This window comes from Balaenoptera borealis (assembly GCF_965194805.1).
Source record: "Balaenoptera borealis genome assembly, chromosome: 1".
Taxonomy (NCBI): domain Eukaryota; kingdom Metazoa; phylum Chordata; class Mammalia; order Artiodactyla; family Balaenopteridae; genus Balaenoptera; species Balaenoptera borealis.
This window is the reverse complement of record NC_138860.1, coordinates 1,902,020-1,962,967: the sequence shown is the minus strand read 5'-3', so window position 1 is coordinate 1,962,967 and position 60,948 is coordinate 1,902,020. Positions and strand designations below refer to the sequence as shown.

Sequence of the window (60,948 nt, the reverse complement as noted above, 5' to 3'; positions counted from 1 at the left end):
CCAGCGGCTTCCGGTCCTGCACAGCCATGTGCCTCCCCGCCCCCGCCCCCGCCCCCCAATCCTGAGGCTGGGGTTCTGCCCGAGCCCAAGTCCTATCGCAGGTTTGCAAAACATCACTGCTGGCCAGGGGGCAGGGCAGCTGGAAAGGCGGGTGCTGGGTTTGCCGGCGTGGGGAGCACAGAACTGGAATTTTGGGTTGGCAGAGGCGCGGGGCCCAAGCAGATCTAGTGCTGACAGCAGCCCGTTGGGCCGGGCTGGACCACGGCTGGGTTATTCATCACCTTCCCAGCCTCCCCGGCCGCCGCCCCACCCACCGCACCCAGGGAGACCAGAACTGCAGCTCTGAAAGGTTCTGAGGTGCTGGGGGACAGAGCGCACACCCTGGCCTTGTCCCTTAGCCCCCCGGCCCAGCCGCCTAGGACTCACCCAGGCTCCCCCTGCTCTCCGGGCCTCGGCACCCAGTCTTCTGCTCGTTCTCCCTCCACTGCCGGTCCTGCCCCCTCATCTGGGCTGAGCACGGCAGAGGCGGATGAATGGGCACAGGCGCCCCTCTTGTCCCAGCCTCGGGCATGGGGGGCCCGGTCACGTGCTCTCATCGTCCAATCAGGGTCCTTGCGAAGGGCTTGGGGCGTGGCCTCTGCCGTTCCCAGCCCCTCCGTTTTCCGTACCCTCAGTGGGGGCCGGGAGCCTCTCTGTGGCCCCTCTGGACCCTCCGGGGAAAATGACCCTGGACGACAGGGCTGCGGGCACCCACACCTAGGGTGGCGTGAGGTAACACCAGGAGTCAGGTCCAGGGTCTGTCCATTCCTACCCTGTTCCCCTGAGGGCAGCGAGGCTCCAGGATTCTGCGAGGGGTCAGCACAAAGTCCATTCATGCAGATCCGTGGGAAGATGACTTCCTAGATTGGTTTCTCCCAAGATGACCAGGCCAGGGCAGGAGGGGAGGGAGTTCTGACTTCCTGATGTGGGTTTCCCTCAGGAAGTGCGAGTGCAGGGGGGCAGGCTCCTTGAGCTCCCTGGAGGCGTGGGGGGATGGGCTGGGGCCGCGGGTGCATCCCCGGGGTATCCCTGACAGCAGGTGGTGAGACAAAGGTCGTGAGAGAAATCAGTGTTTAGAAAGGCAAAGGTTCGACCAGGCTGCACTCAGCGTCCATTATCCCAGAGACCTGGCTCTGGAGCAAGAGGATGGACTCGGTTGAACGCAATAAGCATTTATTGAGCACCCAGTGTGTACCAGCGGTGTGGACGGTGGGGAAAGAGAAACGAAGAGCACACAGCCCCTGCCTCAGGCTAAGAAGGTGACGGGGGTGGGGGTGGGGGACCATAACACAGGTAGGCACCTGCTACAAAGTGTCCCAGGAGAGGGCACTGAATTCATTCATTGTTGGGGAATTCCTCGGCAGGGATAAACAGGACTGATGAGCTGACAGGTGGCAGGAGGCAGGGGTGGAGGGTCTTGTCCCCCTCGTTTCAGGCCTCTCAGTGGCCTCCCAATCCTCTAAGAATAAGATTCAAACCCCGGATAGAGGTCTAGAGGGTCTGGCACAGTCCTGTGCTGGTGGCCACTGTATTCACACATTGAGGCATTTGAAATGTGGCTGGTGTGTCTGAGGAGCTGAATTTTTTACTTTTTTAAAATTTATTTTAAAAAATTTTTAAATTGAAGTATAGTTAATTTATAATGTGTTTCAGGTGTTCAGCAAGGTGATTCAGGTATACATATATATACTCTTTTTCAGATTGTTTTTCCTTATAGGTTATCGCGAGATACTGAGGAGAGTTCCCGGTGCTAGACAGTAGGTCCTCATTGTTTATCTGTTTTATGTATAGTGGTTTGTATCTGCTAATCCCACGCTCCTCGTTTACCCTGCCCGCCCCTTACTTCATTTAGCTGTAACGGGTTCGATCAGCACAGACACAGAACATTTCCACGCAGAGCTGCGCAGGACAGCGCTCCCTGCCCGCCTGTGTCCACCTGTGCGCACACCGAGGCCACACTGGTCTGTGGGCCCCGAGGACGTGCCAGGCTCATGGCCTTTACCCCATGGTTCCCTCTGCCTGTGGCACCTTCCCCCACTGCTGAGATGGGTGGCCTGCGCGCCCCTCTCTGACCCCTCCCTGACCACCGCTCACAGGGTGAGTGAGAGCGGACCCGGCCATCCATCACAGTTTTGTCCGTGGGGACTGGCCTGCCGCCTAGCCGTTTAGCACTCGGGACAGACTTACATGACGGCCTGAGTGAGCCGCACGGCAGAGGGACGTATGTGCAAAGGCACAGGGGGAGGCATCGGCGCCGGGCGAGTCAGGAGGGCTGGCAGGAAACGAAATGAGAAGGGAGGCTACTGAGAGGTGGGGGAGGGGCAGCGGGGTCCCCCAGGGAAGGCGCTACAGCTCCTGAGTTGGGCTGCCACCGGGGATCCCACTAGCTGACCGGGGACTCAGCTGGAAGAGACCAGGCAGCCGGAAAGCCCAAAGCTGCCCGGGACAGGGAGGGGGCAGGTGAGGAAGGCCTGGGCTGCACAAGGGGTCCACCCAGGAAGCTAGCGCTTCCAGCTCCGTTTGGGGTTCAGGTGGAGGCGGCCCCCTCAGCTGCGGGGCTGGAAACAGCAAGGAGTAGCTTCAACCCTTAGAAGCAGCAGGAGCCCCAAAGGCGTCCTCTCAGCCTCCACCTGAGCCAGTGCTCCTACCCGGCCCAGCCGCCCCTGCCTCCCCCACCTCTAGGAGGTGAGCTGGATAGAGGCAGGAGCTTCGTCTCTTTCAGCCTCGTGTCCTGGGGCGGGCCCTGCCTCGTGGGAGATCCTCACGAAATACTCATTGAACGAATGAATCCATGTTCCGCTTCTCGGAGAGCCCTGAGTGTTGAGAGTGGAATCTGGGTCCCAGGCAGTCTGCAGGACAGGCAGCAGAGGATAAGACCCCCATCCACACTCATCAGCCCAATGTCTTTGAAGATGAAACTGACTCATCTTGTTTCCGAATCAAGTCAAAATTAACTTCTTCCGAGACACTTTCCCTAGACCACCCCACACCCTGTAAACTCAAGTCCACCCACACCCACTAGGGTGTTTCACCATCTAAAGACATGCCGTTCAGAGTGTGCTCACCTCCGGGGCCTCTGCGACCTCTGTTCCTCACTTGGGGATTGTGACCCTCTCCTCTGGCCTGTCTCAGGGGCAGGGCCCCTAAGGGGCGGGGCTTGGGCAAGCAGGAGAGAGAGGTGACAGGAAAAGCTGTGGCCCAGACCAATCTTCCCAGCCGGAACAAACCTCCCTGTGGCCCCAGACCTGTGGCTTGAGTCACCTTCCTTTCTTTCTCCCAGGTCGGGGATCAGACTTGGTTCAGATCCCGGCTGCGCCGCTGACTTCATGTTTCTGAGTGTGTTTTCTCATCTGCAAAACGATACCTCCTGGGGGGTTACTGGGAGATAAAATAGTGTCTGCAGAGTGGACGAACTGTTGGTGCCGGCCCTCCCTCCATCCATGTCCACATCCAGACTTTGCTTCACCTTGTTATTGGGGTAGGAGAGGCAAAGTCCAGAAGACCTGATTCAAGATTCTCCTGCTCTAAAAACCCCCATAACTGACAGCTGAATTATAGAGTGTTTGGGCTACGGTGGACTTGGGGAGCTATCAAATCTACCTCCTTGCTTTACAGATTTGGTGGGGAGGATGGAGGAGGGCACCTGTCCAGCATCATGAATCGAGTTAGGGATACAGCTGGAACTGGATCCCAGGTGGCCTGGCTTTCGTGCCTTGTGATGGAAACAGATGCTGTTAAAAGGTTGGTCCATGGAAGGCTTTTAGCCACTGCTCGTCACAGGGAAATCTCAAGGAGGTAGCCCGGCACCGTCACCGAGTGCCCAGGTGCTGGATCCAGGCTGCCTGTGCTCGGCCCTGCCTCTGCCACTTACCAGCCTTGTGACCTTGTTGAGCCTGTTTCCTCATCTGAAATAGAAAGATGATGATGCTGGTACCCACCTCATAGGATGATCGTAAGGATTCAAATGAGATGGTCTATGTAAAGGGCCCAGACTGTGCCTGATTTGTAGGAGCACAGCAAATACTTGCTGTGGCTATCAATATATCAAAATAATAGAGAAGCATCTAGAAAAACTTCATATCTGGAAACCATTTTAAAGATAATCAGTTTCAACCTCCAGGGGCTAAGTATGGCCTATTATAGCAATATGGGCTACTCCTGTCACCTCCTTCAGGGCCCTTCTACATCCTAAAGGTGGCAAAATTATCATTATTTAAAGATGTAATTAACATTTATTATGGCTAGCATATTAGGTTGTAGATGGGCCAAATGCATGATACAATGGACTTGTATTTTTACGTGCTGTCATGTATACTTTATAGGATGTTGGGGCCCTTCTGCCATCGGTGTGCACTGTACTTTAAGGCCCATTTTATAGGACTTTTATAAGGGAGGCCAGATAGTGTGGAGGGGAGAGCACCAGCCCTGGAGTCACCAGGCCCCATTGGAATGTAGGCTTTGCCACGTATTAACTGGTGACCACGGGCAAGCTACCTCCTCTTCGAGTCAGAAAACTGCAGAGGCTGGGCTGGACGATGTCCAAGGCTCTGTCCAGCCCTGACAGACTATGGCTCAAAGCAGAATCTTACAATCTGAAGTGATAATCAAGGTCTACAGGGGTTGAACTTTGGTATCCATGACATATTGTTGGTCACATCTCTGGTTTATTTGACTCTAAGTTCTTAGGGACATAACCCTCAATTATAAAACTATTTCTGTTGAATCCATGAGGTGCTTTACGATTTTCTGCTCTGCACGTGGATCCCAGGAATGCGTTACGGAGAACAGCTGGGCTCCTGCATATAACATCCAGGTCTCAGGAAGCGAGCAAGTGACCAGCATGTGGTCCCTGAGACCACCCCTGGGCTTCTCAAGTCTACCTCACAGAATTCCCGCCGAGCGTAGATTCTGAGGGTCCCTTCCTCTGCAGAGCAGAAGGGCAAGCTGAAAGTGCAGGGTGTGAGCTGTGAGTGGCAGCTACAAAGGACAGCAGAGGCGATGGCTGGAGGAACCCAGAACACAAAGAAGCGGACCGGACTGCACTGCCAGTTCAGCACTGAATGTCCAGCATGGGAACCCTGAGTGGTCAAGAAGTGCATAAATGTGCTCAGGGTCTTTTGCTAAAGGGGGAAAGGCAGGGGTGTGCTGCCCTTGGAAAGATTTCCATCAACATAGCTTTAAAATATTCAGTTCCTGTTACACACCAGATTCCCTGGCGCCAGCTACCTCGGGGCCTGAGGACAATGCTACAAGAATGAAGCATCACTACACACGCCCCAGGGAGTATGCGAGAGTGCACACAACGTCCTAGGATAATAAGTCCACAACCGGGTAGTTTTAAGGGGTAGGCTACCTTACGGTTTTTCAGTAAGGATCTGGGTAGGATTCAAATTAGACTTAATTTACCTTAAATTAGCTAGTCTTCATTTATTCATCCATTAAAACATATTTTTATTGAGCCCCTAAGATGTACCAGGCACCCATTTTAGGGGCTAAGTCTGGAGTTTCAGAGACATCCACTGTTTACCTGGTGTTTCCCCTGGCATGCCCATGCCCTGGGGGGTTGGTTACTACTTTGTGGTTTTGCATCTCAAGTCTCATCCTGGTGTGGGCTTCAGGCCCTCACCCCCTCCCCGCAGGTTGGAAGCTGTCTTAGAGCAGAGCCTTTGGACCGGGCTGTGCTCCTTGCCGTCAACCTGGGAGCCCCCATCCACAGGGCTGGCCTCCGCAGTGACCTCTGCACGGAGGCAGATGGGCATCTGGCTGTGCACGGGGCCCAGTCGAGAAAGACTCCTTTTTCCTAGAGAGAAGTCTCTCTCAGTCCCGAGCTGAGCACGCACTCTATCCCTGAGCGCGCAGGACCGGGACAGAGGGCGGCTCCCCGGGGCGGAGGCCTCACCTCGGCAGGTCGCGGGGAGAGGGAAGGGGGACAAAGGAAGAGAGAGCACGGTCCAGGCTCGGGACTTGAAGCCCTGCCCCCAGAGCGCCCGGCCCGCAGCTCAGCGCCCGGGGCTCCGCTGGAGCGGCCGCGGCGGGGAGGGGGCGGCGCCGGGCAGGGCGGTATATCCAGTCCGGCGGAGGGCGGGCCCGCCAGTGCCTGGACCAGGACGCGCCGGGAGCAGCAGCCGGGAGCAGCAGCCGGGAGCAGCAGCCGGGAGCAGCAGCCGGGAGCAGCAGCCGGGAGCAGCAGCCGGGAGCCGTCACGCGCGTGTACCGTCGCTCGATGGCGCAGGGAGCCGCTGAGCACGGGAAGAGCCCCCTCCCGCTGCCGCCCAGCACCCCGCACACCCCGCACACCCCGCACACCCCGCACACCCCGCACCTCCCGCACCTCGCATTTGGCCGCTCGCTCTCCGGGCCCGCGCCCCGCGCCGCCATGAACCACTCACCGCTCAAGACCGCCCTGGCCTACGAATGCTTCCAGTTCCAGGACAACTCGACGCTGGCTCTGCCGTCGGACCGGAAGATAAAGACCGGCACGTCGGGCTGGCAGCGCGTGCAGGAGCAGGTGATGATGACCGTCAAGCGGCAGAAGCCCAAGTCTTCCCAGTCGTCCACCCTGAGCCACTCCAACCGAGGTAAAGGCCGGATGCGCGCGTGGCCGTGCGCCCCTCCCCGGCGCCCCTCCCGGGCGGCGGGGCGCGGGGCGCGCGCAGACCCGAGCAGCGCTCCCTCCCGCCGCCGGGTCTACTGTGCAGCCGCGGCCCGAGCCGCTCGGCGGCGTGCTCACGGTGTTGGGGGGTGGCGGAGTGGTGGGAGACGCAGTCAGGGCCGTTCTCGGGGGCCCAGGGCTTTCTCTTCCGCGGCCTGCTCCGGGGAACTGTCTCCGTCCGCGTCCTGTCTTACCCGGTCGCCCGGGGTCGTGCGCCTCCCTCACCCCGCCCCATCCTGCCCGGACTTAGCTGCGGGATCCCAGTGGCTGGGGGGGTCTGGGGGGAGGGCGGTGCGTGGTTGCCGGGCGGGCAGGGGGTCACGGAGACCCGAGTGGCGGCCCAGGAGGGGCGGGCGGCCGGGGAGGTGGCGCACGGAGCGGACAAGCCCTTGTGACTGCGCCGGCGTGGTAGCGGGAGCCTCACACCTGGAAGAGGCATGTGTGGTTCCAAGGTCGCCCCGGGCCAGTGCGGACCCTGGGGACTGAGGCCGGGAAGGGGTCCAGGATGCCCTCTTTCCCGTGGCTGAGGGAAACCCACTTTCCCACGGGATTTGCCCTGCCCCACGCAGCTTGCCTGGAAACAAGTGCCCCGAAGTAGGGAATTCGGTGGACAAGGTTGGGAATCCCCCGCCCCCGATCCCCGCCTTGCTGGGCCCTCGTGGTGGGCACTTGTCCATCTAGGTGCCGGCCTGGCCAGCCCTCTCCTCTTCACGGTAAGGTCCCCCACCTGGGGGCGGCCAGGAGAAAGGGGTAGGACCCCTGAAACGCAAGGAGGAAGGTATGATACCTGACAGGGCCCTGTGTGGAGGATTTTTAGACCAAACGCTTTCATACAGAGCATTCCCAGTGAGAATTACACACAAATCAGGGCACCTTCTATTTATTTATTTAGCTAAATTTAGTTAAATGCTAATAAAGACGCTGCAGACTGCAAACCAGTACAGGTCAACCAAGATTTATTTATTGAAAAAAAGAGATATATTGATCAAGTCAGGTGTTCATGAGAGAGCGGGGAGAATGGGGTTAGTAAAGAGGGGGGGACAAAGGAGATGAATCCTCACCCATTCTCCCACGCGCGCGCGCGCGCACACACAGTAGGCCTGGGCCCCCTACTCCTCTCCTGCCAGACCCCCACTCAAGGCCACAGCCTCCAGAGCGCTTGCCTCCTTCCCTTTTGTTTGGTGCCTTGGTAGCTGCTTCCAGCCTTTTTTGGAAGTAGGTTTGGGAGACAAAGTGCCCCTCCTTCTGACCACAGCCCAGTCACAGCTCAAGCCCACCTCCTCTCTCCCTCCCTGAAGCCTCACCTGTTCCCATCCCACAGCCGCTCCGTCCCTGGCCTGAGCTTGGGGCTCACAGCTCCAGAAAAGTCTCAGACCAGCCCCGGTGCCCCCCGATGGGGCGCTGGCTGAGCACTGTGGCCTGGCCTCTCTCTTTGTGGGTGACATCCATCCCTCTTTTCTCCACTTCTGCATCCCAAGGTCCTCCGGGGGCGTCAGCAGGCAGGGGTGGACTCTGGTGGCTAGTGCGTCCCTCTCCGAGGGCTGGCCCTGTAGGCGTGTCCCCGCTACCCTTTGCTCTGACCAGTTTCCCCAGCGGCACTGTAGCTGGGAGAGGCCGTCAGGCCACCTGTAGCTGGTTGATCTGGTTTTCTGGTTGATCTGGCTTTGTCTCCTCGCCAGCGCTGCCCCAGCGTCCCCCGGTTTGCTTTGTGACTGCCTCTCCCCGCTTTGGTCCCTCTTTGTCCTGTTGATTTCACTCCATGTGTCTGCTCTGGTTCCCGGGAGGGGTGATTGGCGGCTGTGGAAGGACCACACCCCAGGCCATCCCCCTGGCCCCCCGGACAGACTCGAATTCTCTTTCACTTGCCTGAGAGAGAAGAGCAGGTTTCTCTGGGGTCTTTGATCCTCCTGGGCCCCCGCCCTGCAGAAGGCCAGGCGCGCCTCACTGCCCGCAGAGGAGCTGCCTCTCCCTGTAGCCCGCGGAGGACAGTCAGGAATCAGCCACCCAAGGTCCTGGCAGTAGGAGTGCCTTTTGTTCGGAGCCGGCCCCACAGGGCTGCCTTCCATCCTGTCAGGGAGGGGCCTTGAGCCTCCAAGGGCTGGGTGTGGGACCCCGTGGGAGAAGCCTGGCATGAACGCCCGTCTCTGCCGTGCCCTCCCCAGAACACGGGCCCAGACACATGGCCCACCCTGTCAGGCAGTCCCGGTTAGGGAGGGGTTCTCGGGGGCCGGAGACCCTGCAGGAGGAGGCTGCTTGGGACCTGCCCACCCATCTTTTCCCGAATGGGGCCCCTGAGCATTGCTGCCCACGCTTCCTGAGGGTCCCCGTGGGCAGCGGGGTAAGACCATGTGGGAAGCGGGAGGAACGTGGGGACGTGGCCGCCCAGCCGGAGATCGGGGCTGGGAAACACGGCCTCCTTGTGGCCGGCGGGGAGTCCCTGCGGGGCGGACCGTGGGGTGGGGGACTGGTGCACTGGCGTCTGGCCCGAGAGGAGACGCTGCCATATTCATGTCCTGTCTACTCCGCTTGGAATCTCTTCCTAAAGCTGAACCCAAATCTCCTGTGATCCAAGTCCAAAGCAGCTGCTGCCACACGCGCGCGCGCACACACACACACACACACACACACACACACACACACACACAGAGCTCGGTGGAACCGGCTGCCTTCTGCACATCACGCCAGGGCGTCCTAACCTACACGCTCTGCCCACTGCCCCGTGAGCCAGCATCAGCCTTGGGCCCGAGGGTTCTGTCTCCACTCTTCTCAGAAGCACCATTTCCCACCTGTGATGGTCAGAGGTGGGGGTGGGGTGCGCTGGGCAGGTGTCCTGCTCCCCGGGGCCCTCCTGGGGGCAGGCTTGTGCCCAGGGGCGCCAAGACCCCGTCTTAGGGCCCCGCTGGCCGGCTCCCTGGATTCGTGGGGGGCTGTGTCTCGGCGTGAGCCTCCCCCCGGGGAGGTTCTGCTCTCTCTCCTCTCCTGGAAGGGTCCTGCCCTGACCGCAGGCTGGGCACAGGTGTCTCTTCTGGGGTTATTTCCTCGGGACCAAAGCTGAGACGGGAGGAGGTAGTTGACGTCTGTGCTTAGGCCTGCCCCAGCAGGGAAACATCTTCGTTAACTTCAAGCGGACCAGTTCTCATTTCTTCATAGTGCCTCTCGTCTCGGAGCTGAGGGCTTAGCCAGAATTTCCACCGGCCTGTTACAACACATGCAAAAATGTCGAGTATTCTGGGGTGTTCCCCCGGATCCTGCTCCTTTGCTAAGCTCATGGACAGAGATTAGAAAACAAATAAACAAAAGAAATTCCTCTCCCCACACACGGAATTGTAAATAGCAATAAGCCACTTGTTCTAGGTTTAAAACTCTGGGAGCTACTTCTGCGATAGGGTGTGACCCGTAGAAGTTATGTGATGTTTGAACAAAACAAAATGGAGGACTGTTTTCCATGGAAGGTAGCCTCATGTGAGGTTCTTTGTAGGCACACACCACACAGGCACGCACGTATGCACACGTATACCCACCGCTGTGCACACACACACGCGTGTCCTCACGCACACACGCATTCACACACAGCCCGACTCGCAGCTTGTGCGGCGGCAGGAGTCCAGCTGGTGTCAGGAGGCTTGAGTTCTCTCCGATCTGTTGCCAACTGGTGTGTGATCTTGGGCAAGTGGCTGCCCCTCTCTGGGTCTGTGCAACTGTAAGAGGTGGGGTGAGATCATCTCCAGATATTTCACTGGAAATAGATGTGTAACTCACTGCCTCTGCAGACCGTTTCCCCAAACCGTCTGCAGCTGCAAAAAAGCTCCTCCCCTCAAGACACAGCCCTCACGGTTTCCTTCCAGGAAGCATCAAATCACCAAAAAATATCCCCCAAAGCACTGTTCTTAAGCATGGTTACACATCGGAATAGTCTGGGAATTTTAAAGAATGCAAGCACCTGGGTCCGGCCCCCAGAGGTTCTGGTTTAGTTAGTATGGGGACAGCATGGGCATGTGGACTTTTAAAGACTCCCAGGCGATTCTGATATGCAGCAAAGTTCAAGAATCCTTGTTCTCGTCCTCACCCTCCCTCACACAGAGACCCACTGTGGGGACCACCCCCATCACAGGCACACATCTCTACACACACACACACACACACACACACACACACACACACGGATGGACATCTAATGTGGCAGTTGCTGCTGCCGATGTTTTACCCTGGACCCCCCTCGGGGGGCTGAGCCCAGGCCCCAGCATGCTCCCACCCTCAGTCCAACACTTAGGCTTAGTGGTGGCCACACACAGATCATCAGAAGGAGAAGCAGGATTCCAGCAGAGCTGGGTTTGAACACACCCCAGTGTGCTTTGGTGTTTCTGTTCTGTACACGTGCCCAGGAAAGGGCAGAGACTGTGCCAGAGTGTCAGGTGGGGTTGAGCTGAACTCTTCCCGTCCAGGAAAGGGCGGCGTGTGCACGAGCGCCCCGCTGGCCTGGGTGGAGGGCAGAACATCCCCTGCGATGTTCGAGGGGCAGGAGCTGGGCTGCGGGACAGTCCGGGGGCCCAGACATCTCCATGCCCTCTTCCGACAGTTCTTCTTATTGTCTAACTTAAATTCCTCTTGCTGTGGACCTCGCCCTGCTGGGCACCCTGGATGGGAGGGATTTAGGGGGTGAAGTCAAGGCGTTTCTGAGGCCGAGGGACAGTGGGCTTCCTTTCTGAAGCTTTTTGTGCGAAGGAACAGATGTAAGTGCAGAAGCAGCTAGAAGAGGCAGGAGCCTTGTGAGAGGCAGGTTCACAGATACCGCTCTGTGTGCGGGCCTGTGGCTAGCAGGGGCGGGGGTGTGGGGAGACTGGGGTGGAGGAGAGGCGTTTCGGACAACCTCTGCCCCTGGGGCAGCCCTTCGGCCAGGCTGGCCAGTGCCTCGAGGGCCTTGTCCAGGTGGAGTCTGGTCCTGGGTCGGGGTGGGTGGAGAGCGCCCCCAGCAGACACACACAGAGAATGTACAGCACAGAGTGTGTCGAGCAGGTAGACCGAGCGCTGACACGGCTCCGAGGGAGAGCTGGGGCGCCGGGGTGGGGTGGGTCTTCTCCAGGAGGAGCTGGGTTGGTGCAGGGTTTGGGCTCCAGGGAGAGGCTTGGCTGAGAAGGAGAGCAGGAATGTTTCAGGCGTGGTGGGTGTGACCCATGGAAAGCTGGGAGGTGGAAGGATGAGTCATCCCTGCAAAGGTTCACCTGTCCCAGTGGGGAAGGAGTCCCGGGGGTCCTGACAAAGGGCCGCCCAGTGACACAGGGAGAGTCAGGCCGCCGTGCAAGGCCAAAGGGAAGGGGCGCCTGGGTGCTGCCGTGTGCAGGGTGGGTTTTCTGAGATGGCTTGTCACCCGGAGCGATGACCCGGAGTGAGGCTCGCAGCGTAGGGAGCGGCCAGCGATGCTGGTGCACGGGGAAGGCAGACCTTCGCTCTCTGACCCCGATGCTGGTGCACGGGGAAGGCAGACCTTTGCTCTCTGACCCCGATGCTGGTGCACAGGGAAGGCAGACCTTCGCTCTCTGACCCCGATGCTGGTGCGCGGGGAAGGCAGACCTTCGCTCTCTGACCCCGGGCTTCTGTGGGAGGGCAGATGCCTCGAGGCAGACACGCAGTTGGGCCACACGGAAAGGCCCATGGGCCCTTCCAGCGACAAGAGCGGGTGCAGTGCTCCCCGGGAGGTGGGGTGACTGTGGGGCAAGCTGGTGCTGGGACCCCCCTCCCTTCCTGGGACCCCCCTCCCTTCCTGGGACCCCCCCCTCCCTTCCCACCCCTGGGCCAGGAATCCTCCCTGAGCATATAGCCTTGGGCGTTCTGGCTCCAGTCTCTCCCCGGTTCACCGACCCGCCAGGGACCACTTTGGGTGGGGGGGGGGGGCGCCTGGCTGAGTGGAGTCAAGGACCCCAGTCCCCTGCTGCGGTTATGGGGACACTGAGCCTCAAGGCACCAGAGCCGGGCAGGGGGACCGTACCTCACCGTACCCTGCACTGAGAGGACAGGCAGCCTGGGGCGCGGGGACCAGGTGGGGGTCATCAGGAAAGGCTTCCTAGAAGTGACGTCCAGAGAGGTCAAGGGGCCAGTGGAGAAGTGCAGGCCATCAGAGCTGTCCCGTCACTCTCAGTGAGAAGCTCCATGTTCTTCCTGCTGAACTTGACTTTCAGAGGGTGGTACTTCCCAACCAGACCCCCCAGGGTCAGGAGAGGGAGCGCTCGCTTCTGCTGTGGGAACAACAGTCTCACGAACGGCTCGCCTCCCGCCTGCACCCCTCTGGGTATCTGGCACACTGCAAGGTGTGACTGCAAGTGTGTAAGGTCTCTGGACTCCCCACCCTTGAAACCTCGGCCCAAGGGCAGCTGCCTCCTGTCAGAGAAGCAGTGCTGGCTGGTGTGATGGCAGCCTCATTCTCACAAGGAGGCCAAACCAAACAGCTCACGGTGGGAGTCAGGCAGTCTGACCCCCAGTTGCAGGTGATCTTGGGGAGATGCCTTCAGGAGCTGCCTGGAAGGGCCTGGAGGCCTTGGCCCAACCAGAAGTGAGAGTTACAACCCACACCTGTCATCACCACAATCCCCCCTGGGTCACAGGGACTGGCCTTGGAATGATGGGGTACTCCAGAGGTCATCTGCCTCCACGGCAGAGAACTCCCCACCTGTCACACAAAGGAGAATGAGAGGGAGGTGGGCAGGTACAGGGTGTGGGGGAGGATATGCTTCACCTGATGACCAAGAGGGCGAGTGACATCACTGCTGACAGACTCCCTCCCGAGCAGGGCGGAGGCCCCGTGGGAGCCTGCCCTCCACGGAGCCTCCTGGGGATGCCTCTCCCAGAACTCTGTGTCTGTCACCACCCCAGATTTTCCATCCAAAGCAGCTGGCTGACCCACGCTTGCCCTTGGGTGAGAAATCCCTGCCCAAGTGAACCCTGCCCTGCCCTGCCCTGGAAGGGGTGTCAGAAGTGGGCTGGACGGAGGGGAGATGGACGGGACACTGGCTGTCGGCCACCGGGGTTCCTGGCTGCAGCCCCTTTTCTCGGTGAGAGCGAGTTCTGGGGGTCCACGCCCATGAGGTTGCCTCCAGACTCCTCCTGACGAAGGCAGCTTTTCCAGAGCTTCCGGAGAAAGGAAGAGGCACGAGCTGCCTGCATTCAGCAGGGAGCTTGGAGTAATTCAGAGCCTCAGGGGTGTCCCTTCTGGAGCCAGGCCTGGGCCTGGAGCTTTCTGGGGTGGGGACACCTCTGGGGGCAGCAAAGGAGGTGGTGATGTAGCCTTTGATGCCCAAACTTCTTCCTTGCTGAACCCTGTCTCTAGAGAAGAGAGGTCAGGCTTCCTGAATGCCATCAGGCACGAGTCACTATAATCACACAACCACGGGACCTTGGGGTACAGAGAGGCCAAACCCCTCTTTCTATAGAAGAGGAAGCCGAGGCCCAGAGAAGGCAAGTGCCTTGCCCAAATGCCAGAGCCAGGACCAATTCCAACACCACTAGGCGCCCAGGGCAGGGGGTCTCTGCCACAGATGGCAGCCCCAGTGGCCAGTTGATCCTCCGTGATGGGGGGCATGGAGAATCAGGGGCACTGCCCCTCCTGTGAGCTGTTGGGGGTCACCTGGCTCTGGACAGAGGAGGTAGCACCAGGCAGGGACATCTGCCACAACCCAAAGCTGCCCCTCTGCTCTGTCTTCTCCCCCCAGCTCAGATGCTCCAGCGCCCACCCCCAAAGGCTTGGGAGTCTGAGGGGGCACAGCCGACGGGGAGGGGTGAATTGAGCCAGGTGGGATCCTGGCCAGACCCTTGCCCTGATGCTGGGGTCAATCCCCTCTCCCTGGATCGACTTTCCCCAGGGGCCATCACTTAGTAAGAGTGTAGGACCACCCTTGCTCCGGATGCCCAGGCCATAGAGCCATGGTTCCTAGTCTAGGAAATGGGGCACCAGGCAGGTTGTGACCTGGGGTACGGACAGCAGGACAGCCTCTTGGGCGGGGCCCGGTTACAGGTTTTGAACTTGGGTTTACAGACGGTTGCGATTCAGTGGCTACGGCCGAGGAAGGAAGGCAGACTCGGCACGGGACGCGGTGTGAGCAAAGCCCCGGGCAGGTCACTGTCAGCCATGCTTCAAGGGCAGCAGGACAGCGGGCAGAATTGGGCTGTCCTTTCGGGTTCCCCAGCCATCCGATGAAGGAGCCTAGCGTCCAGGCTGCCTTCTGAAATCCAAAGCCACTTTACCCTCAATAATAGTAATGACACTCTGTCCTCCCCGGAGCCTGTCGTCTGTGGGCCCCCAAGCACTCGGAAAACAGTTAATTAATCCTCACCGGGCCTCTGAGGTTGGTGGCCGCTCCCCCTTCAGCAGCTGGGGCACCTGGGAGATGCAGGAGGGGGCGGAAGGCTGGGCTCGGGAGCCAGAGTCCCGCGTGGCGTTGGCCTGGGACCCTCCGGAGCTGCCCTGCGGCCCTGAGGCTCTGGACCTGGCATGCGGAGCTCCTGGCTGTCGTCCCTGAGTGGGAAGGTCATCCTTGTGGAACTCGGAGTTGTGATTCCCTGGACCGGGACGACGGGGGCCTGAGGCCCTCCAGGCCAACTCCTGACCTGTAGGTGTCAGCCCACCCCCGGCCACAGGGGTAGACCCCCAGGAAGGGGTCGGCCGAGGCCCTCGGAGCTGACCCTGCAGCCATCTGGCTGTGGAGGGGCAGGTGGAGAGAGGGAGGAAGGCGAGCGGAAGCCTGGCTCTGCGTCCGCCTCCTCCAAGGCCTCAGCCCTGGTCTCCTCCGAGGTCCGCAGGGCACCAGATGCAGAGGGGACACCATGGGGAGGAGGGCTGGGGGGAGCGAACGGCCTAACCCCTGCCCCTGTCCTCAAGGTTCCATGTATGATGACAATTACAACAGCGGCGGGACCACCAGCCGGAGCAGCTACTACTCGAAGTTCCAGGCGGAGAACGGCTCATGGGGTTATCCGGTAAGGAGCTGCTTCCCGCAGGGTGTCGGTTCAGGCTTTGTGGAGGAGAAGGCGTGTCCTGGTTGCCGAGACAGTGATGCGGGGTGGGAACGGTCCCCGAGGGGAGGCCCCCCCAGCTCTGACCGGGTCCGTTTGCTTGGCCATCATTTCACACGTGGCTCTTACTGCAGCCTCCTGTCTGACTGGATATTTCTGAATGTCTCAGATGAGAACATTTTAGAAAAAGCGTAAAGGAAACATCATATTAAAAAAAATCCATTTCCCAATATATCTGATTTGATCATAGGTTTGAAAGAAGTTTGAATTCTCATGGTCCAGTCATGTATAGATTAGATGTTTCTAGAAAAATCCCGAAGGGACCCTCCCCTCAATATGTGCTGATGACCAAGGATATGTGCCCAGGGGGGAATGTGGCTTGAGTTTGTAAGTTGGACGAACCCGTGTTCAGATTCTAGCTGTGTTACTGCTGAGCGTGTGACCTTGGGCGAGATTCTTCTACCTCTGGGTCTCAGTTCCCCCACATGTAAAATGGATATAACAAAGTCTACCTCTGGGGATTGTTGTCAGGACTAAACGAAATAATGTGCATTTTAAAAAACCTGATTATGATCATTCTTAAGAATTTTTTAAAAATATTAGCATGAGTAGAGATGATCCTAGATCCTTTAATCCTGGCCCTGCCACTGTCTTTCTGTGTGATCTCATCCCGCTATGCCCATCCACCCATTACTGAACAAATATTTCTTTAGCCCTAACTCTCCACCAAGCACCAGGGCACATGCCCTGGTTCAACCATACAAGCCCACGCAGGAGTTTTCTTCTACCCCACAATCGGGGTGTTGGGTTAGGTGACGCCCAGGTTTTCTCCCAGTCTGCAAATTCTGTGACTTTCCTTTATTTTTGCTAATTTCAACATTAGCCTATATTGTTCTGGAAATTCTTCTGTGAGGCCCTTCAGGCCTGTGCAGCTGGGGATAAAGGCTGCTTCTCCATGGGACTCTGGGCTCCGTCTGCTTGGGCCTCAGGTTTTAGTACCTTTTGCTTTGATCCACATTGCTCACAAATGTTGGGGTCCCGGGCAAGAGAGAGGTGGGTGGTTTATGAGTTAGGTGTTCTTTGTCATCCGCTTGATTCCCTCCTACCTAAGTTCTCACTGGGGCTGATTGGGGAGGATTTGTCTTTCTTGCACGGTACAGGTTTAACTAGGTTTGCTGTGAATTTATTTCCCTCCCTGTTTCCTGATTCTTGATGTCAGTTGATACCCTCAGTGCCGATAACTGATAAATACAGTTGACTGAGCCCAGTAGGCTGGCAGACCAGGCATAGGTGTGAGTAAAGGGCTTTGACAGAAAGACTGATGACCGGGCAGAATCTGAGACGATGACCTCAGAATGCCGTGAAAAGGATTAGGAGAGACCCAAGGAGGGCAGGTCCCTGGACGGGACCGTGCTGACCGCGCAGATGTTATGTGTCTTTACAATGTTGCGTTGCCCAGTCAGAACTTGGCGCTTGGGTTCCCGCCCTGGGCCGGCTGCTCTCTGGCTCTGTGACTGTAGATCAAGCTCTGATTTCTCTGGGTATCAGTGTTCTCATCTGCGCGTGCTTCACCTGCACTCAGGGGTTGACGTGTTAAATTAACTGGGACGCGTCATCAGATGGGCAGTGAGGGGTTAGTACATGTGGAGATTTGTAACCGGAACCTGCAGGGAACTCATTCTGAGGGCCTTCTTGGGAGAACCTGTGTGCGGCTGGGTTGAGCATTGCTTCTGGGCCATTATCTTGATCCTCACCGGCTCCCAGCTGCCCCTACACCCTCCCTGTGACTGTTTTCTGACGCCCGGTGAGAATTCCTTCCTTTCCCGAACCCCAAGGCCCAGCCCTCCTCACTCCTTCTCTCTGCCGCCGGGATTTCAGAGTGACTCAGGTCAGGAGCTGCCTGGGCACGTCCCGGCTCGCTCAGCTCAGGAGGGGCTCTGGGACGGGGATTTGGTGGAGGGAGGGGGATGGGTGGAAGGATTGATGCTGGAGCCGAGCACGTCAGCCGTGATGGCAGAACCGCTAGTCAGGGCTTAGGGGAAGGGGAGCAGGGGGCAAGGCAATAGCGGTGCCATGGGATTTTCCCAGGGATGGCACAGCTGAGCCAGGGGAGTTCAGTGCCCCCCCTCCCAAGAAACCAGCGCAGAGGGCACGGGGAGAGAACAGGGCACGCGGACCCTACTCAGAGGAGCCTCCCTCTGCCCTGGGAGGACCGCAGACAAATCGAATGCAGGTGTCGGTTGCTAAGCTGGAGGAGTCCAGCTGTGCTGCCATTGCCGGAAGTGTTTCTGGAACCTCTAAAAAAATTTTTTTTTATAAAATATAATTGTTGTTAGTGCCATTTTAGGGGCCATCTAAGAAAACTAGCCCCAGTTCTGTGTTGTCAGGACCTGTGTTTGAGCAGAAATGATATTAAGCCCTCTGAGAGCCTCACTCCTCAGATTTGTCTTCAGTTTCAAATATCAAAGCAACTTCAAATAACAAAGATGGGTCACCACTGACTATATATTTTATTTAAATATGCAAAGGATCTGTGGGCACTTCCAAAAAGAAAGTTCTAAAAATGTTTAAAAAGCAGTGGTGTTACCTTATGATTTTACCTTATATTCTATATCAGCAATAGTCTTCTAATTTAAAAAAACAGATTTTATATATGTATATATATATCTCATCATACTATTTATAATCTATGATCACTCATATCACAAGATAAGAAAATTGAATATAGAGGGTCTTGTAATAGAATGAAACAAAGTTAGTCTGACACACAAAAAGCATCAAGGGGCTTAAGGAAAAGAAGAACTGGTCCCGAGAAAGTCGTTGGCCAGCCGTTCTCTGTTCTCCTCTGGCCGCTCCAGCCTCCTGGTCCTCGGAGACCGTATCTGCTGGTCAGCACCACTGGACCCCAGAGGCCCAGGCAGGAGCAGATGAGCTGGGGCAAAGGGTGGGGCACATCCAGCCCCGTTTCTCAGAGGAGCAGACTCTGCCAGTTCTCAGAACCAGACTCGGGGACTATTAGAGACCAACAAGGTTGGCATTTCATAGTTGAGGCCCAGCAAGGACAAGGGTCACACGGCTGGTTAATGGGAGAGCAGACGAGACCCCTGGCCTCCTAACTCCTAACCTGATGGAGTTTCCTTTCATCGCTCCAGACATTTGCACTCTTCTGTTGGTCATTTTAGGGGGTGTTTTTTGGTGGTTTGTTTTTTTTTTTTTTGCAATCTCAATATTTTAACACTATAGCATGTTCTGGGGACTTGGAACAGACGCATGAGTTCAGATCCCTTCATTTCCTCCCTTCCGTCCCCCAGCCAAGCTTACTCTTTCCTTGAGGAGTCAGCCTCACACAAAAGATGCAGGGCAGTGGCCCCTTTTGCCTTCCGAGACTCAAGCTGGAGCCACTCAGCTGTGGGGGTCAGGGTGGGCTACCAAGTAAAACATAAAGAAATGCAATATTTGCGACACACTTATCCGACAATGTTATTTGTTGTTTACCTGATATTCAAATTTAACTGGGTGTCCTGCATTTTTATTTGCTGGATCTGGCGTCCCCAGGGCACCGTGTATTTACACTCATTCCCTGTAATAAAAACAAGACTCCCGAAGCGCCCCTCTCCCAGGCTGGGGACCCAGGCAGAATTACTTTAGGGGAGCAAAGGGAGGCTGACAGCCCCCCTGAGGTCCTTGTACGGCACTTTGAACACGTCCCCTGGGTCGGCTGACAGCAGGTTGAGGGAGGAGGGAGCAGGAAACACTGAAGGCACAGCCCTTCTGTTCCAGAGCTGAACATGGGCCTCTGTCACGTGGGTTTGTCCTGGGTGAAGTTGCGGCAAGTGGACAGTTTAGCTTCCAGGGAAGGTTCTAGATTAAGAGGAGGGTCTCCTTTTCTACCGCCTCCAGCCCCGAATGGTTTTCCTATTTGCAAATCACGAAGCACATCTAGAGCGCTTGCGCCCCTCTGGGCGTCACATGGAGTGAAATGTGCTTTGGTTATGGACGGGCCTAGAACGTCCTGCCGGGAGTATCGTGCTGACTCCCTCCGCCGTGCTCAGTTACACCAGCCCAGCACTCGGGGCGGGGGCAGGCCAAGACTCCCCAGGAGAATGGCCAGAGGAAATTCTGCCTTCATCCTGGTCACTGACCCCATTTCTCTACTTTAATCCAGGGTTCAGGGAATTCCCTTGTGGTCCAGTGGTTAGGACTCCGAGCTGCCACCGCAGGGGGCACGGGTTCAATCCCTAGTCGGGGAACTAAGATCCCGCATGCCGCACGGGGAGGCCAAAAAAAAAAATTATTAAAAAAAAAAATCCAGGATTCGCTAGCAAATCTTCCTCCCGGCCTCTTCTCAGCTGTAGTTGCTTAACTGATGTGTCAGTATTTGATGATCCCATCACGACAGGGTCTCCTGGACCACGTGCTGGGGACCCTCTCCCTGAGGGGGACTGGTCCTGCCCACCCCAGACCCAGAGACACCTGGGTGGCCCTCTTCTGTAGATGCGAGGGCTGAGGCTGTGCCACAGCTCCGTGGGGCATGGGAGCCCAGGCTCTGGTGAGCCACGTGTTTGCAGGGTCTGCAGGCGGCAGGGCCCAAGGCCAGGGGGCTGCCGGAGAGAAAATGGCAGGACTCTCGCCTTTGAAGCAGAGAAAGGTCCCAATAAACACAGACCCCTCCCATGGCAGGTGGTGTGGAGGGACCAGCCCTGGGCCCTCAGCTAGCTGGATGACCCTCGGCAAATTCTTAACCTCAGCTGCTTGCCCATCTCTGAAATAGGTGAGAATTCCTATCTCAAAGGGTAGTCGGGGCTGCAGATAGGACACACCCGATCGATCGGGTAGGAGGCCTGGATTCTGGTCTCAGCTTGGCTGCTGCAAGCGGAGGGAAGGACCTGGGGGGTCTTCACCTCCTGAGACCTTTTCTCATCCACGGAGCAAGGCTGTTGGACTAGACCTAGCCAAGGACTCCCTCAGCCCCGACCTTTCAGGGTTCTGTGTGGCTCGAGAGCTTCCTCTGGACAGCTGCGGGACCCACAACCTGGGCCTCACGGTGGTCTCCGGGGCAGACCGCCCCCGCTGGCCTGCAGGTGGGTGAGGGCTTCTGTATGACCTCCCCGCTTTCATCTGGGCACCTCCAGGCACCTGGGGAACAGCAGGTAATTAACCCTTGCAGCAGGATGGAGAGCTGGTAGGCCCTCATTTCCTTTAGCTTCACAGAGGGGAGGCGGGCCGGTAACTCCCACTGCTTAAAAACCCCGCCCCGCCTCCTGCCCTGCTCCCCTCTCTCATCTGGGTTCTCTGGCGGTGCCTGCGGGGCCTGGTCTGTTTGGAAAGTCTGAGGAGAGAAGGATGGAGGGGATGCAAGCTCCTGCCCCACGCGGACACGGTTCCTGCCCCAAGAGGGAGTGATCGTCGTGCTCGCCAGCCCGGCGTCCCCCTGCCAGCAGTGACTCACCCCCACCCAGCCCCGCGGGCCCCAGGCTCTCCCCCAAAGAGGATGCTGCTGCCGGGGGTCAGAATTTGTCCAATGGAGGAGGAGGCGAGCGGGCAGGTCCACGGGCCGGCCCACCGCCCCGCGCCGGGCTCCCCTCCCTGTAGGAGCAGCGCCTGGCTGGGCATCACTGAGGCTGGAGGCATCCCCTCTGTTCAAACTCAGACGCCCATGTCGGGGTGTCCCTTGGGGTATCCCTTGGAGTGGCTGTGTGCGTGGGGGGGCCCTGCTTTCTGTGCCGGACGATCCTGCTGCCCCCCGGGCCGGAGCCTCCTTCTGGGCTGATTCTCACCGAGGGCTGCCTCCAGCCTCTCGGAGAGGCTGCTCTTCCTGGCTCAGGTTTGCGGGGGCAGGGACTCTTTAGGGGCCAGCGGTGAGGTGGAGGAAAGGCCACTGGCCTGGGCGTGGGGCTCTCCAGCGCTGCCCAGCGACCGCTGCTGGCCCTCCATCCCTGCCGGGCCCCGGCTGCACCATCAGACTGTCTCCTCGGCTCTGACGTCCTGTGTTGTGTGTCCTCCCTGGGTGGAGAGAAGTCGGCACCGTGGGCTTGTGAAGGGAGAGGACCCGGCCCGCAGATCAATGCAAGCGGAGTCCCAGGACGGGCTCCAGGCGGGGAGCTGGGCTTGGGGGCTGCCCTTAGCCGACAGGAGGGGGCAGAGGGGTGCCGCCAGGCTTGGAGCTGGGACCGTAGCCCCTGGGCTGTCCTTTGTGAGTGCTCACAAGGCACAGGCATCGCTCCGAGAAGGGCAGCTCCAGAGGCCAGGCCCAGGAGAAGGCAGGATGTCACCTGTCACTGTCCCAGTTGGTGGACCCTTGTGGGGGAGGGAAGCAGGCAATTGGTCGCAATGTCCAGAGAGACACGTCCGTGCAGGGGACTCAGTGTGGCCACTGTGTGGTTGGTGGGAGCATTGGGCTTTGCCAGCCCTGGACAGTCTGCAGGGGCCCCTCCCAGATGAGGCTCAGGAAGGAGTTCCCCCTCCTCTGAGAGAGGACCAAGCCTGGTTTTACATCTTCCTTTGGCTTTAATCAACCTGTCACTTCCGGTCAGCGTCTTTCCCCAAGAAGGAGGCTCCCCCGTGATCTGCCTTTGTTCTCACCTTCCTTCTCACACACGAGTCACAATAGAGCCGCTGAAACTTTAGAGGGAAGATTTGAAGAATCAAGGACAATTGCAAACTTCTTTATTTCGCTCCAGAAGAAAATTAGTGAGTTTTAGTTTTGCCTTTTTTTTTTCAAGTCCTGACAAGAACTAATCGACTGAGCCAACGAGACTTTAAAGCCCTAACGCTCTAGTTAAAAACAACTAACAGGGGACTTCCCTGGTGGCGCAGTGGTTAAGAATCCGCCTGCCAATGCAGGGGACACGGGTTCAAGCCCTGGTCCGGGAAGATCCCACATGCCGTGGAGCAACTAGGCCCGTGCGCCACAACTACTGAGCCTGCGCTCTAGAGCCTGTGAGCCACAACTACTGAGTCCATGAGCTGCAAGTAGTGAAGCCTGCACGCCTAGAGCCCGTGCTCCGCAACAAGAGAAGCCACCGCAGTGAGAAGCACGCACACTGCAACAAACAGTAGCCCCCCGCTCCCGCAACTAGAGAAAGCCCGCGCGCAGCAACAAAGACCCAACGCAGCCAAAAATAAATAAATAATTAAATTTATTTAAAAGAAAACAACAACAAGTAACAGACGAAACACCAGCGTGAGAGAGGGTGTGATGAAATGCTGGGGTTTGCAGCACGAGCTCCTTAACCCTCTCCGGGCCTCAGTCTCCTGGTCTGTCATCGGCGGGTGGGACCAGGTGACCACCCAGCCTTCTTTCCTAGCACCAGCCCTGGTCCCCAGGGTCCTGGAGGTTTGGGGACGGAGCCCCGGGGTTCTGGGTTAGCAGGCAAGTGCCGGCTTTGCCAGGACCACCACCTTCATGTTTGGTGGGCTGTCAGTGGGAGGAAGTCCAATCCTCAGAACCCCTTGAATTATGGAGCGGTTTGAACGTATACAAGGTAATCCTGTTTCCACTTCCCAACCTGATCCTTCCACCTTTGTGAGATCTGGACGGGTGAACTGATTCCTGTTATTCCGATTTTATTAGCAGGGAAGTCAGGCTACGGAGAAGTGCAGGGGCTGGCCCGGGAGGTACCTCACAGGTAGACTGGGCAGAACTGGGTCCAGAGCCCGGTCAGCTCTGCGTGGGGTGTCGGGGGCACGAGGAGGAGGAGGAAGGGTCAGGACCTTGTCTCCTGCCCGGCGGGCGAGTGGCAAGGGCTCCAGAGCCGGGAGGGAGGAGGGGGCCCTGAAGGAGGCCGCCAAAACAAAGCCCTGGGCAGGTCGTCCAGTGCCTGTTTTCTGGTTGCAACTGCCTTTTGTCACCAGGCTCCGGTGACAAATGCAGCAGCCTTTCCCAGGTAGGTGGATGAGGACCTCACCCCTCCCTAGGGTGGGGCTCAGCCTCCTCCCCCAGGGCCCCACCCTGGCATGCCTCTACCAAGGACTTCCAGCTGCAGGAGAGCAAAACTTAGCTGAAAACAAAACTCTAATCGGGGCGGGGGCGGGCGGGGGTGGGGGGAGGAGGTGGAGACACAGCTGGGGAGGAATGCAGCTTTGGGGGCTCTAGCAGGAAGCACCCCCCACACACACTTGCACAAGGGCGTGGCCCGGAGTGGGGTGAAGACAGCCTCCTGGGTTTGTTCCGAAGCTCTGAGCTAGGCTGGGGAGAAGGGCGAGTGTGACTCGAGCGGGGCTGAATCGACACTGAAAGTCAGAAGCCTTACAGGACTGGCTCTAGTTGGGGAAACGGAGAGGCTCAGAGAGGTGAGGTGACTGTCCAAGGCTGCACAGCCACTCAGGGAAGAACCAGGACTAGAGCCCGACCTCTGGTGCCCCTGCCTGGTGCTCCTGGTCACACTGTCACAGGAGGGGACCCTGGCCACTGGAGGCAGCAGAGTTTCATCTGATCTCTGCTGTCAGAGTTTTTACAAAATCATCACACCAACTATTATTTACTTATTTTTAATAAACTTCCTTTTAAATTTCAGTGCATTCATTTTGAAAAGAAACTTTGTATCAGTACCTTGAGAGAAAAAAAAAAGTATCCTTTGCCATAAAAGAAGGCTTAACCATAATTTAGAATCAATAATAATAAGTAGAATGAAAACAAATCATTGTTTAATTCCAAATGGGTAAGGCTTTTTTTCTTTCTGCTCAGAAAGGGAGGTTGGCAAATGTTAAAGACACATCCTGGCACCAACCTGGACCTTCTCCTCACGGTAATCAAAGTGAAAAAGAGTTTTCTATGAGCCTCAGTGCTAGTTATTGGCTGTGCCCTTAAATGCCCTAAAGTCACCTCACGACTGCCGGTGGAGCCTGGCCCACATTTGGGGAGATTCCGGGTCATAAGCTCATCATGCAGGATAATTTTCCCAAAGCTGGTCCAGCGGGTCAGGTAGAGCCGAGGGTCAAGGAGAAAGGTGACCAGGTGGCGCCGCCTCCCCTCACCAGTGACTGCCCTGTGCCCAGCTGAAGGCCTTTTTGAATGGAGCATTTAGATATTTTCTTTTCTTTCTTTTTTTTTTTTTTAATATTTATTTATTTAGGCCGTGCCAGGTCTTAGTGGTGGCATGCGGGATCTTCGTTGCGGCATGTTTTTTGGTTTTTTTTTTTTAGTTGTGGCATGCAAACTCTTAGTTGCAGCATGCATGTGGAATCTAGTTCCCCAACCAGGGATGGAACCCGGGCCCCCTGCATTGGGAGCGCAGAGTCTTACCCACTGGACCACCAGGGAAATCCCTTGAATGGAGCATTTGAAGATGAGGTTTCTGGCCAAGGTCTGTGGCCCTCTGTACTAACCCAGGGCCCGCCGGGCACCAAGCCCTGCAGGGTCAATTGCTCCTGGAGAGGGTCGGCAGGAGACCCCAGGCTCTCCCCATCTCCCTGCAGCCCTAAGCAGCTCTGGGAGGCCCACAGAGCTGGGGGAAGGGCGAGGTGCCATGGGAGGAGGCCTGGAGGGAGCTGGGGGGCTCGGGGCAGGCCCTTCTCCTCCCTCTGACTGCCCCCGAGGCTGAGAGGGAAGTGGCTCAGCTTCTAGAGACCCAAGAAGCTCAGTAAGACTCGGCTAATTGCAGGAGACTCCGGGCTCGGCCTCAGTCAGCAGTCTTGAAGTGATGTCCTGATTTCTCAGGGCAGCTTGTGTGCACCAGGAACAAGCAGGGGTGCAGGGCATGGGGGCCCGCACTCACTCCTCCGTGCCCTCCCTCTCGAGACCCCCCCCCCCGGCCAGCCCTGCTGCGATCACAGGCCGCCTCGCCCGTAGGCATCTCTTGGGACAGAGGGCCTTCCAGCCGGGCCCTGTGGGCAGTAGAGCCTTACCGCGTGTCACACAGCCGGTCAGCTGCACTCTTCTTAAGCGTTTCCCACCATCGGCCAAAGCAGAGGAGCAGGCCTCTCTTGTGTCTGGGGCCCTGGGGAAGGGTTTCTAGGTGATGGCCAGAGAGCAGCCCGAGGTGGTGGTGAAGCCTGTCCTGCAGGACGCCCCTAGCTGCAGAAGCACTGGGCCATTTAGACTTCACTCATGTCACCAGACTCTGGTGGCCAAGCGGCTGGAGGACGAACACCAGGAAGGTCGGAGGCCTGAGTCCTGGTTCAGGGTCTACCCCGTCTTAGCCTCATGGCCTTGGCCCAGCCTCAAGTTGTCCGAGCTTAAGAGGTGCTCTCAGAGAGAATACAGGTGCCGCTGCCTGTCCTGGCCGCTGCTCGGCCAGGCGGGAGGCGGAGGCTGTGGGGTTCCAGCGGGAGGATGAATGGGAGGGCGCTTCACCACCTGTGAAGTACCAGGCCTGCTGTGCGGTTCTCAGGATGAGCTCAAGGCACTTGCAGGGACCTACCCGCCTGAGTCGACCCCCAGCCAAGTGATGTGTGTCCCACACAGGCAGGTGTGCACGTGGAGTGTGTGTGTGTGTGTGTGCACGTGCACACAGGCTCGTCTTCCAGTCGGGGCTCTGTCACCAAGCCGTGGAGGGTCCGGCCAATCGTCCCTTCCTTCCTGTGAAATTCCTGGCTGTCTCCTCAGTGGGAGTGGTTTTTTCACCAAGGAGTCTCCAAGGAGCTCTTTTTTGGCCAAGGAAGAATCTGCCCCTCAGGATGTTGCCGTCTTGCAGCGTCTGGCCCTCCTCTTACGGCTGGCAAGTGCCTCCTGGCTCAGGGCTCGGGTGGCAGTTCAGGGGCACCCCCAGTCTCCCTGCACAAGGTGGGGTGCCTGGGCCAGTGGGATCTCCCTGACGCTCAGATGTGCTGTCTCAGGAAGCTGGCACTTCCTCGAGGTTCAGGAGTTCTTTCACGTGGGAACCTTGGAGGGGCCCTCACTTTTCCCTCCCCAGGATGAACCATCACGGGGAAGAAGGGGTCGGCCTCTGGGTTCAAAAGTGACCACAGAACACGGGGCTCCTGGGGGGCAGAAGGACCGTGCCTCGGACAGTTCTGAGCCCATGAGAGAGGTGGCCGAGGTGCAGGGATCCTTTGCCTCTTGGGTCTGTTGAGAGCTGCCTCTGAAATGCAGACACCTGCCAGGGGGTACTTCCCAAAGTGAAGCCTGAGGTTTCCACGTACAAAACCTGAGGTTCTTGTTCCCCAAACCCATCCTGGCGGGTCAGGAGCTGAGAAAAGCCCACGTCTCAGGTGTGCAGGGGGAGAGGTCCAAGAACAGAGTTTCAGAAAATAGTTTCTCCCACAGTTCAGTGATGAAACAGGGAGCAGGATGTGAAGGCATAGCTGGATGCTAGAGCTGTGTGCTGGGTGCTGGAGCTGGGAGTGGGGTCCTAGAGCTGGGTGCTGGAGCTGGGAGCTGGATGCTGGATGCTGGAGCTGGGAGCTGGAGCTGGGTGCTGGAGCTGGGAGCTGGGTCCTGGAGCTGGGTGCTTGGTGCTGGAGCTGGGAGTGGGGTCCTAGAGCTGGGTGCTGGAGCTGGGTGCTGGATGCTGGAGCTGGGAGCTGGGTGCTGGAGCTGGGAGCTGGGTCCTGGAGCTGGGTGCTTGGTGCTGGAGGTGGGTGCTGGATGCTGGAGCAGCTGGGTGCTGGGTGCTGGAACTGGCACCGTTGTTTTTTCAGACATCACATGTCATGGAGGCCAGCTCTCGGCAAGGTGCTGGGGCACACAAACGCACTTTGTCCCCCCCCTCCCGCCCCGTCGCCAGGAGCAGCAGGGGCCACAGTGGGCCTGACCCTTGCCCCCGGCCTGAGAGGCAGACTTGGAGCCTGGAGCCCAGGAGGGCAGGTGGCTTCTCTCCCCAGAGTTGTGACCTCTGTCCCTGGAGAGAGCAGCACCTCCGTGAAAGACCCACAGGCTACAGTCTGGAGCGTCATAGGCTCTTTTCTACTTGGGCTTCATGGTCCAGATACTTCAGAAAACTTTTCTGAATTACGCATGACAGTTCTTACTCCTGCCCTAGTCACTGGGAGTTCAGTCCTGCCCTTACAAAGTTATAAGGGACACGCCCGTGTTAACCAGCTCTCTGGTGAAATCTCTACTCTCAGAATGAACATCAAAACTTTCTTCTTTTTCACATTAAAAACATTCAGGTGATAAAAGATGCCCAGCCCCCGGCATTGAATTTCAGTTTCAGATTTCTGTGGTGCCTCCCGTGAGCCTGGGAGCCGGGCCTCCATCAGTGTGGTCCAGTTCGCAAGCCGGGGTCCCCCCGAGTGGGCACTGCTGGTCACTGGCTGCGGGTGACGGACTCTCGGGGGCAGCTCCTCCCGCCCTGAGGGACTGCCTGGCCGGGGTACCCACATAGCCTCCTCCGGGCCCACACGGCAGGGCCTCCGAGCCGAGGGGCTGCTCCGTCTGTCCTCCACGCTCCGCTCGAAGCCGCGGGCCAGGGAAGGAGGGGAGGGCCGGCCCAGGATGGGACCCCTGCTCCTAGCCAGAGAGGGAGCAGTGCCAGGGGGTGGGGGCAGGGACCGGCACTCCCCCCGGCCGAGGTCCCACCTTTGGTGACTCAGGCCGGTGGTTCCCACGCTGATGCAAACTGCCAAGTAAGCGGCACCCCATCCCCGGGGGACCTCCTCACACCCTGGGCCCTAAGTTTCCCCCCCGGGAGCCCTTGCTGGGAGGGGACCTGTGCCCTCCAGACCCCCCGGGCCACCACGCAGCGTGGGAAGGCCCCCCTGCTGCCTGTGAGCGGCTGCGGTGCCATCCCGACCGCACTCCCAGGAGGAGGGAGGCTTGCTGTCTGCTTGCTGCCCCGGGGGCCCGGCTGGGTGCTGAGTGGGGTGGCAGGTGCAGGGAAATGGCCGATGGGGTCTGTCCCTGAGGCGTCTCTAATCCAGGTCCTTTCTCAGGAGCCCCCTCCCTGGGCCACGAGGGCGAGGACCCCGTGAAGCGGCCCACGCACTGGCTCTCACGGGAGGACATTGGAGGTGACTCTTCTCTGAGCGCGCCTGGGCAGGAGGGTCCGGGCGTGTCCGCCCAGAGCTGGTTTGTCCAGCCCCGCCTGCCTGGCGAAGCTTGGTTTCAGAAAGGGCTCATCAGCGGACACAGACCCTCTTTTCATCCGGGCCCGCCTGGCGCGCCCCTGGCTGCTGCAGACCGAGGGGGGCTCGCGGGGGGCCGCCCGCACTCGGTGCTTTGAGGCCCTGGGTCCCGGGCTTCTGTTGCTTTACTTTGGCCCCGTCGCCCTGTAGGACTGGCTTCCTTGCCTGCAAATGAGAGGGTTGGCCTCTGCGAGCTTGCTGACTTCAGGAGGAATGGAAAGAGAGATTACGTTGAGGGCCCAGGGCGGGGGTGAGAGCACTCAGTGGGGGGCAAAATTCCCCTTTTCCACGAAGGAAGGGGAGAGGGAGAGAAAATGGGTTATAAGACCCAGGTCACTAGCAGAGCAGGGCGGGGCTCTGGGAGGCTCCCTGGATGGTCCCAGGCGCTGAAACGTGTCTCTCTGGACACACTGCCCAGGCATCCCTGAGGCTGCGCGGCCCAGCCTGCTCTCTGGCCGAGGGGTCAGCTGTGCTCCCGGGAAATCAAGTTTCTAGCCTCTGGCATGTTTTGATCCATGGGCCATCCCACCCGAGGCCAGAGTTTCCCAAGGAAGCATGAGATGACCAGACCACGGGGTGTGTGTGTGTGTGTGTGTGTGTGTGACTGTCCTTTGTAGCCACAGCAGAGGATGCTGCCGTCAGACCACTCTCTGGGCGCGGGGGTGAGCCCGGAGCCCCGGCCTGGCCGGCACCACCCCGCGCTGCCTTGCTCCCTGGTCTAGCCCAGCGGCTGCTTGGGACCCACAAGGCAGCGTTTGGAAGCGTGTGGGGTGTTCTCACTGGTCAGAGTGGCTGTGAGGTGTTACTGGTACTTAGGGCCTGGGGGCCAGGGCACCAAACAGCCCACAATGCTTGGGGCATCCTATACAGCGAAGAATTGTCTGGCCTGAAGGCCGACATAGCCCACGCGAAGAAACACCAGCCGTGTCATCATGAAGCCACCTATCTGGGCGGACCGGTCTCCTCTGTTTTTCTGAAACCCATGGAGGCTGTCGTGTGGCCGTGGGGTGAGAGCAGCCTGGGCCCTGGCAGCCAGCGTGCACCCCCTTCCCAGGCCCTCCTGGCTGCTCAGGATCCTCCCCCTTCCCGTGCCCACGCGGCCGCTCCTTCGGCGAGACCCAGAGGCAGCCAGCCTGGCCCCAGTCCCGGCGTCAGAGGGACACTTACGTCATGCTCTGAGCTGAGCGCCCCTCAAACATCCGTGCACCGAGTTCTCCCAACGGCCCTGCACGCTGGGCACAATGATGTCACTTTACCAATGAAGAAACCAAGACGCACACGCCCAAGGCCACCCATCAGGCAGTTGACGTGGGCAGAGCTCAACCCAGGCCATCTGGCTCCTGAGTCTGTGCTCTTGGCCCCCGAGTCTCCCTCTGCTGCAGAAGTCTCAGCCCACCGAGCCCACAATGCCCCTGTCATTTCAGGCAGATAGAAGAAAAGGGCAAAGGGCACAGGCGTCAGCTAGGCCACGGGCCGCCTGCTCTGGGAGGGCTTGTCGGCGCCTTGGAGGGGAGCCCAGGCCCCCTGTGCGCTAGGAGGGGACGGTGCCCGGCCGAGAGGAACCCTTGCTCACGCTTGTCAAAGCGACAGCAAAGGTCCTGAGGGCGGGAGAGTCGTCCACAGCTGGCTTGGCCACTGCCAGCCCGCCAGCAGGCCGTGCCACAGGAACCAGGTGGGGTGCACCATGCGGCTGTGGCTGAGAAATGCTGCCCCACGGGGCCGTTGCCTCCCCCGTACCTGCCTTCCCGCAGCACAGCCGGCACCCCGGCCCCTGTGGGCAGCGCCCCCCGACCCCTGGCCGGGGCAGGAGAGCAAGCCCTGAGCTTCGCCAGCAGGACGGCGTGTGCACTGGGTTTGGGCCGGGGGAGCGTGTGGACTCTCCGGCGTCACTGTCTGGGGTGACGACCAGGACTGTCATCCCTGAGGACCAGGGGGGCCCAGCCTTCCCTCCACGGCGCCATGCCATCTTCCTCCCCCAGAGGAGGGTGGGGTGTGGCCGCCAGCCTGAGGCCTGGAGGCCTAGCTGCGTGTTTCTCGTGTGCCGTGCAGGTTGCCCACTGAGGATGGTCAGACGGCGGCCCACTCCTCTGACTTCTGCCTCTTCTTGTGCCTACCGTGCCCCACATACCAGTTCCCTTTGGAGTTGGCTGGCTTGACCCAGTTTGGGGGTGAATGCCTTGCCCGCCTGAGTGCGTGCGTAGCTGCACGCGTGGGCGGAGCTGACCAGAGCGCCTTGGCCAAGGTTGACAGTGGGTGGCTTCTGAGCGCTGGGTGTCACTGCTGACGGAAGGTGACCCACAGGTGGTCTCCTGCTGCAAAGGCTCTCCCTGCAGAGAGGAACGGGGCCCGGCCAAGGGCCGGTGGCTAGATCTGGAGTGGAGGGGAGTTCCCAGCCGCCCGACGACTCCCGTGTGTGGGCACTCACACACACATGCACACACACATGCACACACACACTCACTCACGGGGTGGGGCGGGCAGGCTCTGGGCTGCTGGACTGGCCCCAGCTCATCCTGGCAAAGCTGAGTCCCAGGTCGGCACCTGTGTGGAGACATTTTCTCGGGCTGCATGTTGATTCTCTAGTCTCAGAACAAGTCAGAGCAGGCAGACCCACCGCCTGTGAGCTCCTGGGAAAGCTCCTCGGACGGCCATGTGAGGGCTTCGTTCCCACCAAGTCTCCGGCTTTGCAGGCTCTTCCCAGGGCACCTGACTCCCCAGCTGGGCTCACACAGAGCCCTGGGGGCGCCTCATTATTATAAGTTTCCCGCTGGATTGAGCCCTGCCCACCTCTCCCCTGCTGCCAGCCTGATGGCACAGCCTAGGAGGCCGCCCTGGACCCCTGCTGCAGCCCCGGACCAGCCTCCATGGGTTCAGGAGGCCCCGGGAGCAGGATATTTTCCCCCTCTGGCCTTCGAGGGGGTCCCCCTAGAATGCCTCTTGCCATTTGCTTCTTGACTTGGCAGACAGGAGGCAAAGATGAGGAGTTTAGCAGAGAAATAGCAGTGGAAAGAAGTCCTGGCCAGAGTAGGAGGAATTTCCCTGTGCTGAGTACAGGCGGCCAAGGCGATTAGGGGCTGCTGGTGTCTGGGAAGTGCACGGGGTGGCAGGGCGAGGGCCTGGGGGCTTGCGTTCAAGTCCCACTGTTGCCCTTCCCTCTATAGGAAGGCCCCTCTCCTCCCTGGGCCTTTGACTCCCCTCCTGGACCGGGCCCACTGGGACCGGATCAGTGGCTGTCAAACTTCTTTGGCTACAACCCACAGTATGAAGTACATTTTACATTATAGCCCAGCCCTTTCTACCAGCACTGCACTCTGATATTTTTTATTCTAGTATATATTATTCAACCCCATTTTAAAAAAATGATGGTCACAGTCTGCTAAATTGATTTCATGATCGATAACGGGTCACAGCCTGCAGTTTGAAAAGTAGTCCGAGATGCTGACCAGGGTTCCCTCCACACCAGACATCCCGGGATTCTCTGACCATCGTCATGGGGGGCTATATCCCGAGGCCGGCTGGACCCAGGATCCCGGGTCGGGACCCTCGGCTGAGGCTCTCTCCCCTTCTCTGGCCAGATCTACAATGGGACCCTTAAGCAGGGGGCAGACAACAAGCACTTCAGCTCCTACAGCCAGATGGAGAGCTGGGGCCGGCAGTACCCTCGCAGCAGCAATCCCCCCGGCGCCGGCAGCGACATCTGCTTCATGCAGAAGATCAAGGCCAGCCGCAGCGAGCCCAACCTCTACTGCGACCCCCGCGGCACCCTGCGCAAGGGCACGCTGGGCAGCAAGGGCTACAAGATCCCCCAGAACCGCTACAGCATCTACAGCACCTGCAGCAGCCAGAAGGCGGTCAAGAAGTACCCGGTGCGCCAGGTCTCCTGTATCTCCAAGCAGGACTCCGTGTACGTCCAGCCCACCTCCTGCACCAAGGACCAGTCCTTCAGCCACTCAAGGGCCAGCTCCAAGTGAGTGTCACTCGGCGGGGTGGGGCGGGGGGGCGGGGTGGGGCATGGGAGACAGACCTTTAGCCTGGGAAGTTCTCAGCATGGAGACACTGAACAAACCTGTCGAGTGTGTGAGTTTTCAAGGGTCACGGGGAATGAACAAGGGGAGGAGAATCGGAAGCTAGCTGGGCCAGCAGTTCTCAAAGTGTGCTCCTCTGGCCAGTGGCCCCAGCATCACGGGGGGACTTGTGAGAAACACTCCTGTCAGGCCCTCCCAGACCTCCAGCTCAGAAACCCTGGGAGGGGCCCGCGGTGTGTGCGTTACCAGCCTGCAGGAGATGGAGACCCTGCCAGGGTTTGAGAATCCCTGGGCTTGGGCGTGTAAACCTCTCCCCACGTTCTGAAAGAGCAAAAGGGTGTGCCCTGGGGTCAACAACGGGAAGAGCCGGGTCCATCTTACAGGGCAAAAGACATAAAAACTGGTAAGATCTAGTGCCAGGGGTGGGAATGCAGGAGATGGAGTGGGAGTCCTATAGAGAACCCTGGGCATGGGGTGGCTTGGGGATGGCCACGGTGTCTCGAGGGTCTTGAGGCCTGCCCTCCAGGGCTCAGAGCCCAGTGAACCTCGGAGCTGTCCTCTGTCACCACTGAGTGGTCCTTTATTCATGTATTTGACATTCACTGAGCATGTGTGGTCTGTGGTCAGAGCGGGGAGACAGCCATGAAGAGAACGACAGCCCAGGGCCATCCTGCAGCTGCAGGATTAACCCCCTTCCATGGAGCCCAAGAGCCTTGCAATCTTCATCTCTAACCCTCAGAGCCCTTCCAGGCTAGAACCTGAGGAGAAACAGGCACAGAGACATTAGGTAGCTTGCCCAAGACCACAGAGCCGAGGCCACACCCTGTGCCCTCCCCTACTCACCATGCTGTCCCGATCATAAGCAGAAGCGTTATAAAGCTGGCCCTCTCCTGGCTACTCAAAGGCCGTAAGGGGTATTTAGGATGCTCCCGAGAAGGACTAAGAAGCCTCTCTCCCATGGAGACTGACCAGGGCAGCGCCTGGCCCTGGCTCATTGCCCCAAACTGGAGGCCCCAAGAGGAGAGGGTCAGGTGAGCCATGGAGGGCGTGAGTGACAGGCCATTTGGAGGTGATGTTCGACTGGCAGATTCTGGGCGACAGTCTCTCAATGAGGATGGGGGAGACTGGGGAGCTCTGCCCCGTGGGTGATCTTTCCAGAAATGGAGTCGGGCACCTGCTACGGAAAGGCATGAGGCTGGTACACATGAGGAGTGTTTCTCCCTCTAGAAACGCCGGGAAGATTTCTAGGGGGCAGGGCTGGGTGCCAAGAAGGAGCTGTCCCTGCTGTCTTGTGGGACCCAGGACACAGGCAGCTGGGGAGGCAGCCTGTAGTCAGCACCCTGGGAGCTGGTGTGGGCCCTGGAAGAGAGGTTTCCTTTCCCTGGGAAGGCAGTGGGTCTTCAGTGGGTCACGGGCATGGTGAGGGGAAGGGACGGAGGCACCCCTGAGCCCTGATCAGGGCACAGTGCAGAGAGCAGTCTTGCTGGAGCAGACCTGCATTAGGGCTAGAGAGTGTGCAGGACACAGCAGAGCCAGACTATTGGGTTAGAACATGGTTGTTCTAGTTTTGTGGCTCAGAAAAGCTGATTATCGGCCATTTCGTGTGGTTCGACCTAACTCATGCCCTTGGATATCAGTTTAAGCAGTTTGAACTTGAACTTGCAGTATGAGAAGCTGCTGATGGGGACAACACAGTGAACAGAGCGTTCAGACTGCTCATCTGGGAAAGGGGTGTAACATTTTGGATGGGAGTGCTTGGAGAAGACACCAGTTGCGGGGGTCTCACTGTAGTCCCAGTGAGAGTGACCATGGTCAGAAGGAAGGCAGTGGCCGTGAGGATGGAAGAAGGAGTAGGTGTGGGAATTTTTGTGTTAGAAGAATTAGCTAGACTTAGAAATGAAGGGAGGAGAGAGAGATGGATGCATGGATGGGTGGGTGGGCGGGTGGATGGATGGATGGATGAATGGATGGAGAGAAGATGGGTGGATGATGGATGGATGGAGGGAGGGAAGATGGATGGATGGATGGATGATGGAGGGATGGAGGGAAGGAAGATGGATGGATGGATGGAGGGATGGGTAGATACATAGATAAATGGGTAATGGATGGATGGAGAGAAGATGGATAAATGGATAGATGGATGGATAAATGGATGTGTGGATGGAGGGAAGATGGATGGATGATGGATGGATGGAGGGAGGGAGGCAAGATGTATGGATGGATAGATGGATGGATGGATGGAGGGAGGGAGGGAGGGAGGGATAATGGCAGGACGTGGATAGATGGACAGGCCCCCAGCCATTCTCTTCCATTTTCCCAGTACCAGGCACAGACATGAGAGATGGCAGAGTGGGTGGAGAGCTTCCCCTCAGGAATAGGGTGGAGGTAACTTGCTGCTTGGACATGAACCCATGACAGGGCCTCGTCCCAGCAAGTGTTTGCGGTGGGGTGAGCCTTCCCCCTCCTCTGGAGGAGCTGCCCACAGCGGGGCCTGGGGCTGCCTCATTCTGGCTCTCGGGCGCGCAAGGGGGATTCCAAGCCCCCGTAACCCTCCCACACCCCACACCGCCCGTCCCCACAGGATCTGCAGCGAGGACATCGAGTGCAGCGGGCTGACCATCCCCAGGGCCGTGCAGTACCTGAGCTACCAGGACGAGAAGTGCCAGGCCATCGGGGCCTATTACATCCAGCACACCTGCTTCCAGAATGAGCCTGCCAAGCAGCAGGTGAGTGGCCTGGGCGGGGCCTGGGCGGGGCAGCCTGACCCTGCACTTGAGCTGGTGGGGGCATTTGCCGTTGGCTCCTTCTGCCCCAGCCCAGCTGCCTGCGGCCAGGAGTGGGCCTGGCACTGCCCGAGGTCAGAACGGGCATCTTAACCCTCTGTGGGAGCAGAGCCCCTGGTGGAGGGGACGCCACTCGACCGTGTTTCCTCTGTTGGTCGTGGAAGAGACACTTGGTGACGGCCACGGGTTCAAAAGAGACCCCTCCTCAGATTCCACTAAGGAGGGACGTCTTCCTCCACTTCAACTTCCTCCCCCTGCCCCCTCTCTCTGTTTCTGTCTCTCGTCTGTCTCTGTTTCTATGTCTCTCTCTGCCTGTGTCTCTCTATGTCTTTGTTTCTGTCTCTTTGTCTCTCTCTCTGTCCCTGTCTCTGTCTCTCTCTGTCTCTGTTTCTCTCTCTTTCTCTGTCTCTTTCTCTCTCTGTTGCTGTCTCTCTGTCTCTGTTTCTGTCTCTGTGTCTCTGTCCCTGTCTCTCCATGGTGCCACCCTCTCTCACCAGGCGTCTGTGGTGGAGAACAGGGCTGTCTGTGTCTCTAAGCGTGGCTGGCAGGGAGGACTCCTCAAGTCCTCTGCTGTCAGCCCAAGGGTGCAGTCCCGTGAATGCATTTCCTAGGGTGCGCGGGGTCCGTCTGCATCCAGTTCCTGCTGTATGAGGAGGCGTTTCCACGGGGGTCTCCCCGCCTTAGGGTTCTGAAGTGTGTTCCCGTCTGGTCCTCACCCCAGGCTCCTGAGGAGGAAAGCGGGGCTGGGGAGGAGGGGGCTCAGGGAGTCCCGGCTAGGATGCGGGAGAGCTGGCGGCTAAGTCCTGCCTTCGCTCCGGGTCTGGCCGGTCACTATCACTCTGCGCTGCTTGTTTATTTCGGCCGCCCTGGGTGTTTCGGTCGGAGTGAAGCTGTTCCAAGTGGAGGGTCGTCAGCCCGCCTCACCGCCCTGCCCGGCGCTTGGCGCCCTGTCCCGCAGGTGTACCAGCTGGGCGGCATCTGCAAGCTGGTGAGCCTCCTCCGCAGCCCCAACCAGAACGTGCAGCAGGCCGCGGCCGGAGCCCTGCGCAACCTGGTGTTCCGGAGCACCACGAACAAGCTGGAGGCTCAGAGGCAGAGCGGCATCCGCGAGGCCGTCAGCCTCCTGAGGAGGACCAGCTGCACGGAGATCCAGAAGCAGCTGACCGGTGGGGAGCCCGGCCACAGAGAGTGGGGCGTCTGGGAGGCGCTGGGGCGGCCACAGCCCAGGACAGGGTGGGGCATGGGCGGCCTCAGGCTGACACCCCAGGAGTCCCATGGGACCGGTGCTGGCCAGGTTAGTCGTGTCCAGCTGGTGACCCTGGGTATCGTGTCCCTCCATCCATCTGTCCATGTCCATCCGTCCGTCCATCCACCATCTATGTGTGAGGGATAGAGGGCGGGGGTGGAGGCTTGGTGTCCAGGCAGGACCCGTACTCAGCAGACCCTGGGATTTGCAGGTGAAGGGGAGAGAGCAGGTCAACAGGTCTTCAGCGCCTGTATCCAAGGCTTGTGCCAGCAAGCACTCAGGGTGGGGACACAGGGCACAGAAGTCACCGAGGAGACCTTGAGTGGGACGGGGAAGATGGGACCACATACAGAGCAACAGTAAGAGTTTCTGGGCTGACTTTTGGGTGGAAAACAGAGACCGTGAGAAGATTCTGAGTGCTAGCATTTGTATCAGAAAACACTGCTGAGTCTGATGTGTTTCGATCAGCTTCCCTATGTGTAACTTTGACCTGCACAGAGAATTGTAGGCGCTCTGCCCTCAAGAGCCTGCCGTCTAGTTGAGACGTGGGCAAGTGGGCTCACGGGATGATCAGATGACAGAGGCCCGTCCGGGAGGTGGGGTCCAGCCGGGGGTGGCACCGGGTCCCTGGTCTTCCTGACCCTGGCGGTCCCCACCCCCAGGGCTGCTCTGGAACCTGTCCTCCACCGATGAACTGAAGGAGGAGCTCATCTCGGACGCCCTGCCCATCCTGGCTGACCGGGTCATCATCCCGTTCTCCGGCTGGTGCGATGGCAACAGCAGCCTGCCCCAGGAAGCCGTGGACGCTGAGGTCTTCTTCAACGCCTCCGGCTGCCTGAGGTGAGGGCGGGGGGCGCAGCCTGGCTCAGCCCAGGCTCAGCGGGGCAGGGCGCTGACGCCAGCCTGGCCTCCTGGGCCGACTCCCAGACGCGGCTGCGCCCCAGCTTCCCTGGGCCTGGTGGAGGCTCAGGACCCCGCCATCTCTGCTGAGGGGCTCTTCCTTAGGAATCTGAGTGGAAATGCTTGGATCTGAATAGCTAAACTGGCTCAGCTGTTTCCCCTTCTTCCACCCCACAAAATATGCCTTTCTTGTGCTGTCTCGAAGGGCATTTTTAGATACAGGTCTGCTGATGGGCTCCCGGCTGGGGTGCGAACAGCATCTGCCGTATTCCTCGGCGTGAAGATGGCACTGCTCTGCCCAGAGTTCCCTGAGTTCTGCCCCAGGGTGTGGCAAAGGCCCTGGAGGCTGTTGGCGGAGGGACCTAGGCGTGCTGCTTCCAGGGGGGTGGGCGGTATGGAGGTGGAGCTGTGGAGCAGATCCCCCCTAAGGGTCACACCTCCCTCTGACGGGCTTTGTCTTCCCCAACTCCTGCGAGCCCCAGCACAGGGGTACAGTTGGCTTGGGCTCCTCCCTGCCCGCCTCTGGCGGCAGCCTCTGGGGAGCAGAGAGGCTAGGGAGAGGCAGAGCGAGGGTAATAGAGGACTTTGTGGGGTGGCAGCAGTCACACCCCACCTGCACCAGGCAGAGGGGCCCAGACTGCCCGGGTGGGAGTGAGCCCACTGCTGGGGGCAGAACACAGCCTCCGCGGGGAGGGACGTCCAGTCCCCTGCCCAACAAGTGCCACGAGGGCAGGGTGTGTGCCTGGGCTGCCAGCGGCACCGGAGCCCTGGACACATAAAAGTTACGGGCCTGGGGAACCAGGTGGGCAAGAAGGGTGAAAAGAGCCGAGTTCCAGTGAGACCCCTTCCCAGCCTCAGCCAGGACTGAGCAGGATTGGCTGAACGATTTCTCTTTCCTTCCTTGGTCCTCATTTCTGTTTCCCGCTTGTTCCTTTCCTCTTCTCTTCCCCCCTCCTCTCCCCCCTGCATCTCCTCCTCTCCCACCTGTCCCCCCCCCCACCCCTCCCCACCCGCCCCATGTCCTCCACCAGGAACCTGAGCTCCGTGGACACGGGGCGCCAGACCATGCGCAACTACACGGGTCTCATTGACTCCCTCATGGCCTATATCCAGAACCGCGTGGCGGCCAGCTGCTATGACGACAAGGTGAGCGTCGCCCCCAGGTGGCACCCCTGAACCTAGACTTCTCTCTGTCTCCAGTCAGTGAGGGCGGCCTGGGACTCCAGGTCCTGGTACTTTTCTCTCCCAGATTCCACAGGGCAGGTCTGCACTCCTGGGAGCCTTTAAGGCGTGGCCTGGTGGCCGGAAGGGACCCGGAGCCTGGCCAGCAGAGGGGACGTCTGGAGGCTGAGCACCCCGACCGTTCCCTGGCGGGTGGCGCCCGAGCAGTGGTTACAGGGGCAGGTCCTCTCCCGCACTTAGAGGCTTTGTGACTGTGACACTTCCCTCATCTCTCTGTTCCTCAGTTCACATCGTATCTACCTCAGGGGTTGTTCTAGGGACTCAGTTAATAAGCAAAACACGAAGAGAACTCCTGGCTCAGGGTGAGCTCTCTGTGAGCGTCCGCTGCCGCCCCCAAAGGCCCTGGTGGAGCCACCCTGTCACCCCCCAGGACTCTGGACACCTGCCCAGACAGACAGAAAGGGGAAATCAGGGCAGGAAGATAAACTGGAGGCTGAGGTCCTTCCGCACAGCAGGACGGAGACTGGCGAGCAGTCCCCAGGGGACTGGCCAGGCGTCACGGCCCCTGGGTCCTGCACACGGTTTCCCCGGGGAGGGATTTTTGTCTCCTGCTCCCTCCCCTGGAAGTGACAACCGGCTTCAGGAGACAGCCTGTCACTTGACTGCTCAGACTGGCCTCAGCAGCACCGTGATCTTCTGCTCTGGGTGGAACACCCCCTCCACCTGGGTGACCCCGGGCCCTGGAAGTCAGGGGCTCCCAAACCCCAGCAGGGCCGGACATCAGGAGGGCAGATCTGCTGCCTCACCCCCGAGCCGGGAGGGTTTACGGAAGGAAGGCAGCAAAGATCTGGGAGCAGCTGCCACTGGGAACTTCTTGGACCGTGGCGGGGTCTGTGCTGGCCCAGGGCAGCCCGAGGGGCCCGCCCTCTCGTTGGAGGGACTGTGGCAGCAGGGACTGAGCCGGGCGTTCGGGGGCTGAGCAGAGGCTCAGCGCCGTCTCTGCTCGGCCCCCAGTCTGTGGAGAACTGCATGTGCATCCTGCACAACCTCTCCTACCGCCTGGACTCCGAGGTGCCCACCCCCTACCGCCAGCTGGAGTACAACGCCCGCAACGCCTACACCGAGAAGTCCTCCACCGGCTGCTTCAGCAACAAGAACGACAGGATGATGGTGAGCGTGCGTGTCTGTCCGTGCGTCTGTCCGTCTGCTCCCGCTGAGTCCCCCGGATCCCACCGCCTCGTCCACCCCACCTCTCTGCCCTGCTGGAGCCTGAGACCAGTCCCCGGGGATGGACCCCTGCCCGACCTTGGCATCTTAATGACACTGGGGGTGTGTGTGCTTGGGATGTGGGAGCTGCTCAGACCCCCAGAGGCCAAAAGCTCCAGCCCCCTGTTTGCAGGCCTCGTCTCTCTTGCTGTGTGACTAGTAAAGTCTCCCCCTCTTCATCTCACCCCTGAAGATGGGGGGCAGCCTGGTTCCCACCGCCCCCTGAGCCCCCCAGGTCTCCCCAGAAGCGGGGGGCTGCTGCGGAGGGAGGATGGCTGCCGTCACCGTGCCGGCGGTGGAAGCCAGGCCCCGGACCACCCTTGTCGGCCCAGGGAGGGTCAAGCTCAGGCTGTGACTCTGGGAGGGGTGGAGGCGTCAGGGCGTGAGACCCACAGCAGCCTCATAGCTGGGAGGTGGGGGCAGAGCTGGCCTGGGGCACCGAGGATGCTCTGTGCCCCGTGGAGACGGCAGAGGGCACAGTTGCCCCTCACCCACCGGGGAGCAGCTGCAGTGCACAGAGGAGGGGGCAGCGGGCGCTTGCTCATCTGGGAACCATGACCTTGAGGCTGGGGGAGCGGAATGCGTGGGTTCGGCTCCTCTCGACTCGCTTCTTGTCCCCAGAATGACAACTACGACTGCCCCCTTCCTGAGGAAGAGCCCAACCCCAAGGGCAGCAGCTGGCTGTACCACTCGAGCGCCATCCGCACCTACCTGAACCTCATGGGCAAGAGCAAGAAGGACGCCACCCTGGAGGCCTGCGCCGGCGCCCTGCAAAACCTGACCGCCAGCAAGGGGCTGGTGAGCGCCCCCCGCCCCGCACCTCTCTCTCCACCCGCAGTCCGGGCTCAGCTCTCCGCGTCCCCATGAACCGGGGCCTGCCTGAGTCAAGGGTCTGGCATGCGTAGGCTCTGGGCCAGGCACTGGGGACGTGTGGAGGGAACATCCTCAGCCCCTGGGAACGCCCAGGTGGAGGACAGGGGCTGTGGAACCCAGCTCTCCTGGATTCTGTCTGTGCCGCAGAATCTGCCTCCTGGTGTCCGGCCCTGGGCTGGCCTCGGGCTGTGCCTGGGATGGGGGACAGGATGAAGGGCGTGTTTGTGGTAGGAGAGGAGTCTCCTCTTTGCTGAACTGACAGGGGTGGAAATAGAGGGTCTGGGGTGTGGGCAGGTCCAGAGGAAGATGTGACAGGATCGGGAGAGGTTTTGAGGCCACAGGCAGGGCCGGGTGGGGCCCTGGGAGGCACGTCTGCAGCCACCCCGCCCTCCTGTTTGCTCAGGACAGCAGGGGGCGGGCGGAAGGAGGACAAGGGTGAGTTGAGGGTAAAGGAGGAACCCCCACTGTGAGGGGATAGGCCGGGGATCTTCGAGAACCCCACACCAGCCTGGACCAGGTTACGGCCAGGATGGCTTTGCTGCCAGCGGCCCGGGTGGGCTGACCTGGATTGCACCTCCACGAGGCACAGGCCCCGCTCTTATCCATCCTTGACTCAAGTACGTACTGATTCCACAGAAGGCAAGGAGGTTGGCAGAGGATGGTGGGCACTTCCTCAGGTGACAGGTGCCCTCGATCAGAGGCTTCACGTGAGCAGTTAGTGCCGGGAAGGGTGAGGCCGGCAGAGCGGCAGCCGCTGGCACCGGCTTAATCTGGAAGTTGACTCTGGGGCCCCTCCCACCGTGAATGAGGGACCGGAGACTTCCCTTCTTCCCTGGGCTCCAGGCTGCCCCGGGTGAGGTGCAGGTGCGTGTCTGCCCGGGGCTTTGTTCTGCAGTCACCCGGGTGGGAGCAAACGTGTGTCTGTCTCTGCTTCCAACATGGAAGAGAGAAGGTTCTGAGGTCTCTCGGTTTGGGGTAACTGGCCCTCTCCGGCCTGCCGGGCGGCCTGGGGAGGCCAGCCAAGGCCTCACTCGTCCGTCCCTTCCCTCAGATGTCCAGCAGCATGAGCCAGCTGATCGGGCTGAAGGAGAAGGGCCTGCCTCACATCGCCAACCTCCTGCAGTCGGGCAACTCAGACGTGGTGCGGTCCGGAGCTTCCCTCCTGAGCAACATGTCCCGCCACCCCGCGCTGCACAGGGTGATGGGTGAGCTCCGCGTGGCTCAGGCCAGCCCCCACCCCCTCGAGGGGGACCCCCGCTTTCCAGAGCCTACCGAAAGGTTACCCTCTGACCGCTCCCTGGGGTGGGGGGGAGCTGGCCCAAGAGAGGCTCGGGCACAGGAAGGGGCAGGTCACCTGAGGATGGGACACAGGTGTGCGAGGTCCCCTACGGTCCCAAGCCCTGGGTTGGAGCCGCCAGGCCTGGGGCCCCATGGGAGCCCTCGGTCACCTGACCCCGTGCCCTCCCCTCCTTTCTCTCCCAGGGAACCAAGTGTTCCCAGAGGTGACCAGACTCCTCACCAGCCATACCGGCCACACCAGCAACTCGGAGGACATCCTGTCCTCGTCCTGCTACACCGTGAGGAACCTGATGGCGTCGCTGCCGGGGATGGCCAAGCAGCACTTCTCCAGCGGCATGATCAACAACGTCGTCAACCTGTGTCGCAGCAGGTGGGCAGGTTGGGGCCCCTCCGTCCCCTCCCCGGCCCCGCGGAGCAACAGTACTGCAGCCTGAGCAGGCCGAGTGGTGCCGGAGAGCTGTGCGGTGCAGGGCGGGGGTGGCGGGGAGGCCGACCAGGAGGGAAGTTCAGAAGCTGAGCTCTAACATCCAGGCCTCGGGCAGCACACTTCCCGGCCAGGGCACCGAGGGACACTGAGTCCTCGTGGGCCAGCAGGAGGCACGGAGCAGCAGACCCAGCCTCTCTCACCCACGGGCCTCTCTCCTCCGAGGACAAGGCCAGGGGATGGGACCGGGGCCCCGAAGAGAGTCCCGGGTACCTCTAGGCGGGCAGGGGCCTGGGGTTGTGCCCGCTGTGTAGAGTGACCCCCAGTGGGGCTGTGCTCTCAGGCACCCAGGGGCTGCCCCACGAGGAGGTGAGGGGGGGACGGAAGGGGGTGTTCGTTCATCCTCAAGTTGCTGGAGTCTCACCCCTGATGAACTTCCACCCGTGCAGTGCCTCCCCCAAGGCTACAGAGGCCGCCCGACTCCTCCTGGCTGATATGAGGTCCAACAGGGAGCTGCAGGGGGTCCTCAGACAGGTAAGGGCCCACACCTTTCACCCCTGCCGGCGAGGCTTTCCTGCTCCTTCCCGGCCCTGACTCAGGTCCGTGAGGCTCAGGAAGGGAGAGGCCGGCCCCTCGGTGACTGGGATCCAGCCGCTGACACATCTCAGCCCAGGGCCTGAGAAGATGCTGAGGGAGTGGAGGACAGAGGAAACCCAGGAAGTGCCGCAGAGGCCTGGGAGTGGGGGGTCTTCTGGGAACGAACTGAGAAGCAGGCGGGCCACAGGCACATCACGCCCTTGGGGGCACGTGTGCACTCTGGCTGGGAGGGCGGGTTTGGGCTGCATGACGAGACCCCATCAAGTTTAGACTGAAGGGTTTGCTTTTGGCGCTGGGAAGCCACTGAGGGTTGGGAGGGGAGGGTTACATGCTGAAACCAGCCCTAGGAAGGCTCCCTTCATGCACTCTGCAGGACGGAGTGGACACGAGACCAGGCTGCTGGATTTGTCCGGTGGCAACCTTGCCCCTCTGTCCCCAACACCTCCCCCCTCCCCAGCCGCACGGTCGGGTCCAGTTCTGTAGGAGCCCTTCATGCTGCCTGACCTCCTTTCCCATCTCGGGGGCAGCCGCTCTGTAGACCGAGGTGTCAGCAGCGGTGAGGGTGGAGGAGAAGGGCAGGGGCAGAAGAAACCGGCGGGTCGGGCTACCGAAGCAGCTCGGGCTTCCGGCTGGAGACCCTGTGTTTACGTTTAGAAACCGATCAGCCAGGGAAGGGGGGGAGGGTCGGGGGCTTTTGAGGGAGGAGGGAGGGGAGCCCTGATGGAGAGGTGGAGTCTGGGGTCTGCGTGCGGGGCCTGGGGAGAGAGGCCAGGCTGCGTGCAGACAGCTGCGTGTCCACGTGGGAGAAGCCACGGGCACGGGCAGCATGTCTGCAGAAAAGTCTTGGGGGACAAAGGCGGAAGCAGGGAGAAGACCCTCCCTGGGGGCCGAGGGGAGAGGGGGCAGGAAGGGAGGAGGAATTGCTGTGAGGGGGCAGGCAGCGGTTCCCGGGGCTCCTGATGGACAAGGAGATGGGAACAGGAAGAGCCTGGATCTGGGGATCCAGAAGTCTCTGGTGACTCTAGGGCACAGCTGTCAAAGGGGGGAGGGGGAACCCCATGGGGCCCACTGCAGGGGGGAGGGCGGGGAGCTGGGTGGGGGACCTGATCACCTCAGTTTGGCCAGAGGGAAGGGAGACAAAAGAATGGGTAAAAAGCTGCCTGTTTAATGACATTTCTGCAGGAAAAGTGAAGGAGGAGGAGGAGGAGGAAGGCGGGGGGCGGGGGGTGGTGACAGGGTCTTGGAGGGTCAGGAACTGCCTGACCAGGCAGGGGAGGGGATGGGAGGACGGCCCCCTGGGCAGGAGGAGGACGGCTCTTCCTCCAGCGCAGTGGGGAGACAGACGGGGCCGTGGAGCCACCGTGGTCAAGGGTGGCCGGGGCCGTGTGAAGCCACTGCCGGTGTTGGCCCTTGTCCTGCTCTTTTGGGCAGGTGGGCTTGGCCATGTGACAGCTGCCAGGAAGGCCTAGTGGAGGGGAGGTGGGTGAGAGGACCAGGGAGCGCTTCCTCCAGCTGCTCCGAGGTGGCCCGAGGGTTGGGCTCACCCAGATAGGGAGGCGGCACCCGCCCAGGACACACAGAGAGTCCCCTCGTTAGGCTCTCCTGGGCCGTGCAGTCGGAGCCAGCTTTGACCACAGCCCCGAAGGGACTGGGCTGGTGCTTCGGTGCTCAGCCATCTTCACGGGGTTGTTGCATCCCCAGTGAGGCCGCCATGGGCTTGGTCCCTCCTGCAGACCAGGGAGACGGGGCCCCGGAGTTAGCCTTGACTTGGCCAGTTGGAGGACAGCGGGGCTTGGACCCAGGACTCGTCTCTCCTGGGACCTTCCACCACATCCTGCCAAGCTTGGCAGGAGAGAGCCTGCAAACCTGCAGGGGATGGGGATGGGGGGGGGGCGGTGGGGATGATCACGTGGTCCATGCCCAGACCAGGTGGGACCGGAGCTTTGAACCGCCTGCCTTGGGCCCCTGCATCCCCACTGGTCAGTGAGCGCTGACGAGGCTCTCAGAGGCCAGGGCTGGAACCAGGCGCCCCTTCTCAAGGGCTGTCCTCAATCACTCCAGAGTATTTAGTGAGCACCTGCTGTCTGCTATGAGACATACAGGAGTAAGATTCAGTCTCTGCTCAGCAAGCACTCGGGGCTGGTGAGGCCGGAGGTGGCAGAACACACAGGTAGACAGAGCCCATGACCCTTCCGCCCTGCCAGGCATGACCTCCCTGCCAAGAACTCTTGTCGGGATTTATTTTTTTAAAAAGCGGGGCCAGTCAGAGGAAGAAACAGACAATTTTTCTAATCTGATTTCAGTGGCTGCTCTGTTTCTAGAGCGACAAGCACTAGCTAAACCCTCACGCCTTGATTCAGATTTCTGTGATGGCAAGTAGGATGTTCCATTGTGCGGAAGGCCAGACCCATCTCACTCACTCGTGAGTGTCAGTGACCTCATGCTTGGTCACACGTTTAATCAGGCCAGTTTTAGCCCCGACACACGTGCAGAGTGTGTCCAGAGAGCTTGGCGCGAGCTCAGGGATGCTTGGGGGCAGCCTCTGACCGCGTGGACGCCCACACTGGTCCGTCCGGTGATGTTTCCTGTACCTGGTGCTTCTCGTCCACAGCAAGGTTTGGATCGGAACATGCTGGGAACCTTAGCTGGGACCAGCAGCCTCCGGAGCTTCACCTCCCAATTCTAAGCAGAGGCTGCCCAAGCAAGTTCGGCTTGCAGGTAAGAGGTGGCCCATCCAGGGCAGGGGGCGCCCCCAGGACCCCTACCGCGGCCTCAGCCAGTCCCAGAGAAGGGAGCCAGGCGGTGCTCCCCAGGGATGCAGAAGCATCCTTCAGTCCAGCTGACACACGGTGAGGCTGTCTGTGAGGACAGCCGTGTAGACTGCCCGGCCAGTGACCATCGCACACAGGACGTTAGGGGCGTGCAATGTCCTGGTAGCATCGACAGGCCAGAGGTCTGGGCAGAAGTGCCGGGTACAGCCGTGTGCGTTGCACACTGCGCAACCCAGGTGGTGCCATTCACGTGGACTGCAGTGTGAATGGCGCCCCTGCGGTGACACCATGTGTCGTTTTGGGTTTGGGCTCCTACAGCTCACCTTCTTCTCCTTTTTATAATCCACCTTCCAGTCTCTGCAACGTGCCTAGTGTGGACAGGCTTGCTTCCAGCTGATGATTCTAGGGACCAAAACCTCAGATCCAATATCTGTGACAAAGGCTCATAAGCCTTAGCCTTCATTAGACTCACCTGGGACGCTTGCTAAACTGCACACTCCTGGTCCCAGCCCCAGCAGTTCCGACTCAGTGGCTCCGGAGCGGGGTCCAGGAAAATACATTGTTAAACAAGCATCCAAAGTGATTCTGATGCAGATGAGCCCAGGACCACGCTTAGATGCTCAAACCAGACCTCGTCAACCCTCGAGGGTCAGCAGAGGCAGCCCTGGGGTAGAGCCAGCATCTCCGAAGAGCCAGGGGTGAGGACAGGGTCTTCTGAGCTGAAGGGGACTTCCTAGTGCCCCAGCGATCGCCAGGACCCCAATCCCAGCACCCGCGGAGGGTCCTGGTGGGGGAGGGGCTATAACTTCAGTCCAGATGAAGGTTCCCTTAGACCTCAGACACCCACTCCTGGCAAATGGGCTCCAACAACATGAGGACAGGAAAGGAGAGGAGACCAAAACCAGCAGATGCCTGACGCGCGCAGTCACGGCGTTCGGTGCTGCGCTGGCCCCCGGGGTGGGGGGCAGCTCTGACCCAACAGGAGCGACCTATGGACGTGTCGAGGGCGACCCTGACCCCGGGCTCAGGCCTGGGCGCGTCTGTGCGGACGTGGTGAGAGGGGGACAGCCCTGGCGAGACTGGCGGCGTGGCTGTCCCCCTGTGGGCACTCACTAGAGGCCTTGTCCTTTTCCAGATGTGATACGATCCAGCTGAGAAGACTTGGGCCTTGCTGGAGGGGTATTCTGTCCAGCTGCACAGTATTGGGAAAGGTTTAACCACAGCTGAGAGCAATCCGGGACGCCGTGGACGACAAAAATACTTTTAGATTCTTTTTTTTTTTCCTTGGGGGAACTGACAGGCAATGGGGGTTGGGGAGGGTTGGGGGGCCTTCTTGAGTTAAGGGAGCTTACGTCTGATGTCAGTACTTCTTTTGCCGAGAAATGGTACATATACATGTGTATAGTGTGTGTGTGTGTGTGTGTGTGTGTGTGTGTGTGTGTGTGTATTGCCGCGCACACGTGCGTGTGCGTGTGCTGAAAGCAGGACCTCAAACTGCAAAGAGCTGTGTGAGCTGCCGGACTGCAGCTCCCGGTGGTGGAGGGACCCACCCTCACGGGCGCGGACGCTGTGTGCTTTGGGTTTAGCGTCCCCGTCGTCCTGAGCTGTGTGTGCCGGGGCAGGGGCCACGCCAGCGCCAGGCCCACGGGGACCGCTGCAGGGGGCGGGGCGCGGTGGGGAGTACCTGGGCCCGGGGGCTCAACCCCCGCTAAGAGGCAGCTCTGCAGGAAGGGAGGTTGGCGGGCTTCGGTGTATCTCCTGGGAAGATGTGGTTGTGCGCTTGTGTGGCCCAGCCCGCGGTGCCACGGGGCCGTCTGCAAGATGGGCCGGGACGGGCACACCGGCTTTGCTGTGTGAAGGCTGTCCCGAGGGTAGGTGCCAGAGAGGGGGCTGGCCACTGTCGCGGGCTGCGTACCCGTCAGAGCAGCCTCAGCCTGGCGAGCCCCTGCCTTCCGGGGGCTTGGAATCCACTTGTTGCAGGAGAAAGAAGGCAGAATGGTGCTCAAAGCCCAGGAGCTGTGCAGGGAATGGCAGCTTGGTCCTCGTATTCCCAGCGGAGGGGCAGGCTGGGCTGGGCAGGGAGTCAGCCAGGAGGGTCCTGCCCAGTGCGCCTGCCAAGATCCAAGCGAGGGAGTGTTTTGGGTCCCAGGAGACTTGCAGGAAGGGAATTTGGGTAGACCAGGAAGGGGAGCCGCCCCCGTCCCAGCCAGAGGCCGCTTGCTTCTTCCCCGACCCCAGTCCTCTGTCTGTACTTTGTGCAAACCACAGGGCATGTGATAAGAGGCCCCCCAGGGACACTGGCCACCCCAGACCCCAGGCTCCTGTGCATTTCAGATGAGAAGTAGAGGAGGGGCCTCCGGAGAAGGGCTGTGTAAATGGTCCTTGGTCTGCACTGTAGGACAGGGCAGGACACAGCGTCCCCGCCGAGCGGCACTGGTGGTGATCAAGGGGAGCTGGCTGTCTGGTCCTCCCTCCTCCCTCCTCCCCGCCTGGAGTTCCCCCCACGCCCCATCCAGCCCCGCCGCTCACCCCAGCAGTCAGAGCCTCTGCACTGAGGACCCTCCTGATGAGAGATGTGGCAGCAGGACAGGACTGGGGAGGGGGTGGGGAACAGACCCGAGATGACGGGCCACACAGCCAGGCGTACTCCGGTGCTGGGTCTGTGCTGCGTCCTCCCCGCCCCTCGTGGTGGCGGCTTGCCTCTCTCTCAGGGCCCGTGGGGAGCTGGTCCCAGTAGACTGTCCCCTCTGCCAGCCCTCAGGGCCCAGAGGAACTGGTTTCTCAAAGAAACACGTACGGAGGCAGGCAGTGTTGTAAGCGCTCTGGATACATCAGTGAACGGAGAGGCCACACCCCTGTCTCACGTTCTCCTGGAGGAAAGAGGGGCCCTGGGGTCCCTGGCTTTAGGGGTCCCCAGTGTGAGAGGACCGTCCAGTCAGGGCGAGAGGGAACTAGCCGATGACCCTTTGGAGGTGCCCCTTCCCTCGGCTTTCCTTCCCCTGCAGGGTCAGGAGCCGGGGCCCGGCTTCTGCCTTGGGGATGGGCAGCTTTTCAGACCCCCGTGGGCCAGGTGGACAGTCAGGCCGGGCCTGGTTTTGGTCACCTCTCTCATGACTTCTGAGGCCAGCCAGCTGGGCCTGTCACTTTGGAAGAGGCAGACCTTGGAGGGGCCTGTGGATAAATTTCCTACAGAAGGAGCACGGGGTCTGCTGAGGCCCAGCTCAGGATGTGAAGTACACGTCGGCCGCGCGCCGCTGGGCTCGACACCCGGCACAGGACAGTCCAACGCCGAGTGGGGGAGGACCCTGTCCTCCCTGTCGCTGCCCCGACCCAGGGCCTCCTGCGCTTAACACAGACCTGGTCACACTGGCCACCAGCAGCCAGTGCAGCGGGGCCGGCCTAGCAGCACAGACCCAGCTGGTCCCGGGACGCAGAGGCGGAGCTGCTCCCGTCCACCCTGGAGCCTGGCTGAGGCGGGGGCAGCTGGGACAGTGAGGAAGGGGCTCTGGATGGGCAGGGAGGGAGGGTGGGGCACTCTGCAGCCCGTCCCACCCCGCTCCACGTTTGCGGAGGAACCTAGTGCTGGCCAGGCCCGTTTCCCTGGGGGGTACACTATGCATTTGCTTTTTTTGGAAATGTAGGAAATCAATAAATTGCTGGCATTTCTTTGAACATTTTCGAGCAGTGGATTATTGGGGGAGCTGCTGAGGACCGAGGGGCTTCTCACTTCCTCGAGGGATTCCCTCTCACTGACCCTGCGCCAGGCAAGGACTGGGGTCACCATGGGGGGGGGGCACCACCCGCTCCGAGTCCCACATTCCGTCCTCATCTCCAGGACACTGGTGTGGCTGCCCTAATCTTACAAATAAGTCACGTGGGGCTTAAGGAGGGGATAGACAAGCCCAATGTCCCACAGCTTGTAAAGGGAAAGCCACCCCCAGGGGAACATGTCCAGGCAGGCACCTGGGGGACGTGAGCTTTCAGGGCTATAAAAGGAGCTCGCGTTTACTGAAAGCATGTTCTCCCTGGGTCCTGCAGGACAGGCTGGGGCCCCCTGCCTCAAGAGGCTCGTAAGAGACACGACAGGCACATGGAACTTTCTAAGTCACAGGGCATAAGCTCCCAAGTGGTGGTCAGACGTATGGCTGTGGGCTTCCAGATGGAGGAGGCTGGAAAGGCTTAGGGAAGGCTGGAGAGGACTCTTCTCAGCCTGGGAGGGCAGTGACCTCTCTGTAGAGCCCATGGCCCTGACCTCTGGGTCATCCCTCAGTTGGTGACGGTCAGGAAGGCCAGGGAGGAGGGCTGTACCTCAGCCTAGCGGGAGAAAGACGGCCTATCTGTGGCCCAGATTGTTGATACACCAGGTCTGGGGCCTCCAAAATGTGAGATCAAGCTACAGATTCAAAATCAATAAGCATTTGGACTTCACTGGTGGCGCAGTGGTTAAGAATCCGCCTGCCAATGCAGGGGACACGGGTTCAAGCCCTGGTCTGGGAAGATCCCACATGCCAAGGAGCTACTAAGCCCGTGCACCACAACTACTGAGCCTGAGCTCTAGAGCCCGCGAGCCACAACTACTGAAGCCCGCGCACCTAGAGCCCATGCTCCGCAACAAGAGAAGCCACCGCAATGAGAAGCCCGCACACCACAATGAGGAGTAGCCCCCGCTCGCCGCAACTAGAGGAAGCCCGCGCGCAGCAACGAAGACCCAACGCAGCCAAAAATAAATAAATTATTTTTTTTTAAAAATGGCTGCTTAATTAGGAAAAAAAAATCAATAAGCGTTGAATTGGTAAGCTGTCACTTAACCAGAGCGTACGCACAGGAAAGCGCACGGCTTCAGCGCAGGCGGCTCTGTGAATCTCTGCCAGCTGAGCCCAGAGCGCCAGCCCCCGGATCAGGAACAGAAAGTGACCGGCTCCCAGTGGCCCTCAGGTCCCACTTGTGCCTGTCCTGCTCTCCAGGGCAGCCCCTGTCCTGACTGGCCTGCGCTTCTTATAAACGGAGTCGGAACGCCCTTCTGCCCTCCCCGCAGCTCATGTTCTCGGGGCTCGTCCCCTGCTGGTCCGAGTCACGGTCACTGCCGTGAAGCAGCCCTTTCGCGACGACCCTACGATGCAAAATACAATGTTCCGTCCCCACCGTCCTCACGTCCAGCGTTTACGAACGTGGAAACCACGTGTGGATTCGTTGTCTCCCTGCCCAGTCGTCCCCACAGGTGATGTGATGACAGAGAAAGTATACCTGACGGTAAAGAACTCCGACCTGTATGGTCGGTGGTGCATTTAACGTGTACAGGTGCTGAAGGGACGTGATCTAGCCGTCCCTGGTCAAGAGGGCGCAGCCCCTTCTGGCCCCTCAGAGGATTTGCAGATGGGAGTGGGAGGCCTCGGGGGTCCCAGGGCAGAGGGAGCGCAGAGCGGGGGCGCCAGGAGCCGCTGCGAGCCTGAACTGTGAGGAGGGGTCTCCTGAGTCCTGAGCCTGAGTCTCCCAGACCCCAGGTCCAGGTTGCCCACAGCCCGTGCGCCCCGAGCCGTGACGCCGTTTCTTCCCAGAGCCCAGGCCCTGGAGGCCCTGCAGGCCTCACTCCTCACCTCTTGGCACGCAGGGCGAGCTGCCACCCAGCACCCCCGAGAAAGCGTGAACGCAACCTACTCATCCTAGCAACACGCTTTTTACTTGAGGGACCACAAAATAACCCTGTTACCTTGCAAAGCCTTAGGCTGGTCGTTTTCTTCCCCTGGTGAGGCAGGCAGAGCTCAGGGCACTAACGCCCACTTCATAGACGAGGAAACGGGCCCAGGGAGGCTGGCCCAGAGCCACACGGCACGGCCGCGACACAAGCGGGGCGGGACCCGGCCTCCTGGGGCCCAGCCCGCGGGGACATCCCAGTGTCAGAGCTGAGGACCCCGTAAACGGCCGGACACGGGGGCTCCGCTGTGTGTCATTCAAGCTTCAGTGATTCGGGCGCTCATGCTGCCTGAGGCCTCCTAGGATCTCACGTCTGGTGCCAGGGCTGCTGGGCCGACGTGCTGATGAAGAGAAAGTTCTGATCCTTGGAAGATCAGATCCCAGAAATACTGTGAAGATCACCCCGTCTGGTGCCGGCCGGTTAGCTTGGTTAGAATATGGGGCTAATGAGAGCGAGGCCACAGGGCAAAATAGGCCTCAATGACCCCAGCAAGCGTCCCCCAGCCTAACTGGTCATCCTTCGGAAACTGCCACTGGCTCGGCAGAGGACTAATGTCACCGACCAGCATGTCAGCCCTCTCGGGGACGCACGTCAATGCCGACGAGCCCCCTGACGGTGGATCAACAGGGACCCCACGTAAGAAAGGACTTCATGCCCTTTAGCCAACCATTCGGAGGTTTCATGACTGACTGGTGAATTAATAAAAAAGCACTTTGGCATTTATCAAGTGGTTCTGAATCTCTGGGCCATAAATGCCACCCTTTCCACTTTTAAGGCCATTAAAATCCCACCCTCTGCACCTCTCTCAGAAAGAAAACTTCACCTGGGTCTCCATGACCAAGGGGACCCCCGCTGAGCCTAGTGTGTCGTTCTGTACCTCCCCAGCCTCTCATCCCTGCATTCTGGGGCCTGAAGTTGTCCTGGAGGACAGCTGGGCCGTGGGGACAGGTAGACGTACAGAGCAATGACCGCACATTAATCACCTACATCTTTATATCAATGCCACAAGGTAGGCATGACCACTCCCAGTTCACAGATAAAGAAACTATGGTTCAGAGAGGCTGAGTAACTTGTTCAAGGTCACACAGCTAGTAGGTGATAGTCTTGGAATTTGAACGTGGTCTGAGGCCCAGGTTCCCACTCTTCCCCCCTTTAGCTGCATCTAGACAGCAGTTGCCCACAGTCAGGCCAACTCCCACACTGCCCTCCGGGGACTGCGTGAGCCCGAACCTTGGCCCCCGCCCGCCCCAGCTCCTGGCCAAGCAGGAGGGGGGATACCCAGGGTTGGTGCCCGGACCCTACAGCCTCCCACCTCAACGTCTGCCCGAGGCGGGAGGCCCAGCCGATGCAGCTGGCAAGTCAGGCGTTGAGGACTGGCCCTGACAGCTCTACCTCCGTCCAACCACAGTGTCACCAGAAGCCCAGGCTGCCACCCACCCTACAGGTGGGTGAGACAGGGTGCTTCCCTCTGCCCTTTTACAACCAGCAGGGGTGCCAGCTCCAGGCCAGGCTGGTGGATTTGAGAGAACCATCACATTTGGGACCCAAAACAAAAGCTGGTGAGGACAACCTGCCCCACAGACCCTGGGCAAGGCGACGTCACCTCCACCCCACGGCCACTGTCCAGAGGGCGGTGGGGAGAAGCTCCCCCGGAGTCAGCTTCCCACCTTCCGAGGGTGCAAGGGTTCCTGAGCGCCAGAGAGCCTCACATGAAAGCCTTTGTAACTGGTGTATGTGCATACGTGTGTGTGTGTGTGCCTGCGTGTGTGTGCATGTTTGTGCGCGTGGGCATGTGGTGCATGTGCATGTGTGCGTGGGTGTGCATGTGCATGTGTGCATTGTTGCATGTGCGTGCATATGCATGTGTGCATGTGTGTAGAAAGGAATCAGATTAGCATTTCCCTACGTTATTCCCACAGGACGTTCTTAGGTGCTAAGTGACAAAGGAGGTCTAAGTTTTGGAGACTCTGGGCTAAATGAGGTTAAGCAGTTAGCGTTCTTCACTCAGGACTCCCAGAAGCTTTAAGTGCTTACACACGTGGGAGCAGAGAGAGCGAGAAAGAGTGTGGAGGTGACGTGAGCCCCCCGCCCCCACCTTGTCTCCCTGCAGGGAGCCAGTCTGGGCCACAGTCTGCCTGAGCCCAGGTGAAGGGGGATTCTGGGGCCCCAGGCAGACATCCCCCTGGAGCACGTTAGTGGCAGAGCAGCCGGGCATGGCCTGAGGGGGCCTCTGCCTCAGCTGAGCGGGTCCCACGGGGGCGGCCTCCCAGGGGAGTTGGTGTGTCCAGGTTTCAGCCAGCAAGAGAGGCTGGTGGGCAGGCTGCTGTCAAAGGCGGATTCAGGATGGGGCCCGAGCAGACCTGTGTCGTTATTTACAGAATTTGAGATGCCCCCTCCTCTGTCCCCAGTCAGCCTGACCAGCTGACCCAGATTCCCAGAATCTCCATCTTGTCGGGGTTGGAACAGCAAGGGTGACCTCGCTCAGTAATTCCCAAGCTGTAACGTGCGTGTGGCCCCTTGGAATCTGGTTAAAATGCAGGCTCTGAGCTTCTGCGTTTCCGCCAGCCCCCGAGGGTGCTCCTGCCGCCCGTCTGTGGACCACACTTAGCAGCGAGGTCCTAGCCAGTCCAGGAGGGCTCCCTGGAAGAGGAGACCTACGAGAGATGGGAGACCGGAGGGAAAAGATACCAGGAAGCAGAGCTGTGGCTGCAGAATAGTAGGAAAGCGGGGAGAGCCTGACAGCAAGCCCTTTGGGGGCCTGGACTTGAAGCAGGCACGGGGTGGGAGGCCCAGAGGAGGCCCAGAAGGTGGACGCCAAGGCCCAGCAGCCGGCCAAGTCTGCCCCGGGCCCCACGGGGAGGGTGACAGTAATTCACTCGCAAGGCCTGGGGACCCCACCCAGGTAAACCCTAATTCCTCGGAAGAGGGGTGTGCCGCCAGCTCCCCCCGCGGCTGGGGGCTGCAGGGCAGGGCAGGGTGGGCCCGTCTTCCCATGACCAGCGGTCCCAGGCTTGACTCAGGAAGGAGAGGGCAGGAAGGAGGGGCGGCCAAGGCCCGCCCTGTGCCCTGGGCTGGGTGAGGGGAGCCTAAGCTGGGGGAATCTGAGGGGAGGCAGAGGGGGGCTGGGCACCCCGGGAAGGAGAAGGACAGGGGACACACACAGTGGCCGAGCTGCCGGCAAACACTCCCGGCCTCCCCCGTGTGCCAGGCGCTGCTCCGAGCTCTCACATCTAAATAAGCTCGTTTCATCCTCACAGTGACCCAGTGGTCACGTCACCCCGTTTTACAGACGAAGAAACGGAGGCACAGGAAGGGCACTTAGCAAGTCTGTGATAGAACTGGGACTGATCCAGGGCGGGTGGCTTCAGAGGCTGTGCCCTTAACAACGGGCTCCGGGGCACCCATGGGCTCCCCACTCCCCACCTGCCCCCCTCCCCGGCCCAGCCCCGGCCCAGCAGGTGCAGGATGGGGTCTGATGGCCAGAACAACGGTCCCACTATCGGCCGGCAAGGCAGCCCAATCTCCTTCCTGGGAAAAACTCCTTTCCTACTGGTCCCCCCCCCCCAACCATTCACTCAGGGCCCTGCAGCCCTGGCCTCTCCATTGCCACCAGCTGAAAACTCTGTGAATTCCCTTCCAGTGATAAATTCTTCTGAGTGTCAAATATCCAACTGCCCTGGCCCCAGGGCCACGAATCTCTCTGCTACTTTCCCAGCAGCAAGATTCTCTCTGACCTTTTTAGAACACTGGGGATGGGCGGCCCGTCCAGTGCCAAGCCTCAACTCCCTGGGGATAAACGGTCATTCATTCATTCATTCAACAAATAGTTACTGCACACTTTGTGTGCCAGCCACACCCTTGATGCTGGGGATTCAGATGGGAATTCGGCAAAAAAGACAAATCCTGGGTCTCTTAGAGCTTACAGTGAATGGCGAGAGACAGAAGAAAAACAAGATAAACTGAAAACACACGGTATGCAGACAATGAATAATAAAACAGGAAAGGGGCCGGAAGTGCCACGGGGAGGGGAGGGCACAGCGGGGTTAGCCTTTGTGCCAGGGATGCCCACCTCCAGGAGATGAGGTTTCCTTATGAAAGTCTCATTTTCATCTCAGTAACGGCCACAGCCGTGCCCCAGGGAAGCCCCTTCCCCGCAGGGTGGTGGGTCAAGGCCCCGAACTTAGCCGTTTTGGTTTTTTCAACTGTCACATCTTAGTTATGAAGACTCCATCCTCATCCATCTCAAACGCCAGCTTCATAGTCAACTCACAGCTCCCCGCCTTCCCCTCCGCCAGCACGCATAGACTTGGGGGGACAGGCCTGCGCTCTGCCATCCCCCATGCCTCTTTCCACGCGGACCTCACGCGTGGAGGTGGGCCAGGGAGAGGAGACGGCAGCTCTTACCTGGTCCCGTGGGTATCAGACCATTCCCCTCCCCTCCACGTAGAGGCTCCATCGGGTCCTCTGCTTCATCGTCCGCAGGCTCTGAGGGGCCGGAGGGCGCCCGAGAGGCGGGTCGTGGAGGGGACAGTCCAAGCGGCAGACTCGCCGGACTGCAGCTCTGGGCCATGCTGTGATGCGCCCACTTCTCTTCAGGGACACTAAACTGCGCTCCGGGTCCCCACGCTCCCAGCCCCCCAGCTTTCCACAGTCAAGCCCCCCAAACCGCCTTCTCTTGCCCTGGGGGAGGGGTAGCTACTTCGAGCCTTTCTAGAGCTTACGGTGAGCCCTCCCCATCCTGTCCCCTGCAGCTGGTCCCACAGCGCCCTACGCGCACCTCGGCCTCCGTGGACGGGAGAAGCCCTGGAAAGGCCAGGCCTCCCTAGCCGTGGTAGCCGAGGCCCTGGCCAGTGGCCCAACCTGTTTCTTCCACCCCATCTCCTCTGACTCTGGGAGGACCTTGAGCCCCATCACAGCCCCCCGTCCAAGCTCCCCCAAGCCCCACCGGCCACACGCAGTCACCCCTGGGCCCCCTCCTGGGTCTGGGGGTGTCCAGGGTACACACAGGTGGTCCTCCCACGGAGGACGCGCCTAGGGTAGAGGCCTCGCAGGCCCTGATCGTGGCAGGAAGCCGGGGTGCCAGGCACCCGGACTGTGGCTAGAGCAGCAGTGGTGGGAGTGCGGGCACTCCCGGTGCTCACACGGAGGTCACATGAGTGAGGCGAACACCGCCACCTCTCAAGACTTTCCTGGTAAAGGAACCTGCACGGGCTCAACTCCTGGGGCAAATGCCCATCTCGCTGTGGTGTGTCTCTGAGCAGCTCTGGTTCAGAGCAGCCGGGTCTGGGGGCACGTCCCTCGGGCGACAGACTGCTTTTCCCACCAGGCCCTCCCGGGTCTGGGGTGATGCTGGAGGGACCAGGTGAGGCGGGGCTGGGGAGCGGATCAGAACCTGCGCACTGGAAACAAAGCAACCTGCAGGGCACTCTCGCCACAAGATTCTACACCAGCAGATCTCAGACCCCATCTCTTCATCTCCTCCACCCCCAGCCAGGACCACACCTGCCCCACCTGCTGCCCCACTGTCGCCATGGTAACAGCCTCCCACCTGTCTCCCCACGTGCCTTCTGGCAGCTTCACCGCCAAAGTGATCTTTTTTGAAACGTAAACCAAAGTGTGTCCTCCTGCCTAAAACCCTCCGTGACTTCCCATCACCCTCAGAGGAAAATCGACCCCCTTCCCCCGGCCCCCAGGACCCTGCCGGCCTCCCCGACTCCTCTCCCACCTCCTCTCGCCTGGCTCCTTCAGGCTCCGGATCACACCAGCCTCCCTGCCCTGCATTCCCTCTGCTCCCGGCAGCTCCGCGCTCCTCCTCTGTGGACTCCTGTTCACTCTGGGCGCCAACCCAGCCATGGCCCCCACATTCCACATGTGTGTGTCTAAGTGTGTACATGTGCATACCTCTATCTGTATATTAGTATCTATCTATTCATTGGCTTAATGTGTTTACTTTCTCTCTCCCTGGTCTCTGAAGACCTGGAGCACCTACCCTGTTGCCAGTTATGACCCTGACAACAGTCACTACCTGCCCTAGGCTCTGTGCTCGCTGCGTGTGTGTTGGATTCACGGAAGGATGGATGAGCCTCACGGTAGAAAGACTGGTCATCAGTCAGACCCGGTGCTCACACGGATGTCACATGAGTGAGGCGAACATCTCCACCTTTCAAGATCAAAGTTGTTCTTCTTCTAGTTTCCGTTGTTTGGGGTTGATTCAGTGCTTTGACTCTACAAGCTAGTACAGCTATAATGTGACGGTTCTGCCTTATTTTCCCTCCCCGTCAATATTTGATGTTCAGATGATCAAATCCCATACCAGACAGGCTGGATGAGAAAGATCTCTTCCTCCATCCATTCACCGTATGTGGGTGGACACTGGGCTCCAGAGATGAACACGCCAGGGCCCCAGGAAGCTCCCAGTGTAGAAGGAGAGAGATGAGAAAACCAACCACCACGGCTGAGTGGGGTGAGGCCGATGTTAATCTGAGCAAGGACAGCGGCCAGACCTCACGCTCACCAGCCAGACTGCCAGCAGAGTGCCCGCGGAGCCATCAAAAGCTGGCAATAGACAGGTGTGAATGTTATTTCACACTCTTTTCCCCACCATCAGGACTGCTGCACGCAGACTTTGCATCGTATGATCAGAAATTATTCAAACGTTTGTTGGCTGAAATACAGAAGCAGTTGCTTGAAAATATGCTTTTCTTGGTTTCTATCAGACACCCAATTTGGTACAAAGCGTACCATGCAAATAATTTAAAAATCATAATCAAAACAACAAAGGTCCTGCCCTGCGTGGCCTTGGATGAGTCACCCAACTTCTTTGAGCCCCAGTTCCTCACGTAGCGGGTGTTATTTATGTGGGCCCTGACTCGGTGTGGGACTGAGATATCACACGTGAATTACACATGGTGCCCCAGCGCACAGCAAGGGCCTGATGTTGATCTAACATCATTTGTCTGTGTCGTCGAGGAGCTGGCTTGTGAGTTATGCCCACTACTCACCGCCTGCCCTGGACCCCAGAAGGTAGGAGATGTGGAACCAGAGGGGTGACCACGTCAAGTCCAGAGGAAAAAAATAACTGCTTGTCCATTACCACCGAGCAGAAATGAAGGGACCCCTCCCTTCATTCTCAGCAACCTGCACCCGTGGCTGCTCCTCCGGGGAACTGGCAGGGGAGGGGTGGGTGGGGAGAGGGGAGGGGTGCGGCAGCTTGTGCTGAACAGAGTCTCCCGACCCTCCCTCTGCAAGCCCAGCACGATGATCTCAGCCCCATCTCAGCACTTCTCAGCCCGGAGCCTGCAGGGGGTCACACCCGCCTCCACCCCGCCCTCCGCTTTCCTAAGAGCAGCCCTGCCCGCCTCCTGCGGGGTGCCAGTGCCCGGGCCCCACGTTATGCGGAAGCTGCTTTGGGACTGGGGCCCCCTGAAGCTGTGCAGTGCAGCCGGTCTGCGGAGTGCCCGGGGCCTGGGCGCTTAGCACCACGTGGAAACAGTTTTCTCCTGAGTCTTCCAATGAGAGCCATTTAAATTCCTGTAGCCATTGGGGTGGAGGCTGAGAACCAGGGATGAGCGGGTGGGTGGAGCCGAGGCTCCGGGAGGGTGCCGGGGAGGGTGTGGGGCGCCCAGACCTGACCTCTGAATCACAGGCCCAGAGCGAAGGGCCTTCAGCGTGGGGCTCTCAGGGAGGCATCGCCCGGGAAGCCACAGGAGCTGGTCTTCCCCGCAAGACTGCTGGCAAAACAGTGACTTGAGCGAGGCCCCGAGGGATGGACGGGAGAGCGGGAAGGAGGGCCGTCCAGGGACAGGGAGGAGATGGTGGCAGTGGGAGCGTGTGGGACGTTTGGGCGAACAGAAGAGCTCGCTCCATATGGCTGGACTGCGGGGGCTGCAAAGGTTCTCTGGGGCCAGGGAACAGGCCCAGCCCCTCCACCCTGGGGTCCCTCTCTGTGCAGTCAGGTGACCCAGCAGCAAAGCAGTGACAGGTGCTTCCTGATGCCCCCCAGCCCCGTGGTCGCAAGAATGGGCTGTCGTTGCCCCAGAAGGGCGAGGCCCCTGACTGAGTCCCCGCCCCTCCGGGCAAAGCCCCCTGGAACTCCCCATCTGCTGCTCATTCCAGAGCCACCTTCAGGCTGGTCTCCCCGTGCTGAACGGGGCACATCCCCTGTCTGGTCCCCCAGCTCCCAAGGGGGCAGAAAGGCCAGCCTTGCAGGCTGACGGGCCAAGGCAGAGAGGCTGCCAGGAGGGCCTGCTGTTTGTGGGCTGGGGGAGAGGGAGCAGAGCCCAGCCCTGCCCTCCTGCCCCGCATCGACCCAGGCCCCCCCAGCCGGCTCCCAGGGTTCCCGGGGGGCGGGGGGGGCTCTGCAGTTGGGGAGGTTTGGGGTGTTCCCAGCAGCAAGGCCCACGAACTAGGCAGTCCTGGCTCTAGAGCCGTAGATCCGGTGCAAACCCCAGCTTTGCACTTACTAAGTGAACGGCCCTCAGACAGCGCCTAAACCTCTGAACCTGATTCCCCATCGACAGGGGATGTGGCCTGGGGACCGTGGGTGGTTGGCCAGAGAGGACACGTGTAAAGCGGCCAGCACAGGCGTGCACGGGGCGGAGGGAGGAGCACATGAGGGCGTGTTGTGTGTGGGGAAAGGGGTGAGCCTGCCCTCTCCCAGGCATTTCTCCAGTTCACACTGTCTCCCCCCAGGGCGGCCTGGCGGGCAGGCTGGACTTCCCGGGGAAGCGAGCCCAGAGAGGCCAGTGCCACGGCGGCCCCGCAGGGACACAGACACCTGGGCCAGCGGGAGAGTCTGGCCAGGAGGAGCGCCACCAGCACCCCCAACCCCTGGCCCCAGGGCGAGTCCTGCCCCACCCTTTCCAGAAACCAGGCTGCAGTATCAGGGGTGGAGCCCCAGCTGGGAGCCAGTTCTGCCGCTTCCCGTGGGCAGTGGCGCCAGGCAGGGACGGCCAGCGGCAGCCGGATCATGCGGCCCCCAGCCCCTGGGGTCTCTAAAGGAGAAGGCCTGACCTGGAACCCAGAGAGAAAAGAGGCTTCTGGGGGCTCCGTAGACCCCGCACAAGGAGGCCCAGCCAGGGCCCAGCGCTGCTGACCTGGCTTCCACACACCTTGAGCCCTGGAGGGGGCCGGTGACAGGTTACAGCCAAAATAACAGAGACAGCGGCCAACATTCATCACACACTTGATGGGCA

At 59.8% G+C, this 60,948-nt stretch overlaps 1 protein-coding gene across 2 annotated transcripts; it reads left to right on the top strand.

Moving 5' to 3' along the window:
* The first annotated feature begins 6,173 nt into the window (after positions 1 to 6,173).
* On the top strand, positions 6,174 to 49,734 carry PKP1 (plakophilin 1). Of its 2 annotated transcripts, XM_082363867.1 has the most exons (14): positions 6,174 to 6,617; positions 15,558 to 15,655; positions 32,272 to 32,663; positions 35,303 to 35,447; positions 36,463 to 36,670; positions 37,413 to 37,590; positions 38,682 to 38,796; positions 39,847 to 40,002; positions 40,720 to 40,896; positions 42,023 to 42,176; positions 42,454 to 42,640; positions 43,144 to 43,228; positions 45,903 to 46,009; positions 47,198 to 49,734. In XM_082363867.1, the coding sequence occupies exons 1-13, from the start codon at positions 6,263 to 6,265 to the stop codon at positions 45,975 to 45,977; spliced, it is 2,325 nt and encodes a 774-aa protein (XP_082219993.1). In that variant the 5' UTR covers positions 6,174 to 6,262; the 3' UTR covers positions 45,978 to 46,009; positions 47,198 to 49,734. The 2 variants fall into 2 exon arrangements, with proteins under 2 accessions (XP_082219993.1, XP_082219994.1); XM_082363868.1 differs by lacking the exons at positions 45,903 to 46,009; positions 47,198 to 49,734 and adding an exon at positions 45,595 to 45,881.
* The last annotated feature ends 11,214 nt before the right edge of the window (positions 49,735 to 60,948 follow it).

Bases quoted from the DNA above. Each gene is read 5' to 3' on its own strand.
- PKP1 (XM_082363867.1), top strand. From the start codon at position 6,263: ATGGCGCAGGGAGCCGCTGAGCACGGGAAGAGCCCCCTCCCGCTGCCG. The intron at 6,618-15,557 runs GTAAAGGCCGGA...CCTGTCCTCAAG, and splicing joins CCTGAGCCACTCCAACCGAG to GTTCCATGTATGATGACAAT. The intron at 42,641-43,143 runs GTGGGCAGGTTG...CCACCCGTGCAG, and splicing joins GTCAACCTGTGTCGCAGCAG to TGCCTCCCCCAAGGCTACAG.